This window comes from Ranitomeya variabilis, chromosome 4 (genome assembly GCF_051348905.1).
Source record: "Ranitomeya variabilis isolate aRanVar5 chromosome 4, aRanVar5.hap1, whole genome shotgun sequence".
In the NCBI taxonomy this organism is placed as follows: Eukaryota; Metazoa; Chordata; class Amphibia; order Anura; family Dendrobatidae; genus Ranitomeya; species Ranitomeya variabilis.
In genome coordinates this window covers 672435701-672498057 of record NC_135235.1, presented here as the reverse complement: position 1 = coordinate 672498057, position 62357 = coordinate 672435701, and the positions used below count along the sequence as shown (strand labels likewise).

The 62357-nt window shown below is 45.0% G+C and overlaps 1 protein-coding gene across 3 annotated transcripts; it reads right to left on the bottom strand.

The window, feature by feature from the left end:
* Window positions 1-7779: 7779 nt before the first annotated feature.
* Window positions 7780-59439, bottom strand: LOC143766297 (uncharacterized). Of its 3 annotated transcripts, none has more exons than XM_077253861.1 (9): window positions 59354-59439; window positions 49875-50024; window positions 49572-49745; window positions 49364-49487; window positions 49184-49281; window positions 48898-48988; window positions 9619-10080; window positions 9116-9168; window positions 7780-8988 (listed from the first exon to the last, which is right to left on the bottom strand). In XM_077253861.1, exons 1-9 carry the CDS (start codon window positions 59378-59380, stop codon window positions 8440-8442), a joined length of 1728 nt encoding a protein of 575 aa, XP_077109976.1. In that variant the 5' UTR covers window positions 59381-59439; the 3' UTR covers window positions 7780-8439. The 3 variants fall into 3 exon arrangements, with proteins under 3 accessions (XP_077109976.1, XP_077109977.1, XP_077109978.1); XM_077253862.1 differs by having other exon boundaries at window positions 9116-9165; XM_077253863.1 differs by lacking the exon at window positions 59354-59439 and adding an exon at window positions 54307-54726.
* Window positions 59440-62357: the final 2918 nt, after the last annotated feature.

Here is a 62357-nt window from a genome sequence, read left to right as displayed (position 1 = left end):
TGTACAAGGTGTATGGAGCGGAGCTTCGTTGGTAAGAGGTGTACGGCGCAGAGCCGCGTGTGTGTATGAGGTGTACGGCGCAGAGCCGCGTGTGTGTATGAGGTGTACGGAGCGAAGCCGCGTGTGTACGAGGAGTATGGAGTGGAGCAGTGTGTGTACGAAGTATACGGAGCGGAGCCGTGTGTGCGAGGTGTAAGGAGCAGAGCCGCGTGTGTGTGCGATGTGTATGGAGTGGAGCCGTGTGTGTACGATGTGTATGGAGTGGAGCCGTGTGTGTACGAGGTGTATGGAGCAGAGCCGCGTGTGTGTATGAGGTGTATGGAGTGGAGCCTTGTTTGTACAAGGTGTATGGAGCGGAGCCGTGTGTGTACGATTTGTATGGAGGGGAGCCGTGTGTGTACGAGGTGTATGGACCGGAGCCGCGTGTGTGTACGAGGTGTGTGGAGCGGAGCCGTGTGTGTACGGAGTAGAGCCGTGTGTGTACAAGCTGTATGGAGCGGAGCCGTGTGTGTACGAGGTGTACGGAGTGGAGCCGTGTACGAGGTGTATGGAGCGGACCCGTGTGTGTACGAGGTGTACGGAGCGGAGCCGTGTGTACGAGGTGTACGGAGAGGAGCCGTGTGTGTACGAGGTGTACGGAGCGGACCCGTGTGTGTACAAGGTGTACGGAGCGGAGCCGTGTGTGTACGAGGTGTAAGGAGCAGAGCCGCATGTGTGTATGAGGTGTACAGAGCGGAGCCGTGTGTGTACGAGGTGTACGGAGCAGAGCCGTGTGTGTGTACGAGGTGTACAGAGCGAAGCCGTGTGTGAACGAGGTGTACGGAGCGAAGCCGTGTGTGAACGAGGTGTACGGAGCAGAGCCATGTGTGTGTACGAGGTGTACGGCGCAGAGCCGCGTGTGTGTACTAGGTGTACGGCGCAGAGCCGTGTGTGTACGAGGTGTACGGAGCAGAGCCGTGTGTGCATGAGGTGTACGGAGCGAAGCCGCGTATGTACGAGGTTTATGGAGTGGAGCCGTGTGTGTACGAAGTGTACGGAGTGGAGCTGTGTGTGTACGAGGTGTATGGAGCAGAGCCGTGTGTATGAGGTGTACGGAGCAGAGTAGTGTGTGTACGAGGTGTACGGAGCGGAGCCGTGTGTGTACGAGTTGTACGGATATTGCGTGTGTGTACGAGGTGTAGGGAGCGGAGCCGTGTGTGTAAGAGTTGTACGGAGCAGTGTGTCTAATTCCACCCTGATGAAGGTTTGTGTTTGAGTCCAGAACGTTACATTATTTGGATTACTAATGCTAAATAAAACCCTGATGTTACTGTGTGTTACATGATATAAGAAGTGGTGTCCTATCTCAGCATCTACTACAACGGAGTGACGTGTATCTATACTAATTGTGATCAGGGCTGTGGAGTCGGAGTCGTGGAGTCGGAGCCCATTTTGGTGTCCACAGCCCTGATTGTGATTACTACCATTGTACGAGCACCCATCACTGACATATTTTGACAAGTTGTTCCTACAATTTCCTGTAAAACATAGTCACACAGGTTACCATACCCAGCAATTTTCTTCAAATACCTACAAGTGAATGTAGGTCAAGGGACCCTTGAAAGTGAATCCTGACATTTTACAGGTCTTGAACTCCATAACGCAACTATGCTGAATATATAAATAATCACCAGGGGATTACGGGTTCCCCTTCGTCCAACCCTTCTTCAAGAAAACGCTGAACTTTGCCACCATTTTGAACAAATAAACGTGTTCACTATATTTGACTGTATCTCATGAAAAAGTCCAAAGTATGAAAACTCAAATTAGTATCACATTTCCGAAAGAAGAATTTGACATTCATGTACAAAAGAGAACTTGGACTCCTTCTTTCACGAAACAGAGAAGAGGAAGAGAAGTAATTTCATCCCTATACTCAACTTTATCTACAGAATATAGTGTATAGATGACAGGGCTCCTCCTCCTTTCATCCCAACTACAGGTACCGCAAGACTTCTGGAGAATGTTCCATTTCCAGCTCCGTTAACGAGCCTATGGACTCAAACCGACCCAGCTTTTTAGGCCAAAGTAGACGATACAACCAAAGAATAGGACAAGAAGGGTGGCCAATGTCGCAGACACATCACGTCACACGATGAGCACAAGATCACAGGTAGCAATCCAGATTTAGTGATCAATATCTCTTCTAAGTCTTTGGATCACACACTACATCTTCTCCAAAAAAGGTCTATTTTTAAGTCCCATGTATAAGTTTACTTTTTTTTTTTTTACAAGTTCAAGGCACAGCCATGGGCTCAAATGTTGCCCCTCCATACCATGTCATCCTTTGAGACGCAATTTGTCTATAATGATACTTTCTACCGCACTCATTGACTATTGTGGGGCAAATATATAGATGACATCTTCTGTCTGTGGAACCGAACATCGGATTGTTTGGAGTACAAGATATTTCATCCCCACACAGATAGCGGCATCCCCATTCATGGTGTTTTCACCTGCGATCCCAAATTCGGGATCTAAACAATCAAATACCCTTGTGGCAAAATCTTCATAGGGGAAAACACACAAGCAGTTAAGGACCGTATATCCAAACAAAAGTCTGATATCAGATGCGGAAGATGTTCATTGGCCATTCCACATCATTTCCATACAGCCGGACACACTATTGCCCAATTAAGATACCAGGTCCTAGAACAGAAACAACCTAATAGGCGAGGGGGTATTCAGGTCAATCGTCTTAAATCCTGGGAGGCCTGTTGGATTCATCAACTTCAGAGTTTGGAATAAAAAGGTCTTAATAGAGAGTATGATGTGATAATTTTTCAGTAATAATTAATTTTTATTTCATGTATTCATATATTGTCTGTCTAATACACCTTTCTAATAGTGACACTTCTATTGAGGGGTATTTATACAATTAATACGGCTGTTATTATACTTACCTATACCTATCACTATTGTTTCTCTTTGTTCTTTTCGCTCTTTTCTTTTCATACCCTCTTTTCCTCTGACCCTTTTATTTCTTTTTACTCTTTTTATTTCCTTTTTCCTATTATTCATCATTATGTCATAAATATGTCAATTTTTTTTAAATTGTATTCAATGTTCTTATTCTATTTTTTATACATATTTCGGCTAGGTTCAGATTGCGTTAGTGCAATCCGTTTAGCGTGAGCGCTAGCGGATTGCGCTAACGAAATGTCTTTTTCGGGGCCGCGTTCAGGGGTCGCGTTAACGTCCCCGCTCTCGTAGATCCCCGATCTGCGAGAGCGGGGAACGGACCTCTGGCGCGCCGTGGACGCTGCAAGCAGCGTCCGAGGCGCGCTACAAAAGACCGGCACATCGCTAGCGCGTGCCGAAAATGACACGCGCTAGCAATGCGCTCTAACATTGCCGGCAATGGGAGCGCTAACGGACGCGGTGCACGGCGTTAATTTTGCAGTGCAACGCTGTCCGTTAGCGCTATCCCATTAACGCAATGGGAACCTAGCCTATATTACATTGCTATTATACTTTACATTTTTCATGTTGTCTTATTTTTTTTGTTAGATTTTTTCACGTTTCACTTTTTTTCACTTATTTTCCTCATATTCCTGTCATTTCTCAGCAAATTTCTCATATTCATCTACAGTATATTTACTTAATTCTCCTTATATTCACCCTATCCTCCGTGTATATACACTTGATAGAAAAATACATACATTAAATAGTTTGTCCTCTTTGATTCCAGAGATGTCTGCACTTCCATCCTGTTCAGTTCCTTCCCCTGCCAGACGCATCCAGGTTGTGTGTCCCACCGATTCGGTTCACGGCATGTCACTTCCGGCCCTGACAGCCCGCCTCCTACTATGTCACACCTTCCCAGCATGCAATGATGCACATCCGGTGCATTCCACAACTGCATCCCATGGCAAATCAAATGATTGGGGGCCATATCTTGTTCACCCCTGCTCTATATAAATGTATATATGCACAGCCTGGGGAATAATATAGGACAAATACTCTGTAATGCAGTATAGCATGTGAACTCTATACTTGTAGGGTTGGTATTAGGCACAGTAAGTACTTGGGCAAAATGTAAAGCGTGAAATATTGCTGAAATATTGAACCAACATTCACTAACATTTGATGAATTTAGAAGGTGGTGTGTCAGGGTCACTACTAAGGTTCTAAAAGATCAGAGGCTGAAGCCCCAATTTCAGAAATCTCTTCTACCAAGATGTGTAACTTTTTTGAGCCTAAATTGATCTGTTATTAATGGTCATCTGAGGTAGATTCTGCCGCTGAATGCACTTGGGCAAATCATCAAGATCCACTGCTTGCAGCTCCCTCTGCTATTTCCAACCAATGACTTTGCAGATGTGCTCGATGGGAGCCAATAGAAGATACCTTGGTAGCAGGTTTAGTGCCGGTTGCTCACAGTAGTGTAAGAAAAATATATGCTAACAGTTTTAAAATAAGTTTTTGGGACACTGGAGAAATGGGCGCACCTCTGGTTCCATGACCACGTCAATGTATTGCTGTACTGTTAATGCACCAGTAAAGAAGACTCAAGGGGTCCAGCTACTGTACATTATGCCCCCCCACACACACCATAATCCTGGTAATAGGACCAGTATGATGTTCCCTTTTGAAGAATGCTGCCAGCAGCTCATCTTGATTGTTATGCCAAGTGCATTTAGCGGCAGAACAATCCTCATAAGACCATTAATAACCTCAGTAACTTAGTTATAGCTGCTGAGACTTTACGTGCCAGGATTTCTGCAGGTGGTGCTTATACTCAATACTGAAAATGTTGTTTCATGCACTCACTGCCCCCCCACCCCCCACAACATGAACCCCATTGATTGACATGAGGGTGCTCCAGCCTGCAGCTGTACACTCTGCACCCCATCTTGACTGAAAAAAAAACAAATGTAGAGATTTTTGCAAATTTATTAAAAAAGAAAAACTGAAATATCACATGGTCATAAGTATTCAGACCCTTTGCTCAGTATTGAGTAGAAGCACCCTTTTGAGCTTGTACAGCCACGAGTCTTCTTGAGAATGAAGCAACAAGTTTTTCACACCTGGATTTAGGGATCTTCTGCCATTCTTCCTTGCAGATCCTCTCCAGTTCCATCAGGTTGGATGGTGTATGTTGGTGGACAGCCATGTTTAGGTCTCTACAGAGATGCTCAATTGGTAATGCTGTATCCAGCATTACAGCTCAGTCCCATTTATTGCTTTTAGTTGCAGTACCAAGAAAAGCCGCTACTTTATCAAAGGCTATGAAACCTCATTCTGAGGCTCCATAAACTTTGCCAACAGCCACTTTTGGTTCCGCTGCGCAGCACGAGACCCGGTGACTCTGAAGAGTGGTGACATCAGTAACTTCACCGCTCTTTAGATATTCGGGTCTTGCACTGAGCTCGGTGACTGTGAAGAGCGGTATTGTTACTACTGTCACCGCTCTTCAGAGTCGCTGGGTCTCTCCAGGTCTGGGCTAGTAGTGGGGGTGTCTGATAGACACCTCTCCATTACTTACACCAGGGATTGATAGCAGCTGACATTACGCAGCTGACATCAACCCTAAAAATCATTACACATACCAGAATGAAATGCTTTGGCGGCTGGGAAAAGCAGTAGAGTTAGCGCTATTCCCAGGCGCCGGGTGCTAACTACAACTGTCATCATCCTTGCCTGGTCTCCCTGCAAAGCATTTCTGTTGTATTTACATGCGCGGATCTCAGGCCACTAAATGAGTGTGATCGACAATACTGAAGTCGTTCGCTTGTTTCCCGGCCTCTTTACACCAACTGAGAAAGAATTATGGGGACAGAACAATCACAATTAGATCAATCTGTCCCCATACAGTATCGTGTTATCAGCAACACAACTACAGTTTACACCGGCGATGTGCTGCTGAGAACAAGGCTTTCTGTTCCCACATGAACAATCCAATCACTCGATGAATAGGCAGCATTTTGCTTGTTTAGTATAATACACCACATAGTCCTCCATATATTATAATGTGCACCACAGTCCTCCATATAGTATAATATACTCCTCAGTCCTCCATATAGTATAATACACTCCTCAGTCCTCCATATAGTATAATACACTTCTCATAGTCCTCCATATAGTATAATACACTCCTCAGTCCTCCATATAGTATAATACACTCCTCAGTCCTCCATATAGTATAATGCACTCCTCATAGTACTCCATATAGTATAATGCACCGCCATAGTCATCCATGTAGTACAATTCACTTCCCATAGTATAATGCACCCCATAGATCTTCATATAGTATAATGTATTCTCCATAGTCCTCGATACAGTATAATGCAGCCCACATATAGTATAATAATGCCACCCCAGAGTATAATGCAGCCACCCCACAGAATATATTGTAGCCCCGAGTATAATGTAACCCCCAGAGAATATAATGCAGCCCCCTCATATAGTATAATGCAGCCCCTGCATATATAATATATGGTAGCCCCCTCATACAGCATAATGCAGCCCCCCATAGAATACAATGTAGCCCCTCAATACAATACAATGCAGCCCTCCTCATATAGTATAATGCAGCTCCCCATAGAATATAATGTAGCCCCCTCATAGAGTATGATGCAATCACCCCTCATAGAATATAATACATTTAATACATAGAGTACATTTAATATAGAATATAATACAGCCTACCTCCCCATAGAATATAATGTAGCCCCATAAAAGAGTATGATGCAATCCTCCCTCATAGAATGTACTACAGCTCCCCATAGAATATAATACAACCCCCATAGAATATAATACAACCCCCTATAGAATGCAATACCACCCACCATAGAATGTAATACAGCCCCCCATAGAATGTAATACAGCCCCCATAGAATGTAATACATCCCCACCCATAGAATGTAATACAGCCCCCCATAGAATGTAATACAGCCCCCATAGAATATAACACAGCCCCCATAGAATGTAATACAGCCCCCCATAGAATGTAATACAGCCCCCCATAGAATGTAATATAGTACCCCCCCAATAGCCCCACAATCCAGTTATCACTCATTGATATATTAAAAAAAAAACATACAATCCTCACCTCTCCTCGTGCCCGCGCTGCTCCTGGCTCCGGTCTCAGCGGCTGCAGTCTGCCCAGCACACAGCAGGTACGCGATGATATGATGTCATCGCACACCCACAATGTCAGAGGCAGAGAGGGGAATGATGGGAGAGGGAGCATCAGCAGACGCTCTCTCCTCCATCATTGCATACAACTGTATTGGCGTCATAGATGCTGGTATAGTTGAATGCGGCGGCGCTGGCGGGGGGGTGAGTCAGCCCAGTGGCAGAGCGTGCAGGGTTCGAGCGACCCTCTACTGACACCAGCCCTTCTGGCATTTGCCAGAAGTGCCCGATGGCCAGTCCGGCCCTGCTTTATGTGAAGATATAGTGAGTAGGTGTCTGGCCTATCTCTTACACCTACTCACAAAAAGCCCAACCCTACCATGCCTGATTAACCCCTCTCAGCACATATTATGCTGGAGAGAAACTTTTGGATTTTCACATCACGGAAGATAGCAATCTTCGTGATACATACCTCCTCTCACTTACATTGCCAGCGAACCTGTCACACTTCCCTAAAGTGGTAACAATAAAAGTCTGCTTGCCCCACAAAAAAAGTCCTCATGCAGCTCTAATGGCCAAAAAAATCTAAATGTCAAAGAGTGGCGCCGCAAGAAAATTTCCAGAACATTAAGTAAATAGAGCTCTTCAACCAGCTAGAAAACGTCAGAAAACTTTATTACATGACAATGATTATAAAAAAATGAAGTGAAAATTAAACCAATGAAAATGTTTGTAGCTACTTGTAATAAATAGGACACACACACACGTAAAACAAGTTTAAGATGGGAACTGTTTCTGAAAAGGCTTAAACGATAGGGAGATTTTTGCCACCAAGTTCCTTTGTAGAAAACTCTAACCAAAGAGAAACCTTTAATGGCTCACATTTGGTAATTACAATGTGTTGGTCATACTACAAATCTACAGAATGTCTACATTAGATGTCCAATAAAGACTAAAACAATTATAATGTTTCTTTGCTTTCAATCGTTCCGTTCCAGGGCATTAAAAAAATACCAATTTTTTTTTTAACATTGTAAATTTGGATGGAGAGCATAAATGTGAGATTGCCAAGTAAAAAAAGGAGCACAACCCATGTATACACTAATTATAGCCGAGCTCTTTGATGTCTAAGAAGTAATTTATGGATAAAACATTTCTCACGTTCTGTGTTTTACACTGTGAGATCTTTGCTGTGCTATTAGAACTGAGTTGTTATTGAACCAATGTCCACATTTTCTACATAAAAAAGGCGTCTTCCCTCTGTGACTCCTCTGATGTCTGATCTGACTTTTCAGAACAAGATTTCTCACATTTAAAACATTAATATGGCTTCTCCCCTGTGTGAACTCTCTGGTGTATTGCGACATGTGATTTCCTGGTAAAACATTTCCCACATTCTGAGCATGAAAATGGTTTCTCCCCTGTGTGAACTCTTTGATGTGCCAATAAATCTGCTTTTCGTTTAAAAGACTTACTACATTGTGAACATGAAAATGGTTTCTCACCTGTGTGAAGTATGTGATGTCTAAAAAGAACTGACTTCTGGCTAAAACATTTTGCACATACTGAGCATGAAAAAGGCTTCTCCCCTGTGTGAATTCTTAGATGCTCAATAAGATATGATTTCCGATTAAAACTTTTCCCACATTCTGAACATGAATATGGCTTCTCCGCTGTGTGAATTCGTTGATGTCTAACAAGATTTGATTCATGGTTGAAGCATTTTCCACATTCTGTACATATATATGGCTTCTCCTCTGCGTGAATTTGCTGATGGGTAACATCAGATTCATGGTTGACACATTTCCCACATTCTGAAGTTGAATATGGCTTAATTCCTGTTTGAGCTCTTTGCTTTTTCTTTACAATCTGCAACGAATCAGAAGATAGGACCAATTAAAAAGGATCAGATGTTAGACCTTTGATTTGAATGGCTGAGTATATACACAGGATAATGGCATGCTCTTGTGTCATGTGTGATTCCATGATCACCTACCTCGAAATCTGAAGATATTTGATGTCCTTCTTGGCTCCAAGAATTGTTATCTGCTGAAAATAAACCCAATTTGATTATTTATTAATTTAATTACTTTGAAATTATATTCATATTTTTAAATAAGTGTAAAATATTTTGACTTTTCTGTTTAATTTAGTTTCAACTTTCTAGTAAATTGCTCAGTACAGAACCATAAAAATCACATATAGATCAGTACTGCTACATGTTGTGTGATTTTCACAGTCCCAGACAGTCGCACTTTAACACAGAGCAGAGAAGGGTAGCATGGTCATGTAAAAAAAAGAAATTGCTTTAGACTGAGTATAAGACTGGCTTACCAATATTCTTATTTTTTTCTTTTTTTTTAAATGTTGCTTACAAAACTACAACATTCAGAACATGAGTATGGCTTCTCCTCCATGGCTCTTCTTTGTGCCACTAAAACGGAATTCTGTTTAAACTATTTACTACATGGTGAATATGAAAATTGTTTCAATTCTCACCTGTATGAAGTCTGTGATGTCTAAAAAGAACTGATTTCTGGCTAAAACATTTTCCACATACGGAACATGAAAAAGGCTTCTCCCCTGTGTGAATTCTTTGATGCTCCACCATATTTGCTTTCCTCTTAAAACATTTCCTACATTCTGGACATGAATATGGTTTCTCCACAATATGAGTTCGCTGATGTGTCACAAGATCAGATTTATGGTTGAAGCATTTTCCATATTCTGAACTTGAATATGTCTTAATTCCTGTATGAACTCTTTGATTTTGCTTCACAGTCTGTGATGAAGATTGGACCAGTTGAAAAGGATCAGGCGATAGATCTTTGCTGTGAAGGGCTGAGTTTTCAAACGGGATAATGGCGTGATCTTCATTAGTATCATGTGTGATTCCTTGATCACTTGCTTTAAAATCTGAAAATACTTGATGTTCTTCTTGGCTCCAAACACAGTCATCTCCTAAGAATAAACTCATTTTTATTATTTTTGAATTACCTTGCTTTGAAATTATATTATGGTTTTTTTTTAAGATAATGTTTATATAAAAGTTTATATAAGACTTGCAAATCAATTGACAAAGGCAACTATGACATATCACAATTTAAAGATAACCCGTTACCATGAAAATGCAGTTAAATCTGCAGCCATGATGTTATATGGAAAAGGCAGCTGAGTAGACTCATGAAGTATTTCTTCCAGAAAATAATTACAATTACATGTTTTGTTACAATAAGGCTACTTTCACACTAGCGTTAACTGCAATACGTCGCAAATGCGTCGTTTTGCCGAAAATACGCATCCAGCAAAAGTTCTTGCTGGATACGTTTTTTCGTCATAGACTAACATTAGCGACGCATTAGCGACGCATTGCCAAACGTCGCGTCCGTTTTGCGACGCTTGGGCGTGTGTTAGCGGACCGTCGGGAGAAAAAAACCTTACATGTAACGTTTTTTGCTCCCGACGGTCCGCTTTTTCCGACCGCGCATGCGCGGCCGGAACTCCGCCCCCACCTCCCCGCACCTCACAATGGGGCAGCGGATGCGTTGGAAAAATACATCCGCTGCCCCCGTTGTGCGGCGGAGACCACGCTAGCGTCGGGGACGTCGGCCCGACGCACAGCGACGGGTCTTTCCCGACGCTAGTGTGAAAGTAGCCTTACTCGTACATGTTTATTTCCCTTGTGTGTTTTGAAACAACACAGAAAAAATGAAAAGAAAAAAAGGCAAATTGGACATAGTTTCACACAAAACCCCCAAAATGGCTGGACAAAATTGTTGGCACCCTCAACTTAATATTTGTTTACACACCCTTTGTAATAAATAAATGCAATCAATTGCTTCCAATAACCATCAATAAGCTTCTTACACGAATTTTGGATCACTCTTCTTTTGTATCCACCTATCCACCAAACCGCTGAACGACCAGCTCTGCCCTCACCTCCTGTATCCTCCCCCATCCCTTGTAGATTGTGAGCCCTCGTGGGCAGGGTCCTCTCTCCTCCTGTACCAGTCGTGACTTGTATTGTTTAACCCCTTTCTGCCATCATACGGAATAGTACGTCCGATGGCAGAACCCCCGCTTTGATGTGGGCTCCAGTGGTGAGCCCGCATCAAAGCCAGGACATATCAGCTGCTTTGAACAGCTGACATGTGCCCGCAATAGGCGCGGGTGGAATCGCGATCCGCCTGCACCTATTAACTAGTTAAATACCGCTGTCAGAGTTTGACAGCGGCATTTAACAAGCGCTTTCGGCCATCCGGCCGGAAATGCATGACAACCAGAGGTCTCCTGCAGACCTCTATGGTTGTTGATGCCAGAGTGCTGTGAGAGCCACCTTGTGGTCAGCGCTCAAAGCAATGCTGTAATTCTCCTACATAGAGGCGATCTGAGCATCACCTTTATGTAGCAGAGGCAACCGAGTTATGGCAGCTTCTAGCCTCCCATGGAGGTTATTGAAGCATGGCCAAAGTAAAAAAAAAAGGAAAAATAATATGAAAAAAATAAAAAAAATAAAAGTTAAAATCACCCCCCTTTCGCTCCATTCAAAATAAAACAATAATAAAAAAAAAAATCAAACCTACACATATTTGGTATCACCGAGTTCAGAATCACCCGATCTATCAATAAAAAAGGATTAACCTGATCGCTAAACAGCGTAGCGAGAAAAAAAATTAAAGCGCCAGAATTACTTTTTTTGGTCGCCGCGACATTACATTAAAATGAAATAATCCGATCAAAAGATCATATCTGCACCAAAATGGTATAATTAAAAACGTCAGCTTGGAGTGCAAAAGATAAGCCCCACCCAACCCGAGATACCGAAAAATGGAGACGCTACGGGTAACGGAATATTGTGCAATTATTTTTTTTAGCAAAGTTTGGCATTTTTTTTCACCACTTATGATAAAAAAGAATCTAGACATGTTTGGTGTCTATGAACTCGTAATGACCTGTAGAATCATAATGGCAGGTCAGTTTTAGCATTTAGTGAACCTATCAAAAATGCCAAACAAAAAAAACAAGTGTGGGATTGCACTTTTTCTGCAATTTCACTGCACTTGGAATTTTTTTCCTGTTTTCTAGTACACGACATGGTAATACCAATGGTGTCGTTCAAAAGTACAACTCGTCCCGCAAAAAATAAGCCCTCACATGGCCATATTGATGGAAAAATAAAAAAGTTATGGCTCTGGGATGGAGGGGAGCGAAAAACAAAAACGCAAAACCGAAAAAAGCTCCGGGGGTTAAGGGGTTAAGATTATTGTACTTGTTTTTTATTAAGTACTAGATGGCAGCCCGATTCTAAAGAATCGGGAGTCTAGAATCCATATATACTTTATTTATTCAAATGTAAGAATAATTTGGTGGGCGGGGACCCTCGGCCTCCGATTTGGTTGGCGGGGCCCCACGGCCTCCGATTTGGTGGGCGGGGTCCCTCTGCCTCCGCTTTGGTGGGCGGGGCCCCTCGGCCTCCGATTTGGTTGGTGGGGCCCCTCGGCCTCCGATTTGGTAGGCGGGGCCCCTTATCCTCCGATTTGGTGGGCGGGGCCCCTCGGCCTCCGATTTGGTGGGCGGGGCCCCTCGGCCTCCGATTTGGTGGGCGGGGCCCCTCGGCCTCCGATTTGGTTGGTGGGGCCCCTCGGCCTCCGATTTGGTGGGCAGGGACCCTCGGCCTCCGATTTGGTGGGCGGGGCCCCTCGGCCTCCGATTTGGTTGGTGGGGCCCCACGGCCTCCGATTTGGTGGGCGGGGTCCCTCTGCCTCCGCTTTAGTGGGCGGGGCCGCTCGGCCTTCGATTTGGTGGGCGGGGCTCCTCGGCCTCCGATTTGGTTGGTGGGGCCCCTCGGCCTCCGATTTGGTAGGCGGGGCCCCTTATCCTCCGATTTGGTGGGCGGGGACCCTCGGCCTCCGATTTGGTGGGCGGGGCCCCTCGGCCTCCGATTTGGTGGGCGGGGACCCTCGGCCTCCGATTTGGTGGGCTGGGCCCCTCGGCCTCAGATTTGGTTGGCGGGGCCCCTCGGCCTCCGATTTGGTGGGCGGGGCCCCTCGGCCTCCGATTTGGTGGGCGGGGACCCTCGGCCTCCGATTTGGTGGGCGGGGACCCTCGGCCTCCGATTTGGTGGGCGGGGACCCTCGGCCTCCGATTTGGTGGGCGGGGCCCCTCGGCCTCCGATGTGGTGGGCGGGGCCCCTCGGCCTCCGCTTTGGTGGGCGGGGCCAGGCCCCTCGGCCTCCGCTTTGGTGTGTGCTCTGCCTGGGGCCACTGTGCTCTGCCTGGGGCCCCATATGCTGCCTGGGGCCCCTGTGCTCTGCCTGGGGCCCCATATGCTGCCTGGGGCCCCTGTGCTCTGCCTGGGGCCCCATGTTCTGCCTGGGGCCCCTGTGCTCTGCCTGGGGCCACTGTGCTCTGCCTGGGGCCCCATAAGCTGCCTGGGGCCCCTGTGCTCTGCCTGGGACCACTGTGCTCTGCCTGGGGCCCCTGTGCTCTGCCTGGGGCCACTGTGCTCTGCCTGGGGCCCCATATGCTGCCTGGGGCCACTGTGCTCTGCCTGGGGCCCCATATGCTGCCTGGGGCCCCTGTGCTCTGCCTGGGGCCCCATATGCTGCCTGGGGCCCCTGTGCTCTGCCTGGGGCCCCTGTGCTCTGCCTGGGGCCCCATGTTCTGCCTGGGGCCCCTGTGCTCTGCCTGGGGCCACTGTGCTCTGCCTGGGGCCCCATATGCTGCCTGGGGCCCCTGTGCTCTGCCTGGGGCCCCATATGCTGCCTGGGGCCCCTGTGCTCTGCCTGGGGCCCCATATGCTGCCTGGGACCACTGTGCTCTGCCTGGGGCCCCATATGCTCTGCCTGGGGCCCCATATGCTGCCTGGGGCCCCTGTGCTCTGCCTGGGGCCACTGTGCTCTGCCTGGGGCCCCATATGCTGCCTGGGGCCCCTGTGCTCTGCCTGGGGCCCCATATGCTGCCTGGGACCACTGTGCTCTGCCTGGGGCCCCATATGCTGCCTGGGGCCCCTGTGCTCTGCCTGGGTGTAGGACACTGGTGACGTCACTTATCTCCGGACATTAGCTCCGGACATTAGCTCCGGACATTAGCTCCGGACATTATCTCCGGACATTAGCTCCGGCCAAAGCCACGGAAGTTGGCACAAATTGCAGGAAGTAGTATTCTGGGCAATTATATATTAGATACCCCTTCTCACATGTAAACTGCTTCAGGTCTCCTATATTAGAACGGTGCCTTCTCCTAACAGCAATTTTAAGATCCCTCGTCAGGTCTTCGATGGGATTTAGATTCGGACTCATTTCTGGCAACTTCAGAACTCTCAAGCGCTTTGTTTCCATCCATTTCTGGGGGCTTTTTGAAGTATGTTTGGGGTCATTGTCCTGCTGGAAGACCCATGACCTAGGACGCAAACTCCGCTTTCAGACACTGGGCAATACATTGCAACCCAAAATCCTTTGGTAATCTTAAGATTTCATGATGCCTCGCACCAGGGCCGTATTTAGAGTTTCTGCTGCCCTAGGCACTTTTAGTGCTGCCTCCCCCATTGGTGAGTATGACACTATCGGCAGTGACTTTGGCAAGAATCGCTGTTGTGAAAATAGCCTTTTGCAGCAGATCGGGCAGTTTTTTCTGCATCTGCCACGTAACGGATCACTTATGGCAACACTGCGTTTGGCTTCATTCATTCCCTATGGGATTTGCAGCACTTGCTGTGATCTTGCAAATGCGGTACCATACTTCCCAACTCTTGAAGAAGGGAAAGAGGTATAAAGGTTGCGAAGCACGTAGTGTGCCGCGGCAAATTTTAGGCCACACCTCTGACCACACCCATTTCACAACTAGTCACACCCATATCCAAGTCCCAACCACACCCATTTAGCACTGCTGATCACACTGTTTCATATACAATAATTATAACAAAAAAAAATATGGCCACACAGTGCTCAATACTGTATAATGGGCACACATGATGCCCCATACTGTATAATGGCCACACATGATGCTCCATACTGTATAATGACCCCACATGATGTTCAATACTGTATAATGACCCCACATGATGTTCAATACTGTATAATGGCCCCACATGATGCTCAATACTGTATAATTGCCACACATGATGCCCAATATTGTATAATTGCCACACATGATGCTCAATACTGTATAATTGCCACATGATGCTCAATACTGTATAATGGCCACACACGATGCTCCATACTGTATAATGACCCCACATGATGTTCAATACTGTATAATGGCCCCACATGATGCTCAATACTGTATAATTGCCACACATGATGCTCAATACTGTATAATGGCCACACACAATGCTCAATACTGTATAATTGCCACACATGATGCTCAATACTGTATAATTGCCACACATGATGCTCAATACTGTATAATGGCCACACACAATGCTCCATACTTTATAATGGCCACACATGATGCTCCATGCATACTGTATAATGCCCCCCCTCCTGTATGTGTGGCTCATCTCCCCCTCCCTGTATGCATGGGTGGCTCTGGCTCATCTCCCATCCCCCTCCTATGCGTGGCTCATCTCCCCCTCCCTCCCTGTATGCATGGGTGGCTCAGGCTCACCTCCCATCCCCCCTGTATGAGTGGCTCAACTCCCCCACCCTCCCTGTATGCATGGGTGGCTCTGGCTCATCTCCCATCCCCCCCTGTATGTGTGGCTCATCTCACCCTCCCTGTATGCATGGGTGGCTCGGGCTCATCTCCCCCTCCCTGTATGCATGGGTGGATCAGGCTCATCTCCCATCCCCCCCGTATGCGTGGCTCATCTCCCCCTCCCTCCCTGTACGCATGGGTGGCTCAGGCTCATCTCCCATCCCCCCTATGAGTGGCTCATCTCCCCCTCCCTGTATGCATGGGTGGCTAAGGCTCATCTCCCACCCCCCCTGTATGCGTGGCTCATCTCCCCCTCCCTGTATGCATGGGTGGCTCAGGCTCGTCATCTCCCATCCCCCCTGTAGGCTGTATGCGTGGCTTATCGCCCCCTCCCTGGCTGTATGTGTGGCTCATCTCCCCCTCCCTCCCTGTATGCATGGGTGGCTCAGTCAGACTCACCTCCCATCCCCCCTGTAGGCTGTATACGTGGCTCATCTCCCCCTCCCTGGCTGTATGCGTGGCTCATCTCCCCCTCCCTCCCTGTATGCATGGGTGGCTCTGGCTCATCTCTCATCCCCCCCCATGTGTGGCTCATCTCCCCCTCCCTCCCTGTATGCATCGGTGGCTCAGTCAGACTCATCTCCCATCCCCCCTCTAATGCGTGGCTCATCGGCTGCCCCGCCGCTCACCATCCACGGTCCTGCTTCATCCTCCCCGGCTCCCCCCGTCCTCCCTGGCTGTCATCATATCATACTCACCTCACACCACGCAGAAGAACGGAATCCCGGCTCCACCTCTGTCCCGACTCCCGCCGGCGGCGCAGCACCCTCGTCCTGTGTGAGCGCCGCGGTCAGGTGGTACCGCTCATTAAGTTCATGAATATGCATGCATATTCATGAACCTTAATGAGCGGTACCATGTGACCGCTCACACAGGACGAGGCGAGGGCGTGCAGTCACTGAGAGCAGACCAGGCATCGCTGTAGCAGGTGAGGTGAGTATGAATCAATCATACCATATCATGATGTCTTTAAGGGGGCAAGGAGGCAGCGGCGGGCGGGCGGGGATGTTTAAGGTGACCCCGGCCGGACCGGACTTAAAAAAAAAACGAGAAAAAAAAACCACACACCTGCTCAGGTGCCGCCCCCCCCCCAGCATCCCGCCGCCCTAGGCACGTGCCCTCAAGTGCCTAGTGGCAAATACGGCCCTGCCTCGCACACTGTCAAGGTAGCTAGTGCTAGTGGCAGCTAAAGAACCCCAAATTATCTTTGAACCTCCACCATATATATTTTTTAAACTCTTTTTTTTTAAAGATTCCACAGGATAAAAGTTACAAACATATAATGTCATAGAATAAGGTCAGAATGATTCAAACATTTACCTTTATCCATTCAATACAGTAACATGTACACTCACCGGCCACTTTATTAGGTACACCATGCTAGTAACGGGTTGGACCCCCTTTTGCCTTCAGAACTGCCTCAATTCTTCGTGGCATAGATTCAACAAGGTGCTGGAAGCATTCCTCAGAGATTTTGGTCCATATTGACATGATGGCATCACACAGTTGCCGCAGATTTGTCGGCTGCACATCCCAAAGATGCTCCATACAAGGCAGGATGGATCCATGCTTTCATGTTGTTTACGCCAAATTCTGACCCTACCATCCGAATGTCGCAGCAGAAATCGAGACTCATCAGACCAAGCAACGTTTTTCCAATCTTCTACTGTCCAATTTCGATGAGCTTGTACAAATTGTAGCCTCAGTTTCCTGTTCTTAGCTGAAAGGAGTGGTACCCGGTGTGGTCTTCTGCTGCTGTAGCCCATCTGCCTCAAAGTTCGACGCACTGTGCGTTCAGAGATGCTCTTAGGCCTACCTTGGTTGTAACGGGTGGCGATTTGAGTCACTGTTGCCTTTCTATCAGCTCGAACCAGTCTGCCCATTCTCCTCTGACCTCTGGCATCAACAAGGCATTTCCGCCCACAGAACTGCCGCTCACTGGATTTTTTTTCTTTTTTGGACCATTCTCTGTAAACCCTAGAGATGGTTGTGCGTGAAAATCCCAGTAGATCAGCAGTTTCTGAAATACTCAGACCAGCCCTTCTGGTACCAACAACCATGCCACGTTCAAAGGCACTCAAATCACCTTTCTTCCCCATACTGATGCTCGGTTTGAACTGCAGGAGATTGTCTTGACCATGTCTACATGCCTAAATGCACTGAGTTGCCGCCATGTGATTGGCTGATTAGAAATTAAGTGTTAACAAGAAGTTGGACAGGTGTACCTAATAAAGTGGCCAGTGAGTGTACGTAGCATCACACTCTCAATAATAGAGTGAACAAAAAGAAAAGCAAACAGATTGGAACACAGTGTATTAGGACAAGTTCCGTTATGAAGCACTGCACTCTCAACTCAATTAGCTAGTTTCTTATCAAAATTCAGAACATGTACCAATTCGGGCCGTATCAGAAGTACACTCTTTTAGCCTACGCATATCATGTATCACAGTCCATATGTTTGAAGGAACACACATGAGGGCTCGTAACTAGTGATGAGAGTATACTCGTTGCTCGGGTTTTCCCGAGCACGCTCGGGTGGTCTCCGAGTATTTGTTAGTGTTCGGAGATTTAGTTTTTGTTGACTCAGCTGCATAATTTATGGCTGCTAGACAGGCTGAATACATGTGGGGATTCCCTAGCAACCAGGCAACCCCAACATGTACTCAGGCTGGCTAGAAGCTTTAAATCATCCAGCTGCGGTGATGAAAACTAAATCTCTGAGCAGTCATAAATACTCGGAGACCACCCGGGAAAACACGGGCAATGAGTATACTCGCTCATCACTACTCGTAAAGTGAGATTGACGAAGTCATGGCATTAGGGGATAAATGCTTTAAGGGTGAGTCACACCATCTCTCCCAAATCCTGTGGAGCTTCTGGGGACTTGCTCTATTTCTATATAATATATTCTTATATGGTATTATATTATTAACTAATTTTTTCCACTGGTTGATAGTGGGAGGCTTCCCCCCATCCACCTCAGTGGTATTGATTTCCTAGCAATAAATAGAACATCCCGAAGAAATATTCTGTCATAGTGCAACCACAGTTCTTCATCCACAATACCCAAGATACATATCTCTGGGAGACACTCAATAGGTATCCTAATTATCCGTTCTAATGTAGTTATCACTTCACTCCAGTATCTTCATATTACACCACAATTTCAAATAAGATGCCAGAAGTCGGCTCCTGGTTCCCCACACCTATGGCATTCATCAGACGCTAGTCTGCCAAATCTATGTAGTCTGATTGGAGTCAGGTAAGATTGATGTAGGATATATCGTTGAATTAATTTATTATTTGCCTCTAGGGCATCATTCCATTGATCATCAGTGATAGATGGAATTAATTACCCCCATTTATTCTCTACAGCAAAATGAGTGGAAGCAATTCTGGAGAATTTAGTTTAGTAGAAAGGTACATAGGCAGGATATTATATCCGTGGGTGCTTGAGTTGTTAACACTCCTAATAATGGATATTTGGATATTCGCATCCTAGGATATGGAAACTGGTGCGTTATGGCATGTCTCATTTGCAAGTATCTGTACAAATCCCTATGAGGGATCACAAACTTGATATTAATTTGTTAAAATGATAATAAAATCTAATTTTCAAAAATCTGATTAAGTGTTGTTATTCTGTATTTGCTTCCAGAAAATTGGGTCCTGTAGATTTTTGAGGTGTGGAAATTCAGGATTATCCCATATCTGAGTCTCTCCCACTGGTCTGTAAATTTTAAGATACATTTACTCTCTCGCCACACCTGTATCGCTAGACTGTGTGCAAACAATAAACCTTGTGGTGGTCTGTAGGACCCTTCTAATATTGCCCACCCAAAAGTGTATAAGATTAGTGAGCTTGTCACTACTTAACCAGTACTTCAAATAACAAATCTGGCCAGCTAAATAATACAAAAATAGATCAGGGACTGCATAGCCACCCTGATTTTTGGGTCTCTGCAGGGATCCAATACTTAATTTGGGCCTTGATGAACCCCATATAAATGTCGCCATCATACTATGTATTTTCCTAAAAAACCCTTTGGGGATTTTAAATAATGAATGTTCCAACACATACAAACATTTTGGAAGAATTATCATTTTGATTAAGTTAATTCTGCCCGCCACAGATTGGGGAAGTTGAGACCAGTTCTCAAACTGTTTCTTCATCATATCACGTAGGGGGTATACATTGCCAGTAAGGTCCCTAATTGGGCTTCGGTTAATTATAATACCTAGGTATTTAAATTGCTGTACTACTGCTAAACTACTACTGTACTACTTCTATTACTAATTAAAAAACCACAGGCTCAGCTATATTATCTATAAGTGGCATAACCACAGATTTGCCCCAATTAATTTTGAGACCTGATAATTCTCCAAAACAGTTAATGAGGTCAATTGCTCTCAGGAGGGATTGCTCTAATTCATTTAGGAAGAGTACGAGGTCGCCGGCATATAATCCCACTTTATCAGTTCTAGAATTTATAATACTCTCCACCAAAAGGTCCTGTCTAATTTTAAGGGTGATAGGCTCTATCGCTAGAGCAAAGAAACTTCCACCATATTTGACTGTAGGTACTGTGCTCTTTTCTTCATAGGCGTCATTCCATTTTGGGTAAACAGAATTATGTGCTTTACCAAAAAGATCCATCTTGGTCTCATCTGTCCAAAAGATGCCTTTCCAGATCGATTTTGGCTTACTCACGTACATTTTGGCAATCTGTAGTCTATCTTTTTTATATCTCTGTGTCCGTAGTAGGGTCCTCCTGGGTCTCCTGCTATAGCGTTTCGTTTCATTCAAATGTCAGATAGTTCGTGCTGACACTGATGCACCCTGAGTCTGCAGGAAAGCTTGAATTTCTTTGGAACTTGACTAGGACTGCTTACCAATATCCGGGCTAACCTGCATTGCAACCTTTCACCATTTTTTCTCTGCCGTCCATGTCCAGGGAGATTAGCTACAGTGCCATGAGTTGTAAACGTCTTGATTATGTTGCACACCGTGGCCACCATAGGAACATCTCTGGAGATGGACTTGTAACCTTGAGATTGTTGAAATTGCTCAACAATTTTGGTTCTCAAGTCCTCAGATAGTTCTCTTCTCCTTTTTCTGTTCTCTGTGCTTAGTGTGGCACACACAGACACACAATGCAAATATTGAATCTACTTCTCCCCTTTTTATCTGGTTTCAGGTGTGATTTTCCTATTGCCCACACTTGTTACTTGTCTGTTGTGAATTCCGCTCTTGGGCTCCCTCCGGTGGTTGTAAGTGGCACTTTTGCGAGTTCTGCTCTTGGGCTCCCTCCGGTGGTTTTAAGTGGTACTGCTGCTCCTTGGATTTAGTAGTCAGCAGCTGCTTCCACTGATTGTCTTTCTGGCTCGGCTATTTAGCCTGGTTCTATCCTTCAGCCTGTGCCAGTTGTCAATGGTTCCTGGTTGGATTCACATCTCTGCTTGGATTTCCCTGATATTCTGACCAGTTCAGCAAAGATAAGTCCTTGCTTCTTGGTTCTTTTGCAGTCCACTTGTTGTGGACTTAATCTTTCTGCACTTTCTATGTTTTTTCTAGTCCAGCTTGTCAGTATGGATTTATTCAGTTAAGCTGGAAGCTCTGGAAAGCAGATTTACCCTCAACACCTTTAGTCAGGTGTGGAGATTTTTGTAAACTCTGTGGTGGATTTTTCTAGTTTTTAATACTGACCGCACAGTATTCTTTCCTGTTCTATTTATCTAGCTAGACTGGCCTCCTTTGCTACATCCTGGTTTCATTCTGCGTATGTCATTTCCCTCTCCACTCACAGTCAATATTTGTGGGGGGCTGTCCTATCCTTTGGGGATTTTCTCTGAGGCAAGATAGCTTTCCTGTTTCTATCTTTAGGGGTAGTTAGTCCTCCGGCTGTGACGAGGTGTCTAGGGAGTGACAGGAACATCCCACGGCTACTTCTAGTGTTGTGTTTAGCTCAGGAACTGCGGTCAGTACAGGTACCACCTCCTCCAGAGCACGTCCCATGTTGCTCCTAAACCACCAGATCATAACAGTACAACTGGCCAAAAATGAATTAAATGCATCTCAAAAGAAGGAAATGGAAGTTCTGAGCCATTTTTTTTCTGCAGTCTGTTTTGTCTTTTTTTTCCTCTTAATCTCTGGGTGGTTCAGGATTTTGGCGCTGGCATGGATGTTCAGGGTTTGTTTTCTCGTGTGGATCAACTTGCTGCAAGAGTACAGCGCATCCAAGATTATGTAATCCAGACTCCGGCTTTAGAGCCTAGAATTCCAACCACTGATTTGTTTTTTGGGGACAGATCCAAGTTTTTGAACTTTAAAAATAACTGCAAATTGTTTTTTTGCCTTGAAACCCCATTCCTCTGGTGATTCCATTCAGCAGGTTAAAATTGTCATCTCTCTGCTGCGTGGTGACCCTCAGGACTGGGCATTCTCCCTTGAATCAGGGGATCCGGCATTGCTTAATGTAGACGCATTTTTTCAAGCGCTCGGATTATTGTATGACGAACCTAATTCTGTGGATCATGCAGAAAAGACCTTGTTGGCCCTGTGTCAGGGTCAGGAAGCGGCAGAAGTATACTGCCAGAAATTTAGAAAATGGTCTGTGCTCACTAAATGGAATGAGGAGGCTCTGGCAGCAATTTTCAGAAAGGGTCTTTCTGAAGCCCTTAAAGATGTTATGGTGGGGTTCCCCACGCCTGCTGGTTTGAGCGAATCTATGTCTCTAGCCATTCAGATTGATCGGCGCCTGCGCGAGCGCAAAGTTGTGCACCATATGGCAGTGTCCTCTGAGCAGAGTCCTGAGCCTATGCAATGTGATAGGATTTTGACTAGAGCAGAACGGCAGGGATGATTCAGACGCCAGAATAGGCTGTGTTTTTACTGTGGTGATTCTGCTCATGTTATTTCTGATTGCCCTAAGCGTACTAAGAGGGTCGCTAGGTCTGTTACCATCAGTACTGTACAGCCTAAATTTCTCTTATCTGTGACCTTGATTTGCTCATTATCGTCCTTTTCTCTCATGGCATTTGTGGATTCAGGCGCTGCCCTGAACTTGATGGACTTGGAATTCGCCAGGCGCTGTGGTTTTTCCTTGCAGCCTTTGCAGAGCCCTATTCCTTTGAGGGGCATTGATGCTACACCGTTGGCCAAGGATAAACCTCAGTATTGGACACAGCTGACCATGTGCATGGCTCCAGCACATCAGGAGGATTGCCGTTTTCTGGTGTTGCATAGTTTGCATGATGTTGTTGTACTGGGTTTTCCATGGTTACAGGGACATAATCCTGTGCTGGATTGGAAATCTATGTCTGTGACTAGTTGGGGTTGTCAAGGGGTACATAGTGACGTTCCTTTGATGTCAATTTCCTCTTCCCCCTCTTCTGAAGTTCCTGAGTTTTTGTCGGATTTCCAGGATGTATTTGATGAGCCCAAGTCCAGTTCCCTTCCACCGCATAGGGACTGTGATTGTGCTATTATCTTGATTCCTGGCTGTAAGTTCCCTAAGGGCCGACTTTTCAATCTGTCTGTGCCAGAGCATGCCGCCATGCGGAGTTATGTTAAGGAGTCTTTAGAGAAGGGGCATATTCGGCCGTCTTCGTCACCATTGGGAGCGGGATTCTTTTTTGTTGCCAAGAAGGATGGCTCCTTGAGACCCTGTATTGATTATCGCCTTCTTAATAAGATCACGGTCAAATTCCAATACCCTTTACCTTTGCTTTCTGATTTGTTTGCTCGGATCAAGGGGGCTAGTTGGTTTACTAAGATTGACCTTCGAGGGGCATATAATCTTGTTCGTATTAAACAGGGTGACGAATGGAAAACTGCATTTAATACGCCCGAAGGCCATTTTGAAAACCTTGTGATGCCTTTCGGGCTCTCTAATGCTCCTTCTGTATTTCAGTCCTTCATGCATGATATTTTCCACAATTATCTTGATAAATTAATGATTGTGTATTTGGATGATATTTTGATTTTTTCCGATGATTGGGAGTCTCATGTGAAGCAGGTCAGGATGGTATTCCAGATCCTTCGTGATAATGCTTTATTTGTGAAGGGGTCTAAGTGCCTATTTGGAGTTCAGAAGGTCTCTTTTTTGTTTTATTTTTTCTCCCTCGTCTATAGAAATGGATCCTGTTAAGGTCCAAGCCATTCATGACTGGATTCAACCCACATCTGTGAAAAGTCTTCAGAAATTTTGGGGCTTTGCTAATTTTTATCGCTGTTTCATTGCCAACTTTTCCAGTGTGGTTAAGCCCCTGACCGATTTGACGAAGAAAGACGCTGATGTGACGAATTGGTCCTCTGCGGCTGTTGAGGCCTTTCAGGAGCTTAAACGCCGATTTACTTCTGCCCCTGTGTTGCGTCAGCCGGATGTTTCTCTTCCTTTTCAGGTTGAGGTTGACGCTTCTGAGATTGGGGCAGGGGCCATTTTGTCTCAGAGGAGTTCTGATGGTTCTTTGATGAAACCGTGTGCCTTTTTTTTTCCAGAAAGTTTTCGCCTGCGGAGCGCAATTATGATGTCGGCAATCGGGAGTTGTTGGCCATGAAGTGGGCATTTGAGGAGTGGCGACATTGGCTTGAGGGAGCCAAGCACCGCGTTGTGGTCTTGACCGATCATAAGAATCTGATTTACCTCGAGTCGGCCAAGCGGCTGAACCCTATACAGGCTCGATGGTCCCTGTTTTTCTCCCGTTTTGATTTTGTGGTCTCGTATCTTCCGGGATCTAAGAATGGTAAGGCTGATGCCCTCTCTAGGAGTTTTTTGCCTTATTCTCCTGGAGTCCTTGAGCCGGTTGGCATTCTTAAGGAAGGGGTGATTCTTTCTGCCATCTCCCCTGATTTACGGCGGGTGCTTCAGTAATTTCAGGCTGATAAACCTGACCGCTGTCCAGTGGGGAAACTGTTTGTTCCTGATAGATGGACTAGTAAGGTGATTTCTGAGGTTCATTGTTCTGTGTTGGCTGGCCATCCTGGGATTTTTGGTACCAGAGATTTGGTTGCTAGGTCCTTTTGGTGGCCTTCCTTGTCGCGGGATGTGCGTTCTTTTGTGCAGTCCTGTGGGACTTGTGCACGGGCCAAGCCTTGCTGTTCCCGCACTAGTGGGTTGCTTTTGCCTTTGCCGGTCCCTGAGAGGCCCTAGACGCATATTTCCATGGATTTTATTTCGGATCTTCCTGTTTCCCAGAAGATGTCTGTTATCTGGGTGGTTTGTGACCGGTTCTCTAAAATGGTCCATTTGGTACCTTTGCCTAAATTGCCTTCCTCCTCTGACTTGGTTCCATTGTTTTTTCAGCATGTGGTTCGTTTGCATGGCATTCCGGAGAATATTGTGTCTGACAGAGGTTCCCAGTTTGTTTCTAGGTTTTGGCGGGCCTTTTGTGCTAGGATGGGCATTGATTTGTCTTTTTCTGCGGCATTTCATCCTCAGACAAATGGCCAAACTGAGCGAACTAATCAGACCTTGGAAACCTATTTGAGATGCTTTGTGTCTGCTGACCAGGATGATTGGGTGGCTTTCTTGCCGTTGGCCGAGTTTGCCCTTAATAATCGGGCTAGTTCGGCTACTTTGGTTTCGCCTTTCTTTTGTAATTTTGGGTTTCATCCTCGTTTTTCTTCGGGGCAGGTTGAGCCGTCTGATTGTCCTGGTGTGGATTCTGTAATGGCAGGTTACAGCAGATTTGGACTCATGTGGTAGACAATTTGACGTTGTCTCAGGAAAAGGCTCAATGTTTTGCTAACCGCCGTCGGTGTGTTGGTCCCCGGCTTCGGGTGGGGGATTTAGTCTGGTTATCTTCTCGTCATGTTCCTATGAAGGTTTCTTCCCCTAAGTTCAAGCCTCGGTTTATTGGTCCTTATAAGATTTCTGAGATTATCAATCCGGTATCTTTTCGTTTGGCCCTTCCAGCTTCTTTTGCCATCCATAATGTTTTCCATAGATCTTTGTTGCGGAGATATGTGGTGCCCGTTGTTTCCTCTGTTGATCCTCCTGCCCCGGTGTTGGTTGATGGGGAGTTGGAATATGTGGTGGAGAAAATTTTGGATTCTCGTTTTTCGAGGCGGAGGCTTCAGTATCTTGTCAAGTGGAAGGGTTATGGCCAGGAGGATAATTCTTGGGTTGTTGCCTCCGATGTCCATGCCGCCGATTTGGTTCGTGCTTTTCACTTGGCTCGTCCTGATCGGCCTGGGGGCTCTGGTGAGGGTTCGGTGTCCCCTCCTCAAGGGGGGGGTACTGTTGTGAATTCCGCTCTTGGGCTCCCTCCGGTGGTTGTAAGTGGCACTTTTGCGAGTTCTGCTCTTGGGCTCCCTCCGGTGGTTTTAAGTGGAACTGCTGCTCCTTGGATTTAGTAGTCAGCAGCTGCTTCCACTGATTGTCTTTCTGGCTCGGCTATTTAGCCTGGTTCTATCCTTCAGCCTGTGCCAGTTGTCAATGGTTCCTGGTTGGATTCACATCTCTGCTTGGATTTCCCTGATATTCTGACCAGTTCAGCAAAGATAAGTCCTTGCTTTTTGGTTCTTTTGCAGTCCACTTGTTGTGGACTTAATCTTTCTGCACTTTCTATGTTTTTTCTAGTCCAGCTTGTCAGTATGGATTTATTCAGTTAAGCTGGAAGCTCTGGGAAGCAGATTTACCCTCCACACCTTTAGTCAGGTGTGGAGATTTTTGTAAATTCTGTGGTGGATTTTTCTAGTTTTTAATACTGACCGCACAGTATTCTTTCCTGTTCTATTTATCTAGCTAGACTGGCCTCCTTTGCTACATCCTGGTTTCATTCTGCGTATGTCATTTCCCTCTCCACTCACAGTCAATATTTGTGGGGGGCTGTCCTATCCTTTGGGGATTTTTTCTGAGGCAAGATAGCTTTCCTGTTTCTATCTTTAGGGGTAGTTAGTCCTCCGGCTGTGACGAGGTGTCTAGGGAGTGACAGGAACATCCCACGGCTACTTCTAGTGTTGTGTTTAGCTCAGGAACTGCGGTCAGTACAGGTACCACCTCCTCCAGAGCACGTCCCATGTTGCTCCTAAACCACCAGATCATAACACTTGTCACAGGTGAGTTTGAATAAGCATCACATGCGTGAAACAAAGTTGTTTACCAACAATTTTGGCACGGTACTAACAATTTTGTCTAGCCTATATTTTAGGTTTTGTGCGAAATTAAGTTCAATAAGCCTTTTTTTCTTCTGTTTTTTTTTTGTGTTGTGCTAATACACACAAAGGAAAAAATGGGTATAACAAAACATGTGTAATTGCAATAATTTTCTGGGAGAAATACTTAATCTTCTGGAACAATTTCAAGGGTGCCAACACTTTCAGCCATAACCGTATACTGTATGTGTGTGATATATATATGAAAAAATTCAGTATAACTTGTACTTTCATCATTAAACCTCTGCTGTTTCTGGGATTTTCAGTCCAGTGTGTTGTCCAATCAGTGACTTAATTGTGCATACAGAGATAGTTGTCCATCACTGATAAGACCATCCACTGTACTGAGAATCCTGGAACAAGCAGAGGTTTAAAGTATGAAAACACAAATTATACTGAATGTTATATATATGAATCTGCTCAGCTCCACCTGCTCTGTAACATGATGCCAGCAGTTTGGACTTCATTTTCATGGTGACAGATTCCCTTTAACAGGCAGAGAAGTTCTCATACTTAATTCAGCATCCTAATTTGTTTCAATTTACCTTTTACTACCCCCTTTTAGGAAAATGCTCAGCAGAGAATCATAAAGTCACTGACTGGTCAGTGCTATTACGTGGTATGTCTATGTTTCACACCCTCCCACAATTTAGCAAAAAGCAAAGAAGGGTAGCATGGTTGTATACAAAATAGCCATAACTTTAAAGAGCGTGTAAAACTGTATTACCACTATTTTCTTGTTTTTAAATCTACTAATGGATTTAACTAAATATTATGCAGAATAAAACACTAAATACTGCATGTGTAAAAGTATCTAATTGTTGCTGTCCTAACAAACATGAGAGCACTGAAGAATCCGAAATGCCTGCGACTTCTTTATTGAACAAACACCCGGCCACACAAGAATCCCATGACCGGACCTAACGGAGAGAGAGGGCCTCACTCTCACTGGACAGCAAGACTTGAGCAAAATAAAGACACCTCTCACTTCCTCCTTGAGTGGCTTACAGAGTAATCAAGTGAGAGCCGTCCAAATTTATTATAATAATTATTGTTCATGCACAGGATCAAAATGGGTCAGGAACATAGAGTTCAGACAAAACAAGTTAACAAACCGAATCGGTAGCTGGAGAGACAAAACGATAATGCACCAAGACAGGATACTAAGAAGGCACTGTAGGTAGGAACCTCAGTTCAGGCAAGATCTGGTTAAAGTTCTCTCTATACCTTTACTGTCGCTCTTGTACAGAAAGTTTGGCCCCCTCAACTTGCATCTGCTGTATAGCAGGAAGTGTGGCTTGCAACAGCAAAGGGTACTGGAAGGTTGGGGAAAGCCAGGGTGGTCATCTGACACAGGAAGATACTTGTGCTTGTTCCAGAGCCCATTTATGGAAATGGATATTAATCCAAGTAGCCAGTTGTATAAGGGCATCAGATAAAGATCACAGACCTCTGCCTGCCATTCATCCTTACGATTGGACAGACACTGCCAGAGGGTCGTTATAAGGGCTTCTTCACTGCAAGCCAGCAGCACACCCAGGGTACGGAAGCGTAACACATACTGAGCCATGGTGCCCACACCTTACAGTCAAAAGGGACTAAGCAGCTGAGGAGGTGCCTCCTGGTACCTCGGTCACCACTCAGAACAACTCCAAGAAATTTCCTAAAATGCGGGTCTCTGGATCTCCATATTCCCAAATAAGTTTTGCCCAAGCCAGGGCATGATCGAACAGGAGAGAGAGACCATAAACGCTATCTTGGTTTTGGTCCGATGGAAAAAGAAGAGTGTGAAGAATAAAGTGGATTTTACACTGGTCTATAAAGCCACAGCACTCCTTGGGGTCTCCATCATAGCAGGACAGGAGTGGAGGTTGAAGCTTAGCTGCTCCATGAGGAACTGGAGCTTTAAGCGTTACCCCTGGAAAGAATGACCATCCTGAGGGAGGATGCCTTGTCATGCGGGACACAGTAGAAACTGAGGTGGACAAATCCTGCAGCGGAGTTGTCATCACATTGATTGCCTGCAACAGCTTGTCTTGGCGCACACATTGAGAATGGACCTCCTCATACAGCACTTGTACATAGGACTTGGGGTTTTTGGGTTCTGATTTGTCAGCGGATCCATGGTCTGAACTTACCATGATGGCAATGTGTGTGAACCCACTGCACCACTGGCCCGGACCTGCAGCAGCTGACCTACGGGTCAGAGGTACAACACAGGGGGAACAGAGACATAGTATGACAGTCTGAAGTTGGCTCGGGCAGCTCTAGATCGAAATACAAAGCAGGAGTCAGGAACACAGAGCTCAGATAAAACGAGTTAACAAACCACGTCAGTAGAAGGAGAGACAAAGAATAATGTATCAAAGGAGGATACTAGGAAGGAACTGCAGCTAGGAACCTAAGTTCATGCAAGGTGTGGAGGGAGGAGCTGTCTAATATATCCCCTGCTGGCCGGAAATAGGCCATGGAAGCACAACTGCAGGACTAAATGGGTGAAATTCCTTTCTGAGGCTGGCCGCGGATCCCTATAACCAAGTGGAGACTCTCCAGCAACAGGGGTATGCAGCAGTGCTGGGAATGCTGCAAGACACGGCTCAGCGAGACGACCTGCCTATTAACTGTGCGAGTCACAGGCATGAGTGATACACACAAACCCCAGTGTGATCCAGCAAGTCGGTAAAGAAGTCGTGTGACCCAGAAGAGGGCAAGAGTGGCCCTCTTAATGGGGGAATACGGCGATCGTTACACTAAATTACATATACATTTACACAAGTATAGGCAATAAAAAGTTTCATGGGAGTGTTTCTTTGAAGAAAATAGTGGATGACAATTTTAGTGGTTATCTAATAGAGACAAAAATTATTTCAATCCAGAGCTCCGATGGAAATGTGCCTTCATTTCCACTGGCTGCACCGGACCTGCTAATGAATAATCCTCCAAAAAAAGTCACGAAAAGAACTCGTTTTTTTTTTTTTAATTTTAAGGAGAGGATCAATATTCATAGATTTTCATAACACACTACACCCATGGGAATTAAGTGGAAAAAAAAATAACATTTTGACAGATCAGTCTTCTGACAATAAGGAAAAAAAGGCAAAGCGATAGTAATTTACGCATATTAGTTAAGAATGAAAAATAAATTATCTAATTTTTTTTTAACGAAAAACACAATCCTTAGTCCATTCCTTCAAAAGAGGAATCAACTCAGAGAGAGACCTCTTATACTACTTGTTAAAGGTCAACACTAAACCTTAAAGATAATTTATGCAGTTCTTATGTAATTATCAGATGATTTCCCTCACACCAAAGTGATAACCCTCATTTGAAGGTGTTTGACAGGAAAACAATACTTTAATCAATCCATCGATTATTTCATTTCACGCCTAGTGCAAAATTAGTTAATTTAATAGTGCAAAATTGATGTCCTATGATTCTATATACCTGTCAGATTACTTTAAATATGGAATACTGATTGGCTATAATGCTTTCACCAGATTTCATGCAGTCTTATGACTCCAAACTACGGTGATTAATATGGCCTTTGATGCAACATGTGTCCATCTTTCAAATCCAATGCGGAAAATCACTGGTCTTGGAATGGTTTCATGAAATCTGGCATAATAACGTCTGTCATCCAACTTCATCTAGGAGGATTAACTTGGACATTAATTGTCTACCAATTGTTAAATATAAATTATTGATTACTGACTAATTATTACACTTAAATCTGTACTGAGCCTCGTGGAAGGTTTGGCTGACATTATATGTGCTATTCCTGTATATTTAGCTCAGAGTAAAAGTTAACACCATATAGAGAGAACACGTACTCTATGGGACATATATACTGTATATCCATGACTCCCAGGAGAGGGGGCGGTCACTTGGGGACTTCTTCACTCTCACACAGGCTTCAGATGGAATGAACAGCTGGTATGTTCAGTCAGTTTATCATTACTTGCTATGTACTATTTTTTCTGACTTAAACACCCCGCCCTTCACCATGCCGTGATTTTAATTTCATCCAAACACATTTGATTCTGACCTTCCTATAAATACAGGCTTTACCATGACATTAGCCTGAGGGAAGTGTTCACACTAGGCAGTCAGGTCAGGGATCTGGTTCCGACCTTCCTATAAATACAGGCTTTACCATGACATTTGATACGTTGCCACACAAAAGGTTGATACATAAAATGAGAATAATGGGGATAGGGGAAAATATGTGTAATTGGGTTGAGAGCTGGCTCAGAGATAGGAAACAAAGGGTGGTTATTAATGGAGCACACTCAGACTGGGTCGCGGTTAGCAGTGGGGTACCACAGGGGTCAGTACTGGGCCCTCTTCTTTTTAACATATTTATTAATGACCTTGTAGGGAGCATTCAGAGTAGAATTTCAATATTGGCAGATGGCACTAAACTCTGCAGGGTAATAAATACAGGGTGAGGACAATTTTATATTACAGGAGGATTTATGTAAACTAGAAGCTTGGGCTGATAAATGGCAAATGAGCTTTAATGGGGATAAATGTAAGGTCATGCACTTGGGTAGCAGTAATAAGATGTATAACTATGTGCTTAATTCTAAAACTCTGGGCAAAACCGTCAATGAAAAAGACCTGGGTGTATGGGTGGATGACAATCTCATATTCAGTGGCCAGTGTCAGGCAGCTGCTACAAAGGCAAATAAAGTAATGGGATGCATTAAAAGAGGCATAGATGCTCATGAGGAGAACATAATTTTACCTCTATACAAGTCACTAGTTCGACCACACTTAGAATACTGAGCACAGTTCTGGTCTCCGGTGTATAAGAAAGACATAGCTTAGTCAGATGTGACATAATTTCAAGTGACATATTTTAAGTGTATCATCTGAAATATACCAGAAATAGTCCAGAAATCGGCCAGACGGTAAGACTAATCACTGTATTCCAACTTTACTTGCCTTTCTTTTCTCCCCTGCTCTTTAACCATGCTCACATTTCCCCGACGTTTTTTGCTCCACTAATCCTCACTCTCCTCCACTAACCCCATACCCTCGCACCTTCAAACCACATAACTATCTCCCCTCTCTCTTACCCCCCGCCTCAGTCATCACTAATCCTCCCCCTATCCTTCTCACACTATGAGAAACTATCGCAACCCCTCACACTTAAAATCTGTGCCACTGACCCCCACCCCCCTGCTTCCTCTCCCTGGGGCACTTTGGAATGCCCACTCTATATGCAACATGCTCCACATGATCCATGATCTCTTTACTTCCCACAACCTTTCCTTCCTGGCCCTCACTGAGACCTGGCTGACGCCCGATGACACGGCCTCCCCTGCAGCACTGAGTTACGGTGGCCTCCAATTTACCCACACTCCTCGCTCTGGCAACAGACATGGTGGAGGAGTGGGTATCCTTCTTTCTAAAAACTGTTTTCTCAACCCTATCCAATCCCCACCCTCCCTTATCCTCCCTTCTTTCGAGGTTCACCCTGTCCGTATCTATGCTCCCTCCAATCTCCAATTGGCTGTCATTTACTGACCACCGGGCTCAGCCACTGCCTTCATCGACCAATTCTCCACCTGGCTCCTTCACTTTCTCTCCGCTGACATCCCCACCATCATCATGGGTGACTTTAATATCCCTACTGACACCTGCCAGACAGCAGCCTCCAAGCTACTGGCCCTTACTTCATCCTTTGGACTCACCCAGTGGTCCTCCACAGCCACCCACACAGACGGACATACACTAGACCTCATCTTCACCCGCCTCTGTTCCTTATCTAATCTCGCAACCTCTCCCTTCCCCCTGACCACCATCTACTCACCTTCTCATCCTTGTCCTCCTCACCTGCCCCCCATGTTCAGCCATTACCACATCCACGCAGAAACCTCGCACATCTAGACATTCACAGACTCTCAGACTCTCTCCTACCCCTGTCCTCCATATCCTCACTCCACAACACGGACAGCACCACCGCGTTCTATAACTCCACTCTCACATCAGCCATAGACTCAGTCGCCCCTCTCATGCATGGCAAAGTGCGACGAACCAATAGGCAACCTTGGCATAACAATCTCACAAAAAAACTTCGACAAGCGTCCAGGGTTGCAGAGCGACGTTGGAAGAAAACATGCCTGCCAGACGACTTCACTGCTTTTAAACAAGCTACATTTGACTTCAAATTAGCCATCACCTCCGCTAAACAGACCTATTTCACTAACCTTTGTATCTTCACTATCCTACAACCCAAAACAACTGTTCAGCACATTTAACTCCCTCCTCCGCCCACCACTGCCACCTCCAACTCCCCTCATCTCCTCCGAGGACTTTGCCACCTACTTCAAAAACAAGATCGACCAAACAAGGCAAACCCTAACTGTTCCACCACCCCAACCACTCCATATACCAGACCTCTGCCCTTCCCTAATAACTTCCCTCTCCAACATCACTGAAGGAGAGCTTACTCACCTCTTTTCCAAATCACACCTCACCACCTGTGCACTTGACCCCATCCCCTCCCACTTGCTCCCCAACCTCACTATCATGCTCATTCCAGCCCTAACCCATCTCTTCAACCTATCGCTATCTTCTGGTACCTTCCCCTCTGCCTTCAAACATGCCACCATCACACCCATCCTCAAAAAAACTAACCTTGACCCAACTGCTATGCCCAGCTACCGCCCCATATCACTGCTCCCATTTGCTTCAAAACTCCTTGAGCAGTATGTCCATGCTCAACTTTCCTCCCACCTCTCATCTAACTCTCTCCTTGACAACCTCCAATCTGGCTTCCGCTCCCACCACTCCACCGAAACTGCCCTGACAAAAATTACTAATGACTTACAGCCAAAGCTAACAGACAGTTCTCCATCCTCCTCCTTCTTGACCTGTCCTCTGCTTTCGACACAGTCGATCACTGCCTACTGCTACAGATTCTTTCTTCCCTTGGCATCAAAGACCTTGCCCTGTCCTGGATTGCCTCATACCTTTCCAACCGCACATTTAGCGTTTCCCACTCCCACACTACCTCCTCGTCCCGCCCTCTCTCTGTTGGAGTCCCTCAAGGCTCTGTCCTAGGGCCCCTACTTTTTTCCATCTATACCCTTGGCCTAGGGCAACTCATAAAGTCCATGGCTTCCAGTACCACCTGTATGCGGACGAGACTCAGATCTAACTCTCTGGCTCAGATGTCGCCTCTCTTCTGTCCAGAATCCCGGAATTTCTGTCAGCAATATCCTCCTTCTTCACCTCTTGCTTCCTAAAACTCAATGTAGACAAAACCGAACTCATCATCTTTCCCTCATCTCACGTATCCCCCCTACCTGATCTATCTATTATGGTAAACGGCATCATGTTCTCTCCCGCACCTGAAATCCGCTGCCTCGGGGTAACTCTCGACTCTGCCTTGTCCTTCAAACCGCACGTTCAAACTCTTGACACCTCCTGTCGCCTCCAACTCAAAAATATTGCCAGAATCCTTCCCTTCCTCACCCCACAATCTACTAAGACTCTTGTGCATGCCCTTATCATCTCCCGCCTCGACTACTGCAACACCCTCCTCTGTGGCCTCCCCGCTAACTCTCTTGCACCACTCCAGTCTGTCCTCAACTCTGCTGCCCGGCTAATCCACCTCTCTCCTCCCTACTCCCCTGCTTCTCCCCTTTGCAAATCCTTCCACTGGCTCCCAATTCCCCAACGAATCCAGTTCAAACTACTAACACTGATCTACAAAGCCATCCACAACCTGTCCCCTCCCTACATATCTGAACTAATCTCCCAATACCTTCCCTCACGTAATCTCCGATCCTCCCAAGACCTCATACTCTCCTCCACACTTATTCGTTCCTCACACAACCGCCTCCAAGATTTCTCCCGAATATCCCCCATCCTCTGGAAATCCATGCCTCAACACGTCCGACTATCCACCACCCTCGGATCCTTCAGACGGAACCTGAAAACCCATCTCTTCAAGAAAGCCTACAGCCTGCAATAAACATTCTGCGGCCTCGCCATAGCCAGAGCAGCCGCCTCACCACCGCCAGAGCTGCTGCACCTCCGACCTTCTGTCTCTTCCCCACTATCCCATAGAATGTAAGTCCGCAAGGACAGGGTCCTCTCCCCTCTGTACCAGTCTGTCACTGTAAACTTGATTACTGTAAAGATATTTATAACCCTGTATGTAACCCCTTTCTCATGTACAGCACCATGGAATTAATGGTGCTATATAAATAAATAATAATAATAATAATAATAACTAGAGCGGGTGCAGAGAAGAGCGACCAAGGTTATTAGAGGACTGGGGGGTCTGCAATACCAAGATAGGTTATTACACTTTGGGGCTATTTAGTTAAAATGAAGACTAAGGGGTGATCTTATTTTAATGTATAAATATATGAGGGGACAGTACAAAGACCTTTCTGATGATCTTTTTAATCATAGACCTGAGACAGGGACAAGGGGGCATCCTCTACGTCTGGAGGAAAGAAGGTTTAAGCATAATAACAGACACGGATTCTTTACTGTAAGAGCAGTGAGACTATGGAACTCTCTGCCGTATGATGTTGTAATGAGTGATTCATTACTTAAATTTAAGAGGGGACTGGATGCCTTTCTGGAAAAGTATAATGTTACAGGGTGCTCAGTGTTTGCTGGATGACAGGTTGCATGGTCGCATCATGCAATCATGCAGCCTGCCATCTAGATGTAGCAGAGCTAGACCCTTCGTGACAAATGGAATAGCAGCAACTCAGTAAAAGGTGATGAATATTATTGTTTGGGTTTCTTTTACTCATTTGCAGATGTTGAGGTCATCGGGGGAATGGGAAAGGTCATAAGCATGGCTTAATTAAAATTATTAAAGGAGTCTGTGTCATTCTTTCAATTAAAGGACTTTATTCTGGGTGTGTGTTTTTACACAACGTGACTATGGGGTTAGTAATGGGGGCGTCTTATTGACGCTTCTCCATTACTAACCTCGGGGCTTGATGTCACCTGACAATACAAAGGTGACATCAACCCCCCCCAACTATTACCCTACTTGTCACCGCTACAGGGCAAGTGGAAAGAGCGAGGCTAAGTGCCAGAATTGGCACATCTTAGAGATGTGCCTTTTCTGGGGTGCCTGAGAGCTGATGATTTTATCCTGCAGTATCCATGGCCCCTTCCTAGGCTATTAATATCAGCCTGCAGCTGTCTGCATAGCATTTGCTGGTTTTTAATTATAGGGGGGACCGTTTGTCTTTTTTTTAGGATCTCTCATTTTAATTGCCAGTTAAGGCTAAGTATACAGTTTACAGTTATGAGCTGATATTAATAGCCTGGGAAGCTCCATTGGTATTACCCCCTTACCAGGCTATAAAAATCACCACCAGCCATCAGCTTTCCCTCTGCTCGTTATGAAGATTGGGCGGGAGCCCACGCTGTTATGATCCTTAGTGGCTGAGGATCACGAATAGACCAGCAAGTGAATAAACTAAGGACAAGCTCTAGGGAGATGGTAACTGGACTGATCGCAAATCTGAACCTATCCAACACAACTAGAGGTAGCCGGTGAACGTGCCTAAAAAATTCCTAGATGTCCCGAGCCAGCCTGAGGAACTAGCTACCCCTAAAGAGAAAGAAAGACCTCGCTTGCCTCCAGAGAAATAATCCCCAAAGATATAGAAGCCCCCAACAAATATTAACGGTGAAGTAAGAAGAAGGCACATACGTAGGGATGAAATCAGATTCAGCAAAAGAGGCCCACTAGTACTAGAAAGCAGAAAATAGAGCAGGGGTCTATGCGATCAATAAAAAACCCTTACAAAATATCCATCCTGAGATTTCAAAAACCCACGCACCAACTAATGGTCCACTAGAGCATCCAGCAAGCGAGGGAATCACATTTTAGCAAGCTGGACAAGAAAACATGATAAACACTGCTGATCAAAAAATGAGCAAGGAAAACTTAGCTTGTCCTGGATGGACTGGGAGCAAGGTAGTCAGAAGGAATCTGAGTAGCACTGATTACATCGACAGCCGGCAACAAGTGGAAGTAAAACAGAGCTATATAGGAACCTCCCAGAGGATAACGAACCAGCTGATAGCCAGAGACCAGCAGGATAACAAACAAAGCCACCAGGGGGAGCCCAAAGCAAAAGTCACACCATACCACCAGTGACCACAAGAGGGAGCCTGAAAACAGAGTTCACAACAGTACCCCCCCCTTAAGGAGGGGTCACCAAACCCTCATGAAAACCCCCAGGGCGATCAGGATGAGCCACATGGAAGGCACGAACCAAATCGGCCGCATGAACATCAGAGGCGACAACCCAAGAATTATCCTCCTGACCATAGCCCTTCCACTTGACCAAATACTGGAGCCTCCGTCTAGAAACACGAGAATCCAAGATCTTCTCCACCACGTATTCCAATTCTCCCTCAACCAGCACCGGGGCAGGAGGCTCAACCGGAGGAACCACAGGCACCACATACCTCCGCAACAACGAGCGATGGAACACATTATGAATAGCAAATGATGCCGGGAGGTCCAGACGGAATGATACAGGGCCAAGGACTTCCAGAATCTTATAAGGACCCATAAACCGAGGCTTGAACTTAGGAGAGGAGACCTTCATAGGAACGAAGCGAGAAGACAACCACACCAAGTCCCCAACGCGAAGTCGGGGACCCACACAGCGACGGCGGTTGGCAAAGAGCTGAGCCTTCTCTTGTGACAACTTCAAATTGTCCACCACATGATTCCAAATCTGATGCAACCTGCAGAAAGACAACACTACACAGTACCGCTTGTGACCACTTCATAGCCAACAGCTCCCGATTACCGACATCATAATTCCGCTTGGCAGGCGAAAACTTTCTTGAAAAGAAAGCACATGGCTTCATTACAGAGCCATCGGGGCTTCTCTGCGACAAAACAGCCCCCGCTCCAATCTCGGAAGCATCAACCTCCACCTGGAAGGGAAGTGAGACATCTGGCTGACATAAGACCGGAGCCGAAGAAAACCGACGCTTCAGCTCCCGAAAGGCCTCCACAGCCGCAGAAGACCAATTAGTCACATCAGAACCCTTCTTGGTCAAATCCGTCAAAGGCTTAACAACGCCAGAAAAATTAGCTATGAAGCGACGGTAAAAATTAGCAAAACCCAAGAACTTCTGAAGACTCTTAACAGATGTAGGCTGCGTCCAGTCATGAATAGCCTGAACCTTGACTGGGTCCATCTCAATAGTAGAAGGAGAAAAAATGAAACCCAAAAAAGAAATCTTCTGGACTCCAAAAAGACATTTTGAGCCCTTCACAAATAAAGCATTGTCACGCAGGACCTGAAAGACCATCCTGACCTGCTTAACATGAGACTCCCAATCATCCGAAAAAAACAGAATATCATCCAGATACACAATCATAAACTTATCCAGATATTCACGGAAGATGTCATGCATAAAGGACTGAAAGACTGAAGGAGCATTAGAAAGTCCAAAAGGCATCACCAAGTACTCAAAATGGCCTTCAGGCGTATTAAATGCAGTTTTCCATTCATCACCCTGTTTTATACGCACAAGGTTATACGCACCACGAAGATCTATCTTGGTGAACCAACCAGACCCCCTTATGCGAGCAAACAAATCAGTTAACAATGGCAAAGGGTACTGAAATTTGACCGTGATTTTATTCAAAAGGCGATAATCAATACAGGGTCTCAGGGAACCATCCCTTTTAGCCACAAAAAAGAATCCTGCACCAAGAGGGGATGAGGACGGGCGAATATGTCCCTTCTCTAAAGACTCCTTTATATAACTCCGCATGGCAGCATGCTCCGGCACAGATAAATTGAAAAGTCGTCCCTTAGATAACTTACTACCAGGAATCAAATTTATAGCACAATCACAGTCCCTATGAGGAGGTAGAGAATTGAGTTTGGGCTCCTCAAATACATCCTGGTAGTCTGACAAAAACGTAGGGACTTCAGAAGGAGTGGACGAAGCAATTGACACCACAGGAGCGTCACCATGAATTCCCTGACAACCCCAACTTGACACCGACATAGCTTTCCAATCCAGGACTGGATTATGAGTCTGCAACCATGGTAGACCCAACACGACGACATCATGCAAATTATGCAGTACAAGAAAGCGAATCACCTCCTGATGAACAGGAGTCATGCACATGGTCACTTGTGTCCAGTACTGAGGTCTATTCGTAGCCAATGGTGTAGAATCAATTCCCCTTAGTGGAATAGGGAATTTTAAAGGCTCCAAATCAAAACCACAGCGCCTGGCAAATGACCAATCCATCAGACTCAGGGCGGCACCTGAATCTACAAAAGCATTAACCGGGTAAGATGACAGGGAACAAGTCAGGGTAACAGACAAAATGAACTTAGGCTGTAAAGTACCAATGGTGACAGATTTATCAACCTTTTTTTTGCGCTTAGAGCATGCTGAGATAACATGAGCTGAGTCACCACAGTAAAAGCACAACCCATTTTGCCGTGTATAATTTTGCCGTTCACTTCTGGTCAGAATTCTGTCACATTGCATAGATTCAGGTGTCTGTTCAGAAGACACCGCCAAATGGTGCACAGGTTTGCGCTCCCGCAAACGCCGATCAATCTGAATGGCCAGAGTCATTGACTCATTCAAACCTGCAGGCGTAGGGAACCCCACCATGACATTATTAATGGCTTTAGAAAGACCTTCTCTGAAATTTGCAGCCAGGGCACACTCATTCCACTGAGTAAGCACCGACCATTTCCGAAATTTCTGGCAGTACACCTCTGCTTCATCTTGCCCCTGCGAGAGGGCCAATAACGTTTTTTCAGCCTGGTTCTCAAGATTAGGTTCCTCATAAAGCAATCCAAGGGCTAGAAAAAACGCATCTACACTAAGCAATGCAGGATCCCCTGGCGCCAATGCGAAGGCCCAATCTTGAGGGTCACCGCGCAAAAAGGAAATGATAATCTTAACTTGCTGAACGGCATCACCAGAGGAACGAGGTTTCAAAGAAAGAAACAACTTACAATTGTTCCTAAAATTCAGGAACCTAGATCTATCTCCAGAAAACAACTCCGGAATAGGTATTCCAGGCTCTGACACAGGACTGCGAACAACAAAATCCTGAATACTTTGAACCCTAGCAGCAAGATGATCCAGACTGGAAGCCAAGCTCTGGACATCCATGTCAGCAGCTGAACTCAGAACCACACCAAGATTAAGAGGAGGAGAGAAGCTAGCCACAGCAGCTAGACACACGGCAACAACAAAAAAAAAAAAATTTCTCAAGGCTTCTTTTCTCCTGCTTCTGCCATGCAATTAACACTTTCAGGCCGGCTGTACTGTTATGATCCTTAGTGGCTGAGGATCACGAATAGACCAGCAAGTGAATAAACTAAGGACAAGCTCTAGGGAGATGGTAACTGGACTGATCGCAAATCTGAACCTATCCAACACAACTAGAGGTAGCCGGTGAACGTGCCTAAAAAATTCCTAGACGTCCCGAGCCAGCCTGAGGAACTAGCTACCCCTAAAGAGAAAGAAAGACCTCGCTTGCCTCCAGAGAAATAATCCCCAAAGATATAGAAGCCCCCAACAAATATTAACGGTGAAGTAAGAAGAAGGCACATACGTAGGGATGAAATCAGATTCAGCAAAAGAGGCCCACTAGTACTAGAAAGCAGAACATAGAGCAGGGGTCTATGCGATCAATAAAAAACCCTTACAAAATATCCATCCTGAGATTTCAAGAACTCACGCACCAACTAATGGTGTGTGGGGAGAAACTCAGTCCACTAGAGCATCCAGCAAGCGAGGGAATCACATTTTAGCAAGCTGGACAAGAAAACATGATAAACACTGCTGATCAAAAAATGAGCAAGGAAAACTTAGCTTGTCCTGGATGGACTGGGAGCAAGGTAGTCAGAAGGAATCTGAGTAGCACTGATTACATCGACAGCCGGCAACAAGTGGAAGTAAAACAGAGCTATATAGGAACCTCCCAGAGGATAACGAACCAGCTGATAGCCAGAGACCAGCAGGATAACAAACAAAGCCACCAGGGGGAGCCCAAAGCAAAAGTCACACCATACCACCAGTGACCACAAGAGGGAGCCTGAAAACAGAGTTCACAACACCACGCCATTTTTTTTCCAAAACATAATCTTTTATTAAATACATGTACAGTAAGCTGCACACACTGTACTAATTGTATTTGTCACAGACATCTGTATATCTATCTATTCTATTTGTATTTACTGTATGTAATCCACCTCTTCTATCCTGTTGGCTCCTGCAGTGATTTTACAGTAAACGGCAGAAGAATTGACGGCTTATTGGTCCGAGTGCTGTGCGATTTTTTCTTGCACCCATTGACTTCTATTGCAGGATGCGATCCCATTTCCGATTACAGTCGCAGCATGCTGCAAGTTTTTCCCAGTCCGATAGTGATCCGATCCGAGCTGGATAAAAAAACTGCAGATGAGCACACAATGATAGAATATCATTAGTCCAAATGCAATCTGATTTTTAATCGGATTGCATTTGTCTGATTTCATCGCAAGTGGGAATGAGTCCTGTAAGTGATCTCACAGGGGAAGGGAGGCGTCGACTTCGCTCACCTCAGGGGAGGGGAGAGAAGAACCCAGCAGGGGTCAGCTCTCTGGCGCCACCACTTGCCTCAGGTCAGTCAGTGAACTGCACTGTGGGCCAATAGTTGCTGGAAAGGCTTCCCTTATAGGTACGAGTTAGTGAGGCGCTCCCAGTGAGAGGGGATATATATCACCAGTACAGCCTGGGGATATATACCTAAACTTCCCAGCCGTCACTGCCAAAGTTCCTCACTAAAACAGTATGGTATTCTGCCACCAGTTCCTCATTTAAAATAAGCCCCGTCCGACAGCAGGCTTAGATCGGGTTAGTAACCAACCCTGGGGTAGCGTATAATAACCAACGGTGCGTGTGGACGTGGGGATTCGTGGATCGAGATAAAAGAGCAGCCCAAGATTAATTTTATATTTAACCACTGAGGAGGCACACTAGAAAATACAGCTATACATACAAGAGCTAATATATACAGTCAGGAGTGTAGTACAAGGATAGGGTATAGATCGGTTGCAATTACCGTGTTATGTAGCATGTGACTATGAAGGAACAGATGAATGACCTCGGGGAGACCAAAACATCCAACACTGCGGAGACACCATCACGTGTTTCTCAACGCAGTGATCCAGAACACTGCCCCCATCCCTTATGGGAAATATGCAAACGCATGTAAAGTAAGCTGCGGAGACACCATCACGTGTTTCTCAACGCAAGCAATGAATAGCCAGGCCTTTCTCCGGGAAGGAACAACCACGGGAAGGGCAGCATCCAATAAAGGAGAATATCCAATAAAGGAAGACCACCTATGCCAAGCATGGTATCCATCCACAAACAGCTGTTTCGGGGTTTTTGCCCCTCATCAGTGTGGAGTAGGAAACTGGCTATTAGGAGCAGTGCCTGGTGAAAGGCTATGAAGGAACAGATGAATGACCTCGGGGAGACCAAAACATCCAACACTGCGGAGACACCATCACGTGTTTCTCAACGCAGTGATCCAGAACACTGCCCCCATCCCTTATGGGAAATATGCAAACGCATGTAAAGTAAGCTGCGGAGACACCATCACGTGTTTCTCAACGCAAGCAATGAATAGCCAGGCCTTTCTCCGGGAAGGAACAACCACGGGAAGGGCAGCATCCAATAAAGGAGAATATCCAATAAAGGAAGACCACCTATGCCAAGCATGGTATCCATCCACAAACAGCTGTTTCGGGGTTTTTGCCCCTCATCAGTGTGGAGTAGGAAACTGGCTATTAGGAGCGGTGCCTGGTGAAAGGCTATGAAGGAACAGATGAATGACCTCGGGGAGACCAAAACATCCAACACTGCGGAGACACCATCACGTGTTTCTCAACGCAGTGATCCAGAACACTGCCCCCATCCCTTATGGGAAATATGCAAACGCATGTAAAGTAAGCTGCGGAGACACCATCACGTGTTTCTCAACGCAAGCAATGAATAGCCAGGCCTTTCTCCGGGAAGGAACAACCACGGGAAGGGCAGCATCCAATAAAGGAGAATATCCAATAAAGGAAGACCACCTATGCCAAGCATGGTATCCATCCACAAACAGCTGTTTCGGGGTTTTTGCCCCTCATCAGTGTGGAGTAGGAAACTGGCTATTAGGAGCAGTGCCTGGTGAAAGGCTATGAAGGAACAGATGAATGACCTCGGGGAGACCAAAACATCCAACACTGCGGAGACACCATCATGTGTTTCTCAACGCAGTGATCCAGAACACTGCCCCCATCCCTTATGGGAAATATGCAAACGCATGTAAAGTAAGCTGCGGAGACACCATCACGTGTTTCTCAACGCAAGCAATGAATAGCCAGGCCTTTCTCCGGGAAGGAACAACCACGGGAAGGGCAGCATCCAATAAAGGAGAATATCCAATAAAGGAAGACCACCTATGCCAAGCATGGTATCCATCCACAAACAGCTGTTTCGGGGTTTTTGCCCCTCATCAGTGTGGAGTAGGAAACTGGCTATTAGGAGCAGTGCCTGGTGAAAGGCTATGAAGGAACAGATGAATGACCTCGGGGAGACCAAAACATCCAACACTGCGGAGACACCATCACGTGTTTCTCAACGCAGTGATCCAGAACACTGCCCCCATCCCTTATGGGAAATATGCAAATGCATGTAGGATAGCTGCGGAGACACCATCACATGTTTCTCGATGCAAGCAGTGAATAGCCAGGCCTTTCCCCATGTGATGGTGTCTCCGCAGCTATCCTACATGCATTTGCATATTTCCCATAAGGGATGGGGGCAGTGTTCTGGATCACTGCGTTGAGAAACACGTGATGGTGTCTCCGCAGTGTTGGATGTTTTGGTCTCCCCGAGGTCATTCATCTGTTCCTTCATAGCCTTTCACCAGGCACTGCTCCTAATAGCCAGTTTCCTACTCCACACTGATGAGGGGCAAAAACCCCGAAACAGCTGTTTGTGGATGGATACCATGCTTGGCATAGGTGGTCTTCCTTTATTGGATATTCTCCTTTATTGGATGCTGCCCTTCCCGTGGTTGTTCCTTCCCGGAGAAAGGCCTGGCTATTCATTGCTTGCGTTGAGAAACACGTGATGGTGTCTCCGCAGCTTACTTTACATGCGTTTGCATATTTCCCATAAGGGATGGGGGCAGTGTTCTGGATCACTGCGTTGAGAAACACGTGATGGTGTCTCCGCAGTGTTGGATGTTTTGGTCTCCCCGAGGTCATTCATCTGTTCCTTCATAGCCTTTCACCAGGCACTGCTCCTAATAGCCAGTTTCCTACTCCACACTGATGAGGGGCAAAAACCCCGAAACAGCTGTTTGTGGATGGATACCATGCTTGGCATAGGTGGTCTTCCTTTATTGGATATTCTCCTTTATTGGATGCTGCCCTTCCCGTGGTTGTTCCTTCCCGGAGAAAGGCCTGGCTATTCATTGCTTGCGTTGAGAAACACGTGATGGTGTCTCCGCAGCTTACTTTACATGCGTTTGCATATTTCCCATAAGGGATGGGGGCAGTGTTCTGGATCACTGCGTTGAGAAACACGTGATGGTGTCTCCGCAGTGTTGGATGTTTTGGTCTCCCCGAGGTCATTCATCTGTTCCTTCATAGCCTTTCACCAGGCACTGCTCCTAATAGCCAGTTTCCTACTCCACACTGATGAGGGGCAAAAACCCCGAAACAGCTGTTTGTGGATGGATACCATGCTTGGCATAGGTGGTCTTCCTTTATTGGATATTCTCCTTTATTGGATGCTGCCCTTCCCGTGGTTGTTCCTTCCCGGAGAAAGGCCTGGCTATTCATTGCTTGCGTTGAGAAACACGTGATGGTGTCTCCGCAGCTTACTTTACATGCGTTTGCATATTTCCCATAAGGGATGGGGGCAGTGTTCTGGATCACTGCGTTGAGAAACACGTGATGGTGTCTCCGCAGTGTTGGATGTTTTGGTCTCCCCGAGGTCATTCATCTGTTCCTTCATAGCCTTTCACCAGGCACTGCTCCTAATAGCCAGTTTCCTACTCCACACTGATGAGGGGCAAAAACCCCGAAACAGCTGTTTGTGGATGGATACCATGCTTGGCATAGGTGGTCTTCCTTTATTGGATATTCTCCTTTATTGGATGCTGCCCTTCCCGTGGTTGTTCCTTCCCGGAGAAAGGCCTGGCTATTCATTGCTTGCGTTGAGAAACACGTGATGGTGTCTCCGCAGCTTACTTTACATATGTAGCATGTGACCACAGGGAGGCGCAGATGGATCACAGGTCCAAATCTTAGTTACAGGCTTTCCGGGCTGCGTCAGCAAACGTATCCTCCGGCCATCAGAAAACTCAGAGTGAGGGTCTGCCATATATCTCCTAGGCTGCTACCTCACACATCTGCTCCCACCCCTGGGTGCTGCAGCCTCTCTCCTCCCATATCTGAGAATATGATTTTCTGCCTAGAACTGTGGGTGGCTCATAGCATTGCGCCCGAAGCTCTGAATGGGTTGGTTGTACCGCCACTGCATTCCAATGGATTTTATCTGCGCATAGAGACTAAATATGACTACCGTATGTAATTACTGCTAGCTATGCTTTATAACTCCAGAATCCAGAGTGCTACAGGTGGCTAAATAATATGGGCATGTGGGGAAAGGAACGCCGATTCGGAATATGTGCTCGGCTCATCTTAGAGATATTGCATTGTGTTATTATAGGTCATTTTCCAGATTCCATACCTCATAGCCTTGCTGTGCCATGTGCTTAGTCACACAAAGAGGTTCAGGTTGCTATAGCTGCAGAAGAATTTGCACCCTTGTGTTAACAGCTTCAAATAACTTGTCCTAGCTCTTTTAATTAAAAGAAAACAATGAGCCTGTGGAATCCCAAGGGTGGGGGCACATTTCAGGAGGGAAAGGAGATGTCCTGAACTAATCCAAAATGGATTCGGTCTTGTCCCTCACAAGCCCTTAATGCTAACCCAAGCTAAAATGTCTAAAGCTAAGCCAAACCAGGAGACAAAAGGCTAAAACCAATCCACAGGTCAAGAAGACTTAACCAAGCTACAATGTCAAAAGCTAAATTAAATCAACTCATGAGGCAAAGAAGCTGCACCAAATCATGTCATGAGACAGAGACAGCAAGCTGGACACCAAACATGAGGCAACAGGCTCAGCGCTCTCTCATGGGTACTTGGGAAATGTACGCATTCAAATATGAAATGAGTTCGGATTTAAAGCCGGAAGCCAAACAGAATGGTCATCTGAGCTGCTCATTTTCTCAAACTTTTTATTGGGGTATATGATTTTATGTTCTCTTTTTGTTATCGCACAGAAACTTTACAAATGAGTCTGATAGGAGCTAATAATTCTCTAGTTACAAAAAAGGTCAAATCACCTCAGAAGATGGTGAAGAAATAAACCTCATTCAAATAGAAAAATGTTATGTCCACATTCCCACTGTATTTTACAGAATTACATATTCATCCATATTAAAATTCTATTTTGGCTGAAGGGGAGAAAATCTAATATATAAAGCTGAATGTGTGTATGTGTGTATGTGTGTATGTCCAGGATTGGCATCTGAACCGTCGCAGCTACAGCCACAAAATTTTGCACAGTCACACGTCTGGACCCCGAGAGCGTCATAGGCTATGTTGTGAGGTGAAATTTTAACCCCGCGCTTTCCAATTCACCAAACAATTTTGCCCCTATCTACATAATGGGGAAAAAGTGAAAGGAAAAGTGTTGGAGGCGTCGCAGCTACAGGCACAAAATTTTGCACAGTCACACGTCTGGACCCCGAGAGCGTCAAAGCTATGTTGCGAGGTGAAATTTTAACCCCGCACTTTCCAATTCACCAAACAATTTTGCCCCCATCTACATAATGGGGAAAAAATGAAAGGAAAAGTGTTGGAGGCAAGTTAACAGCTGCCAGATGTGAACAAGGGAGACTTAAAGAATGAGAGCGATGGCGCCAAAGAGTATATACTGTACAGTTGCTAAGGTGGGGCCCCGTCATGGGATAATCACCACACCACCACGGGGATATGAACACACACACAAAATGCGCCACACACTACCACGTGCTCGAACACATATACCACCCTCAGCGCACATTTCACCACACATACACCAACCTCGCCACATAAAAGTCAAAACACAAAAGTCGCCGCTCAAAACTCGCCACGCGCAAAACTCTCCACATGCAAAACTCGCCACACGTGCAAAACTCACCTCATGGAAAACTCGCCACATGCAAAACTTGCACACGCGGAAAAATTGCCACATGCACAAAAGTTGCAACAAATGCAAAAGTTGCCTCACACAAAACTTGCACATACTCAAAAGGCACCACACATAAAACTCGCCACGCGCAAAACTCGCCATGCGCAAAACTTGCTGCACACAACTTGCTACACTAACCTGTCACATGCAACTCGACACACAAAAAGTTGCTACACGCATGTCGCCACACAAAACTCATCTCACAAAAGTCGCTACATGCATGTCGCCACACGCAACTCAACACACACAACTTGACATACGAAACTCGCCCTAAAACACACACAAGTCTGGTATTATCCTTCAAAAATAAAAATCTGATTAATAAGCAGACAAACTACAAGAGCAACAAATGTACCATATAGGAATCCGGCAGCTGTAGTCACATGACCAGTCTATTATGTGTATGTGTGAGCTAATATATACTGCCAGGGGGTGGGCTTACTGTTGGCTGGGGATTTATCAGGCTGCCAATTTAGCTTACAAATACTGAGGTAAAAATACTGACCAAATAACGTGTGAACGAGGTCTAATACAGGAGGAGATGACATACAGATATATACTATATACAGGAGGAGATGACACACAGGTATATACTATTTACAGGGGAGATGATACACAGGTATATACTATATACAGGAGGAGATGACACACAGATATATACTATATACAGGAGAGATGACACACAGGTATATACTATATAGAGGAGGAGATGACATACAGGTACATACTACATACAGGAGGAGATGACATACAGGTATATACTATATACAGGAGGAGATGACACACAGGTATATACTATATACAGGAGCAGATTACCTACAGGTATATAGTATATACAGGAGGAGATGACATACAGGTATATGCTATGTATAGGAGGAGATGACATACAGGTATATACTATATACAGGAGGAGATGACACACAGATATATACTATATATAGGTGAGATGACACACAGGTATATACTATATACAGGAGGAGATTACATACAGGTATATACTATATATAGGAGGAGATGACATACAGGTATATACTATATACAGGGGAGATGACACACAGCAGGTATATACTATATACAGGGGAGATGACATACAGGTATATACTATATACAGGAGATGACATACAGGTGTATACTATATATAAGGGAGATGACAAACATGTATATACTGAGGTGAAAATGAGAGGTGTGAGGTGAAAATGAAAAGGTGTGAGTGCAAAATGAGAGGGGTGAGGGAAAATAGTGGAGTGATCGGAAAATGACAGATGTGAGGTCGAAATGACAAGTGTTAGGAGGGAATGAGAGGAGTGAGGGGGAAAATAAGAGGAGTGAGGGGGAAAATGAGAGGTGTGAGGGAGAAAATGAGAGATGTGAGGGGGAAAATGAAAGATGTGATGGGGAAAATGAGAGGCGTGATGGGAAAATAAGAGAAGTGAGGTGCTATAACTAACCACAGATATTTACTATGCGCAGGCAACGCCGGGCTCTTCAGCTAGTATACAATAAAAAAGAACAGACAAAAAACTAAGGGAATGAGAAGAATCTGTGACCCCTCTGCACTTAGAGATTACTACTCACCTGGGTAATCATCTGTAGGAATCTCCACTTTAAACCACTCATCACCACTCACATATGTCTCTGTGGTATTAATATGGATCAGATCTTCACCCTGAAACAAATATTGTACAAGTCACAGACAGATGGAGAAGTCACATCTATGATCAGCTCTAATCCTGCCATCTCCACCAATCTCATTACACAAATTTAAAACATATAATAGCGGTGAATAAAACAAGACTGAGCACAATAACTTCACAGCCATCTACACATCATAGGGGAGATCTCATGACACCTCTCCAGCTACCTGATGATCCTGAGGAACATTGGGATCTTCTTGTTTACAGTCCTGTGGAAGAAGAGGACGGGGACATCTCTCTGGTGTTGTCCTCTTTATAGATAGAACTGGAGGAAACACATAAATGGACTAAAATCATTCATTACATACAGATATTTCATGCTGTGTCTATTTAATCCCATCTATTACCTGGTAATGTGAGGGGTTGTGGAACCTCCATCATGACGTCCTTGTATAGATCTTTGTGTCCTTCTAAATACTCCCACTCTTCCATGGAGAAATAGACGGTAACATCCTGACACCTTATAGGAACCTGACACATACATTGATACTGTCACCTCCCCAGATACCTTCATAGCATTACTATATAATGTCCCAGCATTCCCAGCAGTATCACCTCTCCAGTCAGCAGTTCAATCATCTTGTAGGTGAGTTCTAGGATCTTCTGGTCATTGATGTCCTCATGTATCAGGGAGTGAGGTTGAGGCCCTGTGATTGGGCTCAGATTTCTTTCCCATCCCTCAGACATAGGGTTCTGCTCACTAGAGGTCTTCTTCACTACTGTGTAATCCTGGTTATGGAGAGACACATTAATAAATCTCACTACAGACATTTCTAGAGTCTTCATCTCTTCAGTTCTGTCTACCTGCTATTCCCATTGATAAGAATCATGAAATGTGACGTCATCAGAATCTCTCACCTCTCCAGTAAGCCGGAAGAGGATCTCTAGGGTGAGGTGTAATATCTTCTCGCCCATCTTGTCCTTGTCTGTGTCCATCCTAGATGGTTCAATCAGGAGAATTCTCTTATATAGAAGATCTCCACTGAGAGCATCTGATATTGCAGAGACCTGAATGGGAATGAGAGGAGCCAATGTACCACTAGAATTAATAAGGAAGGTAAGAGATCACTTGTACACATTATAACTGGCTTTGTCTAGTTCTGGGTGTCAGATCTCCACAAAGCAAAATAAAATAACCAGCAAGCTAGAGTAATTTGTGCAACCTGGCTCTGTGAGTGAGAGCAATATTCATCCCTCATATGAACCTGGCTCAACTGTCTCTGATCTTGGTACTGAAGTAGCTACAGCAGTGGACAACCCTACTATAATTGACATCCTCAAAGCCATAACTGAATACTCACTGAAAAATTGATTTTACAGATTTTACAAGTGGACTTTGGAGTGCAGGTATACAGAACCTACGAATGTCTGATCTCGAGGATGTAGTCACACCATTCAGGGCAAGGGTTGAGGACTTGAGTTTGCTTTGTCTGCTAAAAAGAATATGAAAGAGGAACTTGAAAACCATGGGTAGGATCCCAAAAGATGTATTTAATAATCAACCTCCACAACCCCTCACTATAACAGACCATTGCCATTCCCCATAACTTTCCTCTCCACCATCACTGAAGGAGAACTTACTCATCCTCTTTCCAACTCTCATATCATCATTTGTGCACTTGACCCCATCCTACCTCCTCCCCATCACACTTATCAAGGCCCTAACCCAACTCTTCAACCTATCACTAATTCTCGTAACTTCCCCTATGATTTCAAACACTTCTCCATTTCTAACTTTGGCCTGGGACAACTAATAAAATACCATGGCTTCCAGTACCACCTTTACGCTGATGACACTGCTGATCTACTTCTCTAGCCCAGATGACACTTATCTGTGGTGCAGAATCACACAGTGTCTATCAGCCATATCCTCCTTCTCCTCTCACTTTCGAAAGCTCATTGTGGACAATTTCAAACTCATCATCTTTCCTCCATCTCTCAACTCCTCTACCCAATCTATCTATCACAATAAATTACATCACACTTTTCCCTGTACAGGACGTCCGCTGCCTAGGAGTATCCCTTGACTCTGTCATGTCTTTCAAACCACATATCCAAGATCTAACCACCTCCTGCAGCCTCTAGCTTGACAATATTTCCAGAAGTTGTTCTTTGCTCGACCCTGAATCTACTAAAATGCTAGTGCATGCACTCATCATCTCCCATCTCAACTGCTGCAACATCTCCACTGAGGCCTCTCCAGTTGGTTGATATTTTTTATGGGCTCTAGGCCTCGCGTATGGTGGTCCGAACCGTGTCTTCCTTGCTGAATCTAAGTAACGCAAGCTCCAGGAATTTTGCTCAGAGTTCTGTTGATGGGCTACTGACACCCGGTGGAAGGATCCTGCTCTTAGGAGTCAGTTTTGTCAGGGCCTGTTTGAAAGATTGAAAGATGCACTAGCACTTTACGAAACTCCTGAGTCGTTGGTTGCCACCATCGGTTTGGCCATACGCATACATAGATGCCTCAGTAAAAGACCTGTTGTGACTCAACCCTCCATGATACTACCGATCCAGTTAGGAGAGGCCTCCCCTCGGTATGAGTCTCTTATGGTTCACCACAAAACAGGGTTGTGTTTTTTCTGTGGTCAAAAGGTGCATTTCATTGGGGTCTGTTCTTCTTTACATAAGAACAAAGAGCTGTCAGAAAACACAAAAAATAACTCAAGTAAACAGAAAATGCAGTTTTTAAATGAAGGTCTTTATTATGAAGGGAAAAAGAAATCCAAACCTACAATGCCTTGTGTGAAAAATTGATTGCACTCCCCTTAACACATACATTAACTGTGGTTTATCACAACTATGGCAAGTGGAGTCCAAATTACCTATCCACATGCAAGCCTGATTACTGCCACACCTGTTCTCAATCATGAAATCACTTAAATAGGACCTGCTTAACAAAATGAAGTAGACCTAAAGGTCCTCAAAAGCTAGACAACAAGCCGTGATCCAAAGAAATTCTGGAACAAATGAGAAACAAAATAATTGAGTTGTATCAGTCTGCAAAAGGGTATAAAGCCATTTCTCCAGCGAACCACAGTGATAGCCAAATATGGTGGCGGTAGCATGATGGTCTGGGGTTGTTTTGCTGATTATGGACTTGGAAGACTTGCTGTGGTAAATGGAACCATTAATTCTGCTACCAAAAAATCTTGAAGGAGAATGTCCGGCCATCTGTTTGTGACATCAAGCTGAAGCCCACTTGGGTTAAACAGCAGGACAATGATCCAAAACACACCAGCAAGTCCATCTTTGAATGGCTTAAGAACAAAATTAAGACATTGGAGTGACCTAGTCAAAGTCCTGACCTTAATCCGATTGAGATGCTTTGACATGACCTTAAAACGTCGGTTCATGCTCGGAAACCCTCAAATGTAGCTGAATTACAACAATTCTGCAACGATGTGTGGGCAAAAATTCCTCCAGAGCGTTGTAAAAGACTCAATGACAGCTATAGCAAACACTTGATTCCAGTTGTTGCCCCTAAGGCTGGCTCAACCAGTTATTAGGTTTAAAAGTCAATTACTTTTTCACACAGGGCACTAAAGGTTTGGATTTCTTTTTCTCTTATTAATAAAGACCTTCATTTTAATGTGTTTATTTGTGTTATCTTTGTATAATATTTAAATTTGTTTGATGATCTGAAACATTTTAGTGTGACAAACATGCAGCGGAAATCAGGATGAGGCAAACACTTTTTCACACGACTGTATCTCCTCTGCATGTGTTTCTCAGTTTTTCTTACCTGCAGAAGTGGTTATTGGTATGAAAACTGAGAAAATATCTGTCCTCCCAGATAGGAGGTGGATGCTCAGTTCGCACGGGACCTTTGCCTATTGTGTTGAGTCTTCCCTGGCTGACTAAGCATCGACTGGTAGGCAAGAGACATGATTAAGTGGAGTGATTTTTGCAAAAATGATTGCCTAGGTACTATTATCTCTAGTGTCTCTACTAAAAACATTCCATCTTTTCTCCCTTCTCTGAAAAGGAGTGTAAAAAAACTGCCTCCCCATCATGTGTATGATTGTCATGTGAACTTGCTTCTGGGTGTAACGTTGCCCAAAACCAGATTATACAATCTGTGTGGTCCTGAGAGACAGGTCATGAAAGACTATATCTCTGAGTCTTGCTAAAGGTACCTTCACACTAAATGACTTTGCAGCGATAACGATAGCGATCCGTGACGTTGCAGCGTCCTGGATAGCGATATCGTTGTGTTTGACACACAGCAGCAATCTGGATCCTGCTGTGATATCGCTGGTCGTTGCTGAAAGTTCAGAACTTTATTTGGTCGTCAGATCGGCGTGTATCGTCGTGTTTGACAGCCAAAGCAATGATGCCAGCGATGTTTTACAGTGGTAACCAGGGTAAATATCGGGTTACTAAGCGCAGGGCCGCGCTTAGTAACCCGATGTTTACCCTGGTTACCATTGTAAATGTAAAAAAACCAAACAGTACATACTCACCTTCTGCTGTCTGTCACACGTCCCTCGCCGTCTGCTTCCCACACTGACTGTGAGTGCCGGCCGTAAAGTGAAAGCAGAAAACAGCATGTCACCGCTGTGCTCTGCTTTTACTTTTCGGCCGGCACTCACAGTCAATGCGGGAAGCAGACGGCGAGGGAAGTGTGACAGACAGCAGAAGGTGAGTATGTACTGTTTGTTTTTTTTACATTTACAATGGTAACCAGGGTAAACATAGGGTTACTAAGCGCGGCCCTGTGCTTAGTAACCCGATGTTTACCCTGGTTACCCGGGGACTTCGGCATCGTTGGTCGCTGGAGAGCTGTCTGTGTGACAGCTCTCCAGCGACCAAACAGTGACGCTGCAGCGATCGGCATCGTTGTCGATATCGCTGCAGCGTCGTTTAGTGTGAAGGTACCTTTTGGGACACATTAGACCCTCATCTTCACCTCTACCAGCAGGGTTTCTTCTTCGTTAAGAAGAAAGATGGGGGCCTGCGTCCCTGTTTGGACTTTCATGAGTTATATCAGATTACTATCCGGGACCCATATTTCCTCGCACTTCTACCTGATTTGTTCAATCATATTATTGGGGCAAAATGGTTCTCCAAGTTAGATCTCAGATGCGACAATAATCTGTTTAGGATTAAGGAGGGGAATGAGTGGAAGACAGCTTTAACACCCTAGAAGGGCATTATGAAAATCTTGTCATGCCTTTTGGTTTGACTAATGCTCCCGCCGTGTTCCAACATTTCGTTAATGACATCTTCGGTCACCTTGTGGGTAGATTTGTAGTAGTGTATCTTGACGATATTTTTTTCTGCTCACCTGATCTCAAGTCTCATCGGGTACATGTCAGGCAGGTGTTACAGGTTCTACACAGGATAATAAACTGTATGTCTACTTGGAAACCTGTGTATTCGCCGTAAAGGAGACTCAGTTCTTAGGTTTCCTAGTGTCAGCTGCAGGTTTCCGTATGGATCTTGATAAGGTCCAAGCTGTCCTGAAATGGAGCCTCCCAGAAAATCTGAAAGCATTACAAAACATTTTGGGGTTTGCAAACTATTACTGGAAATTTATCTGAAATGTCTTGTTTATTGTCAAACCCCTTACTGACATGACTAGGAAAGGTAGGAACTTCTCGAGGTGGTCAGACAGCGCTCGGCAGGGATTTTCCTTTTTGAAAAGATGTTTTTCCACTGCTCCAGTACTCATATAACCCAATGCTTTTCAACTATTTATTGTCAAGGTTGATGCTTCAGAGGTGGGGGTTGGGGCTGTATTATCTCAAGGGTCATGAGGGGTAAATGGCATCTATGTGCCTTCTTCTCTAAAAAGTTGTTGTCGGACTACAGAAACTATGATGTAGGCAATAGGGATCTTTTGGCCATTAAGTTGGCATTTGAGGAATGGTGTCATTCTTTGGAGAGGCCAGTTCACACGGTCACCGTCATCACTGATCACAAAAACTTGATGTACCTTGAATCTGCTAAACACCTTAATCCCAAGCAAGCTAGATGGTCTTTATTTTTCACCAGGTTTAATTTGTGGTCAATTATCATCCTAGGATAAAGAACGTCAAAGCGGATGCTTTGTCTGAGTTTCCCTGGGGGTAGGAGTACTGACAATGCCATCCATATTTCACAATAAAGAGTGATTGTCTTTGCAGTGCATTCTGAATTTGAGGGTGAGGTATTGATGGCTCAGGTTGACGCCCCTGCTGGACCTTAAGGGAAATTGTTTGTACCTGTACATCTGTGTCTCAAAATTTTAGAGGCACATCATAACTCGGCTCTGGCTGGTCACCCAAGTAGTAAGGAGACCTTGGACCTCCTTTCTCGTTGTTTCTGGTGGCCAAGGTTGCATATATCATCAACGATATAGTTGACTTTGTGTCTTCATGTAGTGTATGTGCGTGTTCTAAGACCCCGAACACTTGTCCGTCTAGGGCTCTTTTACCAATAATCATTCCTGACCGACCATGAACTCAGAGTTTGTATGTTCTCTCCGTGTTTGCGTGGGTTTCCTCCGGGTTCTCCGGTTTCCTCCCACATTCCAAAGACATACTGTTAGGTAATTTAGATTGTGAGCCCCAACAGGGACAGCGATGATAATGTGTGCACCCTGTAAAGCGCTGCGGAATATGTTAGCGCTATATAAAAATAAAGATTATTATTATTATTATCCATTGATTTCATCATGGATCTCCCTTCATCCTCTAGCAAAACGGTTATTTTAGTTGTGGTGGATAGGTTTAGTAAAATGGCACAACTTATTGCTTTACCTGCTCTCCCTAACGCCAAGACAATGGCTCAGGTGTTTGTCACTAAGATTGTAAAGCTTCACGGGGTTCTCTCCAATGTGGTGCCAGATTGGGGGACCCAATTTGTATCTACATTTTTTGAGGGCGTTTTGTTCTCGTTTAGGAATGCAGCTATCATTTTCTTCGGCATCCATCCGTACACTAATGGCTAGACTGAACACCGAAACCAAAGTTTGGAGACATACCTCAGATATTTTGTGTCAGATAACCAGGAGGATTGGTCTTCTTTTCTACCACTGGCTAGTTTGCGTTAAACAATCAATGTAGTGAGTCCACTGTTAAGTCGCTATTTTTTGCTTACCATGCACAATTCTGTACCTTCAGTAAAGATGAGTAATCGGGAGTTCTTGGGACGAACAATTTTCTTCTTTGCTCTCATCGGTATGGTAAGAGTTCCGTATAATTTAAAGATCATGGGGACAAATGCAAATGTAGGGCTAAAAAGAAAAGATTGTTCACCCAAGTTCATTCTTGGAAATTAGATCCTAAGTTTATTTGTCCTTATAAGGTGGTCGCCGTAATCAAACCTGTAGCTTTTCGTCTCAAGCTTCCACCTACTCTCAAGATCCATAATGTTTTTCAAAGGTCTTTGATCAAAAAATTTGTTGCGCCTGTGGAACCCTCACCTTTACAAACACCACCGGTTATTGTTGATGGCAATTTGGAATTTCAGGTAGCAAAAATCATTGATTCCCATATGGTTCGCCGCTCTGTACCTGGTACATTGGAAGGGGTATTAGGCTACTTTCACACTAGCGTCGTGCACTACACATCGCTATGTGTCATTTTGCAGAAAAAACGCATCCTGCAAAAGTGCTTGCGGTATGCGTTTTTTCTCCATAGACTTCTATTAGCGATGCAGTGCGACGCATTGCCACACGTCGCAACCATCGTGCGACGGTTGCGTCGTGTTGCGTCGGACCGTCGCCACCAAAAAACGTTGCTTGTAACGTTTTTTGGTGCGGAACTCTGCCCCCGCCTCCCCGCACCTCACAATGGGGCAGCGGATGCGTTGGAAAACTGCATCCACTGCCCCTGTTGTGCGGCGTATTCACAGCTAGCGTCGGTGCGCCGCAACATCGCATAGCGACGTGCAGTGCACGACGCTAGTGTGAAAGTAGCCTTATCTGGAGGAGAGGATGTAGGTGCCGGCATCTGAAATTAATGCCGGTAGGTTTATATGGACCTTTCATTTGGCCCATCCGGATAAACCAAGCCCTGAGAGTCCTGTGGCCCCTCGTAGAAAGGAGGGGTACTGTCACGAGGGTATCACATCATCCTGGGAGATCTGGGTTTAGAAGATCACTACGTATTATGAATCGCAGATCTTCCAATTAGCCTGTGTGTTTGTGTCCCATATTAAATAGATTTGGCTTCCTTTGGTGCTAAGCAGGTTAACAACCTTTTATATGCTGGTTAGAAACTTGCAGCTCCATTTTCAGCTGCGTCTGACCTGGTCATTACCTCTCCCCATAAGACCTGGCCTTCTCTGTCTTGCCAGTGAAAGCTTTGCTTTATAGATCCTTGGAGACGCTGTTCTGAATTGGAGATCATTGTTGCTACTGGAGATTTTTGTGTGCTGTTTTTGGGTGTATGCTTTCCTCATTGCCCAATTTCCATTTGGTTGGTACATTCCCATCCTTCCCTATATACCTCTTTACCTTTGGTGAATGTTTGCATGTTTGTTGCTTTCTGTTATCCCTGTTTTGTCTTTGTGTCTTGTTTAACTTACATTTCTGTCCCAGGCCTCATGTGGGAGGTGACAGATCAAGGTTTAACAGGAGCATTGTAAAGTTGGAGACTCAAGTCTCTTTACTTTCAAGAGTACCCCCAGAACAGTGATAGTTAGAGTCCTAGTTTCAAGGACAATTTGAAGCCCCCCTTGTTTACGTTAAACCATCACATCGTGACAGTTTATTTATTTTAAATTTATGTTTGTATATTGTATGTAACCTCTTGTCATGCCATGGAATCAATGGTTCTCTAAAAATAAATAATAATAGTTATTGAACCTTTGGAAATACATTCAGCTTTGGTAGAGTTTTCAAGTCCTTTTTACAGACAAAAAAAACCAGCCATACCAACACCAGGTCAGATTATCAATGCACTAGCAAGATGCAGCAGACCCCCATGATAAAGGCTGGGGCAGCTCGGGTGCAAAATAGTGATAAATCAGCCAATCACTAACCTACCAATTCATGGAGGGAGTGGCTATGCAAGTCACTTCGATAAGTGTGATGCACAGTTTCTGACTTGGGGCCTATTGATGACACCCATACTATTAGATCAGGTGGGCTGTCCATCACTATATAAGTGCACTCCACAAGACAGATGCCTCAATTCACCCAACCAACCTTAAAGAGCTAGGCTGCATTCTGCATAAAAATGGAAAAAAGGGTTAGGACTCACAAATGCGAGGACCCTTGAAGTGGGGTGCGAGCCTGGGACGGAGGTTCACCTTAAAACAAAACAACAACCTAAAGTATACTGTTAAAGCAACACTCACGTGGTTTAAGAGGAAACATTAATGTTTTGGAGTGGCCTAATCAAACTCCAGACCTTAATCCAATTGAGAATCTATGGACAGACTTGAAGATTGCCGTTCTCCAGAGTAAATCATCTAACTTGAAAGATCTCGAGCAGTTTTGCCTTGAGGAATAGGCAAAAATCCCAGTGGTCAGATTTGGAAAGCTCATAGATAGAGCTGTAATTGCCGTAAAAGAAGGCTCTACTAATTGCTGACTGTAGGGGGGTGAATAGTTATGCACACTGAAGTTTACAGTTATTTTGTCCAATTTGATGTTTGCTTGACAATAAAGAGAAAACCAAATGTTCACAGTTGTAGGCATGTTCTTTACATGAACTGATGCAAACCCTAAAAAAACCTGTCAAATTTCAGGTTGTAAGGTAGGAAAACACGAAAAATGCCAAGGGGTTGAATACTTTCACAAGTCACTGTACATTTACAGGACCAGGATGCAGAGGCCCGGTCAGGAGCCCAGTGAACTGCCTCCTTCCTGCTGCCATCCTCAACTCCTCTTTTGATTAGCTGGACTGGCAAGACGCAAAAAACATTAGCCAACTAATCAAAAGGTGAGCTGAGTATGCCGGTATGGAGGAAGCTGTCCATAGGGCTCCTGTTCGGCAACCGAGGACTACAGACGTGATCTCTGCTAATCGATCCCCTCCTCTATAGACGATATTAACACGGCACAGTGAGAGCACACGTAGGGGAACCAGACCCCGGAGACAAGTGTGGCTATAGGGGGTCCCTCTTATATAAGAGTCATACAGTGACCCCCCTGCAGTCACAGAGCTCCACGTGTGGGGGACGGGGCTGTGCACCTGGTAACGCAGCACTTTACCACCTATACCTTGTATGAAGGCAGCAAAATAGTGACAATTACCCCAAAAAATATAAAATGTAGACAACATTATATCTCTAGTTTAGGAAAGAAAAATAAATAAAGAATAAAAGTTAAAATATTTTCTAACGTTCAAACTAGCCCAGACCTGACAACCCCAAAGTAACGGGACCTCTCCAGCACCTACCTCCACCTGCAGAGCTGCACACCACATACACAGCTGCTCTGTGTGCACAGGACCTGTGATGAGGTCACAGTCATGTGATCAGTGACATGGAGGGGAGGAGTCAAGGGAATCCAGAACAGCGTGAGCCATATGTATGCAGTGTGTATGGCGCCGAGCGTGCACACTATGTACTAAGCGGAGCCGCATGTATCTGCGGTATATCACTTATACATGGCTAAGAAAAGTATAGAGTATATAGACGTACGTGCGTACTGAGCGGAGCCGTGTGCTTACAGAGCAGAGCTGTGTATGTACGACACGTAAGGCGCGGCCATGTGTGTACGACGTATACAGAGCCACGTTACCTTATCACTGATTTTTATGAAGGAATGAAAATAGCTTAGAGCTGGGGTGGGCAAATAATTTTCCCAAGGGAGACAGTGACTGCTGTGGAGGTCAAACCAATAGGCAGAAAATAAATCTGCTCAATATTTATATTAACATTAATTATAATTATTTTATATTATCATTTAATATTGAGAATAATTAAGTATGCTGACATCTCCCTATATACAGTATGAGCCCACACACAGCCCCCTATATACAGTATGAGCCCCACATAGCCTCCTTTATACAGTATGAGCCCACACACAGCCACCTATATACAGTATGAGCCCCACATAGCCTCCTTTATACAGTATGAGCCCACACACAGCCCCCTATATACAGTATGAGCCCCACATAGCCTCCTTTATACAGTATGAGCCCACACACAGCCCCCTATATACAGTATGAACTCCCACATAACCTCCTTTATACAGTATGAGCCCACACACAGCCCCCTATATACAGTATGAGCCCCACATAGCCTCCTTTATACAGTATGAGCCCACACACAGCCCCCTATATACAGTATGAACTCCCACATAACCTCCTTTATACAGTATGAGCCCACACACAGCCCCCTATATACAGTATGAGCCCCACATAGCCTCCTTTATACAGTATGAGCCCACACACAGCCCCCTATATACAGTATGAGCCCCACATAGCCTCCTTTATACAGTATGAGCCCACACAGCCCCCTATATACAGTATGAGCCCCACATAGCCTCCTTTATACAGTATGAGCCCACACACAGCCCCCTATATACAGTATGAGCCCCACATAGCCTCCTTTATACAGTATGAGCCCACACACAGCCCCCTATATACAGTATGAACTCCCACATAACCTCCTTTATACAGTATGAGCCCACACACAGCCCCCTATATACAGTATGAGCCCCACATAGCCTCCTTTATACAGTATGAGCCCACACACAGCCCCCTATATACAGTATGAGCCCCCACATAGCCTCCTTTATACAGTATGAGCCCACACACAGCCCCCTATATACAGTATGAACTCCCACATAACCTCCTTTATACAGTATGAGCCCACACACAGCCCCCTATATACAGTATGAGCCCCATATAGCCTCCTTTATACAGTATGAGCCCACACACAGCCCCCTATATACAGTATGAACTCCCACATAACCGCCTGTATACTGTACAGTATGAGCCCGCACTTAGCCTCCTATATAGTTTGAGCCCCCACATACCCCAATGATATAGTATGAGCTCCCACATAACCTACTATGTACAGTATGAGCCACCACAAAGCCACCAATATATAGTATGAGGTCACACCTAGCCTCCTATATACAGTATGTGCTCCCATATAGCCTCCTATATAGTTTGACTCTCACATAGCTCCCTACATACAGTATGAGCTCTCACATAACTTCCTATATACGGTATGAGCCCCCACAAAGCCTCCAATATATAGTATGAGGCCACACATAGCCTTTCTATATACAATTTGAGCCCTCACCTGTATATAGACCTGTAATAGATCTATGGATAGAGGGGATTGAAAACTCCAAGGTACGTTTTGCGTTAGCTTCTTCCTGGGAAAGACCTAATGCAGTTAGATTTCTCCTTGTCTATATTCCTGCTTCACCATATGATGTTATACCACTGCGTTATTGTGATCTTTGAGTCCCTGGTGTCTCATACTCCCCTATACTTTACATATACTGTTTGACATGATTGGTACCTAACCTTTATTCTATTATTAAAGTGCAGTAGTGATTAATTATTCAGCCACTGAAGCCACCATTGTCTCATATATGCTGTTATACAGTATATATATATATATATATATATATATATCACCAATATATACAGTATATTTATATATATATATATATATATATATATATATATATATATATATATATATATATATACTGTATATATAACCATTTGAGTCACAGGTGTTACATATTGCCTTATTTCCTCACGTGTTGCTGCATTTTATTGAGACTTTACCCTTACCTCACTATAAAAATACAACAGCAAGTATTTATATGGCCACTAGGAGTCACTGTTGTCTCACATATTGTCTTAATTTTGTGGCAGATGATTGTAAGCTATAATTTATTATATGGCATTCCATTTTGACAAGTCCTGGATATAAGGGATACCTCTTATTGTTATTCTCACTTTTATACTGTTTTTATCCTGTTTTTCTAAATAAAATTTGTTATTCTTTATGTTCTGGGCTATTCTTGCTGCCCTTTTGGAAGGGGAGGGTATTTTGATAAACTTGGAACTGCCGCTTATGCCTATTGGCCTGGTCTAGGTTTTCTAGATAAGGGATGCACAACCTTTTTTGATCCAAGCTCCACATTATTAGATCAGACCAATTCAGTGCAACATAAAATCTATTGGGGAATTCTCATTCTCATCATTAAGGCTAAGTGCACACGTTGCGGAATCTTTTCCGCGGCAGTTCCGCAACTCCTGCCGCAGGTACATCGCATGGGGAATTGGCATGCATATTCCCGCTAAACAGTAGCGTTTTTCAAGCGATCTCTAGCATCGCTTGGAAACCTGATTGACAGGTTGGTCCCGCTTGTCAAATATAGTGTTTGACAAGTGTGACCAACTTTTTATCATTGATGCTGCCTATGCA

Bases quoted from the DNA above. Each gene is read 5' to 3' on its own strand.
- LOC143766297 (XM_077253861.1), bottom strand. From the start codon at position 59,380: ATGTGGTGTGCAGCTCTGCAGGTGGAG. The intron at 49,488-49,571 runs GTGATACTGCTG...TGTATGTGTCAG, and splicing joins TTGAACTGCTGACTGGAGAG to GTTCCTATAAGGTGTCAGGA. The intron at 9,169-9,618 runs GTGAGAATTGAA...GTTTATTTTCAG, and splicing joins ACATCACAGACTTCATACAG to CAGATAACAATTCTTGGAGC.